The sequence below is a fragment of the Ipomoea nil genome, unplaced genomic scaffold (genome assembly GCF_001879475.1).
Source record: "Ipomoea nil cultivar Tokyo-kokei standard unplaced genomic scaffold, Asagao_1.1 scaffold0099, whole genome shotgun sequence".
NCBI classification, from domain to species: domain Eukaryota; kingdom Viridiplantae; phylum Streptophyta; class Magnoliopsida; order Solanales; family Convolvulaceae; genus Ipomoea; species Ipomoea nil.
In genome coordinates, this window is record NW_017616527.1 from 629020 (window position 1) to 701108 (window position 72089).

Below are 72089 nucleotides of genomic sequence, written 5' to 3' on the forward strand. Positions count from 1 at the left end.
ATCGCAAAGGAGTATGGACACCACGGCTGGACCGTCCAATGTAGTCACGTTAGCGCCACAAGTTTGGGATTGAACCTCACCAAATTGTTTGTGGGGTTAAATTGAGTTTTCCTTGCTTATGTTGGTGATAATGAACCAATAATCGATTTAATATCGTAAAATAATATTTATATATACACACACGAAGTATATAAAATATTATTCGATATATATATATCCGAAATATATATATATATACACACCAATATATATATAGATCAGACCACCAAGGTTATATGCATGAATATCTACAGAAAAGATATATACATATCAACCAAAAGGAATTTATAATTCACAGATTATAATTCCAACCAAACTAAATCAGAAAAAGAGGATTTTTGCTTAGAAGCATAATCCAAAACCGAAAGAAGGAAAGATTGCTCGTGTTTGGGTAAGGGTTTTTAGCGTGAGTCAAGAGACCACTCTTTCCTTAAAACCTTATTTGCCACCTCCCAAAAGTGCTAGGAGCGCCGTGGCCTAAGTTTCCCAGGATAAAACGCGCTACGGTTCGACGTTTGAGCACCCAAACGAACGAACCCGGCGAACGGAGCAAAGCCTTGAACACAATTAGGCTTAAGAAAGGAGTAGAAGCAGAAGTGTTTTGAAGCTTGAAAAGTGTATTTTCGTGTTGTGTGCTTGGTTTCTCCATTGCAAAAATTCTACTGTCCTACTCCCTTCTTATATAGGCTATGAAGGATTCAATAGCATCATTATGGCATTAAAGCTGATATTAAATAAGTCTTTGTAACACCTGAAACAGCCAGCCCCATTATCATAGATTTAAATTCAGATTTAAAGTTGGAATTATAGCATCATTATGACATTAAAGCTGATATTAAATCAGTCTTTGTAACACCTGAAACAGCCAGCCCCATTATCATAGATTTAAATTCAGATTTAAAGTTGGAATTATAGCATCATTATGGCATTAAAGCTGATAGCATCATTATGGCATTAAAGCTGATATTAAATCAGTCTTTGTAACACCTGAAACAGCCAGCCCCATTATCACAGATTTAATTCAGATTTAAAAATTTAAAATTGGAATTAATTCCGCAAGTGTTGAATTTAACCTCACACACTGGTTGCAGAAGCCGAACAACAGCACAACTCTCGTGCTAGCTCCTTTCGACCAAGGCCGAACCATGGTTCGTTTGGTGTTACTTTCGGCCTCTCAAGGCCCTGAACTCACACAAGAGTTCGGTTCAGCTCGCCAAGGCTCGTGCTTCCTTTCGACCAAGGCCGAACCATGGTTCGTTTGGTGTTACTTTCGGCCTCTCAAGGCCCTGAACTCACACGAGAGTTCGGCTCAGCGAGCTGCAGCCCGCAAGGCTAGCCAATTTTTGAACGACATTCGTGCCCGCAGGTGCCGGTACACACGAGCTCGGGCTTGAATCAGGCCTCTCCGATCTCGTTTCTAGTTGGAATTTGATTTGTACCTCCCCCCTCCCCCCCCCCCCCCACTCACGTGAGAGAGCCTCTATGTCATACAATTCTACAAGCTCTAAAAAAGCTCTTGTATAAAAGGGGGGTCAAATCCTCTTTCCAAACCAATGTGGGACAAAAGCTCACTTTTTCCCTTCATTTTTCCAACTCAATGGGTCTACTTTGAGAATCAATATCTCATTCACCCATTATCCGTTTTGAGCGTACAATATATCAATCTCTTCGTCTCACTACGAAGAACCCGAATCCACTTTGACCCGACCCAAATCGAAAGTGGACCCCACCGATATTTGTACCACAAAATAGCCACTTAAAATGTCATTTTAATGCTATTTTTCCAACAGCTTATCTGCACAATCTTAATTTCTAAAGGTTGGATTGTTAGTGCAGTTACCAAATGTTTTCTAACTTTTTTATTTTATTGTTAATATTTATATTGGTTATGGGTTTTTTATTTTAAAAATCTGCCCACCAGTCTGGTTCTTTGTAGTGCCATAGAAGTAGCTTCTCTTAGGCTTGCAGCATTAAACCAAGCTTGTTAAATAACTTAGAAAACAGTGCATTTAGAATGGTGTTTCGTAAGTCATGTAGGTGTATCGTAGTTGCTTTCATGAAAAATTGACTCCTAAAGATTGGATGGTTAGAGCAGCTATGTATATTGGTTACGGTTGGTAATTTAGGGGTGAGTTGTATCTGTGGACATAATCTAATCATTAATGCACTAGTGATATGTATTCTGTGCACTGCTTGTGTTACGCACATTTGACAAACTCAAAAAAGAAATACACACTGAAAGAGGAGAACAAAATCGCTTTATGAACGGGGATAATGAACCCACCATGTTAGGTGTTAACAGAATACTTGTGCGCTACCATACTTGTGTGGACTATGTATTTGGTTCGTGAGTTTTTAATTATACACCGTGTGGCCTAAAATTATGCAGCACAACGGTTTTACATATGCTTCATTCAATCAACACATGCAGGTACGTCCCGTGCGCACCTAAAGGCCACCATATCGGAGTCACCACCTCAGCTAAGGGCAGACCGCAAAGGCAAGAGCACCCTTGCTCACGGTGACGAACCATTTGGCTTGATTTTCAGCACCACGTCGTGCTACCCCTCAATTCTACTACCACCCATATATGTTGTCTGGCTGTGGCTTTTTAGCTCACCACATAGTGATCGGTAAGTAGAGTACACCATATGTAGAAAAATAGAGGCCACAACATAAACTCTGTGTAACAACCCGTGTATGTTTAATTTGCTAGCATTGAAGTTCTGTTCGAGCACGTTACCCGGAAAGCAGTGTGGGCAAACTTCTACACGCTAAAGTAGATGCTTGGTGTCTTGTGCTCAATGCAAGGGAGAAATAGAGGAGACGGAATGTGCCTTCATGCATGTTTTTAACAATAACCGTTGCGGTATGTATCTAGAAACAACACTAGTAGTTCACTATTAAAATCCTCCTCGTGGCAACAAGGTATAATGTTGTGTACGTGCAGATTGGGGCTGTGGTGAGTATTACTTCCAGTAGGAACGAGAGGCTGTCGTGGTTCACACTGCGACTTGATGCCGAGGTGCACGCTTCAGGCCACGTGGGGTTAGCCATGTTAGACATGGTAACTTTTTGTGCATTCGAAATCTGTAATCCAAGTATGAACACTAGCATGAGTCTACTTTGTCCACAGATCCATGCATTTCTACCATGCTATACTACTTAGGGGGACCTCACGGTTAAGTGCACACAACCACCATACCAAATCCTGGTGCACATGAGGCTAGAGCTTCTATCATATAGGCATAATGGTCATTTGATTAATTGTTTCTATAATACGCATCATGGGTATCTTAGTGCATATGGCTTATACAATATATGGCAAATACACTGAATATTGCTGATGAATTTGTGTTGTGGCAGTATATATTCTCAATAATGCACAAGGGCCGTTACTATGTTATGAGCATCAGTTTCAAGCACTGTACCTTTGACATTATTGACAGCTCACCAAGGACGGACACAGGTACACAAATGTATGGGCGTGCACCCAACGAATTGGTAACCATCACGTACTCATAATCATGCGTCTGACCAATTACTTCTACTGCACGCCATAGTGTAATTCGATGTTGATATGAGTTCAATTGTGCAAATTTCTAGTATTGATTTAATTATATTTGTTAGGTTTGAGTTTATGATTTTGGTAATTTATTTGTATGATCCTTTATTTTATTATTTAATTATAATTCGCACTTGTTTTGAACGTTTTACGGTGTAAGTGTTTTTGAACCATTATTATATGTCAATTCTATGAACAGGGGAAGTTTTAGGGCGAATTTGAAACTAAAAAGGACAAGTTTGGAACACAGAAAACTCAACGCATCGAGTCCGAGACTCCACACGTCGAGATTTGGCAGAATGCCAATTAAATTCGCACTATTTACTTCGACGCGTCGAGCGTCGCGACGCTGAATTTCAAAGAAAGAAGTCGAGCGGCTGTATTACAAAAACTAAAAGCAGCGCTGATTTGCATGAAATTTCCCAAAAGAAAAAGAAAAAAGGGTAATGATTGCAACATTAATTAAAGGGCGGAAATTAAAAAAAAAAAAAGAATAAAAAGCAATTCCGATTTCAGTCCCAGATTCAATTTTAGTCTAATTTCGCACAAATTTTCTATTTTCACCGGAATTAGTTTTAGGCTTCTAGCTATAAAATCCCACCTTCTCCAATCTTAATATTCATTCAGAGATCTTTGGAGACAAGAGGAGGAAAAATCAAGAGTCACAAGTTGTCTTGGGAAGCAAGAAGAAAGCTAGGAAGATTTGAGAAAATTGCCTGGTTCAATCTTCTACTCTTTTTGATAACTTGTATTTTATTTATTATCTTTAGCTATGTATAATTTAGCCATGTGTGGCTAAATTCCATTAGGGATTCTTGGGTAAAAAGTGTTTATGAACCTATGTGCCCGTGCTCTCAGATTCTTTAATTTATTATTATTTAGGTTTTAAACTTGTGTTGTAATTATGTTTATTATTGTCATTGAGAGTAGTTCAGGGCCCGGATTACTTGTTTCAGTACTTTGTTTATGTCATAACGAGAGTTAGGCATAATTGAGAGATCACACAATTGCACTTAACTTTTGCACCTTGGAAAATGGCATATTTGTTAGGTAGTTTAAATCTTGATTATTGCACATCAGGAGATGATAGTGGTTAGGGATTATTTATGAATGCTTGTTCTTGTTCTTATTGGATGTTTATACCACAAGAGTGGATATTTACTAGTGTTAGTGACTACGGGAGTAGCTCTATGCCACCTTGCATCCTCACACTCATTTAAACACAGATTTAATATAACATTAGGTTAGGCACTAGGGGATTAAATACTTGAATCCCAAGAATCTTAATCTCTCTCTATTGTTTTCATTACCCTAAATCATTACTTTATTCTATTTATTTATTTTCTCTCTTCCATCACAATCATTAGGATTAGCTTCTCGTGAATAAATTAGTAATTGGTGCTTAATACGCCACTTTCTTGTGAATCAATAACTCCTTACTCAGAGTTTATTTGTTTGAAAATATACTGCAATCGAATTGGCGCCGTTGCTGGAAAAGTGGCGTTAAGTATTGACATTAGTGAAAGTTTTATTATAGGAGTCTAATCTAGTTTTATTTATTTATTTTTATCTTTATTAACACCCTTATGGCGTATCATACGTGGTGGACCTCATGAGACGGAAAGTTGCTTTATCTTGGATCCCAATTACAAATATCAAGGGCAAGCTCACGGGCCCCCATACCAAGAGTTTCAACAAGAATGTCAACCACTTGACCCAACAATTGAGATGAAGTCCATAGAGGCCAACGAGTTAATGCAAGTGTACTCTCAATTTATGGAGCGAAAAGCTCAAATTGATCACGAGATGGCTCAATGGCAAGATTTGACAATTCAAGAGTCACTTCAAGATTCACTTGGAGAGGTTCTAGAAGAGTTGCTTTCGCCAAATGAAAGTCATGAGGTTGAGAGAAATAAGAAGGATGGTGAGGACCTTGAAAATTATGATGATGAGGTTATGGATGAATGCATTGAGATGGAGACACCAAGTTGGGAGGAAAGTGTAGACTTGCAAGGTAATGATTGCAAGGAACACATGGATAGTTGTCCATTATATGAGGAAGCTTTTGATGGAGCACATGATTTGAATGAGGATGTCTTACAGATGGAGAACACTTCCCTTGGAGAGGACTTTAGAGAAATTTTGAATTCAAGAGGCATTGGAGTTCTTAAGAATGATGGCACACATTTGCCTATTTATATATCTAATGATTCTCAATTCTTGTTGGTTCATGTGGATGACCTGATACTCCCATCACTTGTTAAACAATAGAATGTTGAGAATGGAGGCATAATTCTTGACTTGGGAGAATGTGGTTCCTTACAAGATGATATGAAGAGTTTGAGCTTAAGAGATTTTATAGATGGACATCACTTGAAGAAATATTTGGAAGAGAAAATTGATGGAAAGAAGTGGATTTTCAATTTTACATCTTTTGATGGCTAGTACTTGAGAGGTAACGCCAAGCTAACGACGTTAAACTTAGCGCTTCATGAGAGGCACTCCATGTTATCTTTTATTGTTTTCCCTATTTATTTATTGCTTTCTAGTTTCGTCTTTTTTAGTTTTATTGCTTTCTAGTTTGTGTCTTTTTATTGCTTTTACCTTTCTCTTTTCTCTTGTTTCTCCTTTTTCTGGGTTTTGCATCAGGGACGATGCAAAGTTTTAAGTGTGGAGGGGGAGTCAATTATTTGGGGTAAATTTCAAAATTTTTGTTTGGATGACTCAGCTTTTCTTGGTTAATAGGTTACTTGTAATAGCATGCAGTTACAATTTCTCTCTCTTGTTGTTTGTGGTTTGTTTTCGTGGTACTTGTTGCAATTTCAACTTGTGATTGATGATTTGAGCCGTTACACATAATTGATCTATTCCCTTGCCAATAGTTTTGTTAACCACTCAATAATTGGATTAATTCTTGATCTTGTGTGTTATGCATTGCTAGTGAAGCCTTTTTGTGAGATTCCAGTCATGGGTGTTTTGCTAGAACTTGCCTCATTACTCCTTAAATGAAGTCTAAGTTTTGCATATTTTGAAATGATTTAGGCCATTTTTGTTTAGCCATAGCCTTTAAACTTGTCCTTACATATGTTTTATCCTTTGTGTCCCCATTGTGCCTCTCATTTGTTTAAATAAGTGCTAAGCACTTATCCCCTCATTGTGATTGTTTTTCATTGATTTACCCCCATTATTAAACCCTTAGCTCTTAGCCAAATATTTCTTTTCCACCCTTTGAGAGAATGAAACTTTTATCTTTATTATTTCTATAAGAAGAGTTTTATGGAGTTATGCCAAAAAGTAGCTGTTATTACAAATGTTCAAGTGTGGGGTTCATGAAAGATTGGATTAAAAATTATATTGCTATATTCAAAAGAAATCCAAAGAAAAGATTAAAAAAAAAAAAGAGAGAAAAGAAAAGAAAAGGAATGAAGGAAAGAAAGATTGGAAATTTTGAGTTTGGACCCCCACTTCACCAAAGAGCTTTGTTCATATAATAAATTTGCTCCTTGAATTGTGATTGTCTCATCTCTTCCAAATTTTGAAAAGACAGATAATTGTGACATTCTCTCTTTTTGTTAAATTTTCCTTACCACTTCTTTGTTAGCCATCAGCCGTAGCCCCATTACAAGCTAAATAAAGTCCTAGTTGATCTTAGCATGAATTCTTAGATTTGAGCTAGGGGAGTATGAAGGGCAAGCCTATGGGATCTCATTCATGAGCAGTTTTTAGCATAAGCTCAACTCAGTATTTGTGTACACTTGATCCTTACACACTTTAAATTCTTGGTGCTTGGTTATTGACTTAAGAATGAGTCTTATGTGCCAAACTAATTTGACTCTTGAAGCTTGTTGTTATGTTACAAGTGTTACACCCCGTAAATTTAAACTCTAGTTAAGGATTAATTAGAGAATTAATCCTAGTCTTCTTGTTAATTTATTCCTAAAATCTTGAAAATTCAATAGTCGGAGGACTAGAATTTGACTAGTCAACCAAGGTCAAAGGGTTGTACCTTATGCTTGTTGGGTTGTTCCCTTGTCCCCTTATTCTTTCAATTTTAGTAAGGGCAAAGATGTCTTTCTACCTAAAGTTTGTGCTTCAAGCTAACCTAGCCACATCCCTTCATTTCATCCACCAACAATCTAAACACAAAATCTCTACCTTCTCTCTAGGAATTTGGTAGCTTCTTCTCCAAGCCAAAATTGGGCATCCTAAATCTTGCAAGTTGCCTTCTAAGATTCCTACTTTCCTAATCTTGAGCGTAGGGGAGGGTAAGATCCTTGATCTCTTGGTGTTTTTAGCATCCTTTTAGTTGTCTTTTTCTAAAAATAGAATCTTTATTGTCTTTTGGTTTGTTTATGAAGTTGGTGTTGAAGAGGAGGTTTAGGAGAAGCTTTCTAAGGGTGAGAAAGTGAAGTTTTAGGCTACAAAGGTAACCCATGCTTTACAAAACCTATTTTCTTACTTATATTATGATTTCTTGGCTTCTACATGTGATTCTTGTGTTGAAATGTGAGATTTGATGCACTGTCTTGTGTTAATGCATGTTTAGAGCTTGTTCTTAGGGTTCTTGTATGTCATTGCTTGGCTATTTCTTGGGTTCAAGTCATATTGTTGTATTGTGTGAGATTTTGGGTGTTTTGGATTTGAATTTGGACTTGTTGATGAAAATCCCCGAAGGGATTATTTGGTGTATAGGTTGATACCCGCGGGCAGAGCTCCACCCGCCGCCCCACCCGTGGGGTACATGCGTTGTGGGCATTGGTACCTGTGGGCGGAACCACAGGCGGAGGTCCACCCGTGGCCCCACCCGCGGGGGACATGGATGATGATGGTCGGGGATTTGTTCCCCGTGATTCTTTTGACTCGGTATTGATGTTTTGACCTCCCGATGTTGTTTTATTGGGTGATTTGAGTGTCTTCTTGATGTTTCGTATGTCTAGAACGGTATGTTAGGAATCCATGGGGATTTGGTGTCTTGAATCGTGCCTGTGATCTAACTTTGTGATTCGTTGGATTGATGTTAAGTCTTGTATGTTCTATGGAACTACTTTTGGTTTACTCGTTTGATAAGCATGCTAGTTTGACGTTGAAATGCTAGTGTGTGCAGTTTGTTCTTTCCTATTGAGATTGGCAACTTGTGTTGACCATCGTTTGGTGTCGGATTATGATCCTTCGTTGTTGAGTATGGTTTCATATCTTTGTTGTGATCCATTGATTGATTCCTATGATGTGAACGTATGTAATCGTTGTACCATTTGATGGAAACATGATTAAGGTTTTTGGGGCCTTAGTCTTCCTGATAATGATGCGGTCCTCGTGTGGCCATGATTGGTGGTGTGACCTGAGCGTAGGCTCATATGAAGGTGGTTGTGTGATTGAAATGAATAGTACCCTCGTGTACTCATATGTAGGTGGTCTTGTTGGAGGTTGTTGGAGGGGGGACGACGATCCTCGGAGGCATAAGGTTGGACTCAGAAGTACAGGATGGCACTCGGAGGTAATGGTTGGAACTGAAATAAGGCCGGTGGTAGCCATAAGGTTGGAACAGGGCATAAGGTTGGAACTGTGAATCTTGTGACATGTAGTTGTCACTTTGGCATGTAGTTGCCAATGTGTGTATGTGTTTCTTTGCTATTGAGCATGTCTTGATATATTCTACTTTGTGATCAGTAGAATACATCTCGAGTTGTATTGGTTGCAGTTGGTATTCTTGCCTTGATGTATTCTACTTTGTGATCAGTAAATACCTCTCTGGTTGTGTTGTTTACAGTTGGTATTCTTGTCTTGTTGTTGTCTTAAGGATGTTGATATCCTTTTCCTTTGAGAGTGTAAATGAATCTTTGAAGTTGACTTCTCTCTATAGCTTTTGAAATGATATATACTGTATCCCGTTTCGAAAATGGTTTTGACTTATACTATTTATATATGCTATTTAACGCGTATTGATGGGTTACCGGCAATGTTCATTGACCGGGTGTCATCCCCTATCTTTATGTTGTTTTACAGGTTTTGAGTAGCATCTTGGAGAGCGCGCTAGCAGATCGTTAGTTAGTGTAGCTCCTTATGAATGATTTAGTTAAACTTTTGGCCTGTGAGCCGTGGATTTTTATAAGTATGACTTTGACGTTTTGTTTAGACTTAGCCTGTGCACCTATAGATGTGTAGGTGTGGCATAACCTCCCGTACTTTTCTTTTAGCTTCCGCTTTTCTTATGTTGATGTTTAGACTGCTAATCCCTTTAATTTAAGTTTTAAAAGTTGTTGAAATCGGGGGTGTTACAACAAGTGGGTTGGTGGTCTGAAAGGTTGTGCAAGAGAGAGTAGGAGTAATTTGTGTGTTTTGACTTGTGATTCATTCTATGGTTTTGCTTGAGGACAAGCAAAGGCTTAAGTGTAGGGAAGTTGATGTGAGTCCAATTGTGCAAATTTCTAGTATTGACTTAATTATATTTGTTAGGTTTGAGTACATGATTTTGGTAATTTATTTGCATAATCCTTTATTTTATTATTTAATTATATATAGTTCACACTTGTTTTGAATGTTTTACGGCGTTTGTTAGTATTTTTGAACCATTGTAAGTCAATTCTATGAACAAGAAAAGTTTTAAGGCAAATTTAGAGCCAAAAAGAACGAGTTTAGAGCTCAGAAGACTCGACACTTCGAGATTTGGCAGAATGACAATTAAATTCGCACTATTTACTTCGACGCGTCGAGCCATCGCGACGCTGAATTTCAAAGAAAGAAGTCAAGCGGCTATATTACAAAAATTAAAAGTAGTACTGATTTGCATTCAATTTCCCAAAAGAAAAAAAAAAAGGGTAATGATTGCAACATTAATTAAAGGGCGGAAATCTCTATATATATTAAAGCAAAACAATAGGAGCAAAAAAATTCCGCCCAAACCGAACGTCGACGTTTTGGACTAAGCCGCGAAATTTATTGTTTTTGCTTCGGAAAACCAAAGGTCTACGCAGTATAATACCTAAAGTATATAGAAAACCTAATTTTTTCAAAATATCTACACAGATCATTCTCCCATCCAATGGGATTAGAGAATGTATTTAAGGCAATCAGTTTTTCATATGGGACATTGAGCCCACGAACCCATACCTATTCTCTAGGTATTTATTGATGAGGATGATGATGATCAATAACGAAAGGTCATCAGACCTTATATATACAACACATATACAACTACTGAATACATTCGCAATCTCCCTCTACAACAGCCTCTCTGATTCTTCTTCAATAACAAAAAAATGTTTGTCCTTGCTAGCCAGATATCTCCGATGAATACCAGGCAGGCTCTTAGACTACGGGTGGTGCGAGCATATCAGATTCCTGAGAGAAGTGATCCATCGAAGTTTAGATCAAAAGAGGTTGTTTTTCATGATGAAGAGGTAAGTACTCTTTAAAAATAGATAGACAATCGTTTTAGTTATACAGTTCGTATTTTGGTCAGATATTCATACAGTCCCTATTTTTGTTATTTACACATACACAGGGGTCCTTCTTGCATGCTCATATACCCAAAGAGTACGTGGAAAAGTACCTTAGCAGTTTTGCTGAAGGTTCAGTATATGCTATAAAAAGTTTTTGTGTTATCACCAATTTTTACTCATACAAAACCAGCCCACAGAAGTACATGATAAAATTTAACTACCAGACTATGGTTAAGGATTTAAAGCATGTTAAATTTCCTATGAAAATGTATCGGCTGAAGACCTTTAGAGAGATGAAGTTTAATGAAGGCCTTGATGAGAAAGTCTTATTTGGTAATCAGTACTCTCATTCAATCTATGGTTTCTAATTATTTACTATTTTGTCTACTATTCTATATTCTAAAGCATTATTTTGTAGATGTTATTGGTCGAGTGATTGAAATACACTGCCCACAGGAGAAACTAATCAATGGCAAGAACTCCAGGCTGATTTACTTCACCATTGAAGATACTGAGTACTACTGAATTCCAGTAGCTATGGTTTATTTTCTATTTTACAGATTTCTGAGTTTCTAATATATTTTCTAATAATTTTTAGTGGAATACAACTAATGTGTACTTTGTGGGATGAACACGTAAGCAAAATTGAGGCATTCTACAATTCTACTACACAAGAGCCATTATTGGTGTTGATACAGTTTTGTAGGGCTAGGGTGTGTCTAAAAAGTAAGTACAGTAAATCCTATAACTGCTCCTAACTTATTCATCAAGAAGCCTTTCTAATGTGTATTATAACATTATTTCCTAAAGGTGGCGATGTCAAGATTTGTAGCTCCTATGATGTAACACAGCTGCTATTCAACCAAGAATCTCCCCCATTTGAGGAGTTCAGGAAAAGGTACTTACACCCTTTTTTTTGCAGCTGCAATTTTACATCTAATATGTATTCTGATTTTATGTTATCATTTTACAGTATTAGCCAAGAACAGACTCCAATGCGCAGTATAATTTCCCAGTCAAGTTTTAAGGAATGTAGTTCCTATTCAGTTTCCCTATCTGCTGATATGGAAGTTCGTACTATCAATGACATCTACAGAGACAAGGAGGTAAGACTGTTTTAAGGAATGTAGCTCCTATTCATTTTCCCTAAGACTGTTAAAACAACAAATGATTACCTCAACCTAAACATTATACCAAACAATTCCTTTAATGTTTAGATTTTATAGATGGCATTATGCAACTTAAAAATATACCTCTATGTCTTTACTTTGTTGCAACCTATGTCTTTACTTTGTTGCAATCCATGTCTATGATATATCATGATTGCAATCCATGATATCAGTTCTGCTCAAAGCTGCACACTAGATCCAATTTCTTGGCTGTTTAACCTGTATTAGCTAATAAGCATGAGATGGAAAAATATTATAGTTGTGTTAACCTATGTACAGTTGTGTTATTAACTCAATCAGTTAATTAGAACAATACCTCTATGATATATCACGATTGCAATCCATGCTTGCAGTTCTGCTCAAAGCTGCACACTAGATCCAATTTTTGGGCTGTTTAACCTGTATTAGCTAATAAGCATGAGATGGAAAAATATTATAGTTGTGTTAACCTGTATACAGTTGTGTTATTAACTCAATCAGTTAATTAAAACAATACCTCTATGATAGATCATGATTGCAATCCATGCTTTCAGTTCTGCTCAAAGCTGCACACTAGATCCAATTTCTTGGCTGTTTAACCTGTATTAGCTAATAAGCATTAGATGGAAAAATATTAACACAAATGTGGTGTCCTATATATTAGCTAATTAATGCATAAATATTAACACAAATGTGATGTAATAATATGCGAGAAATAAACATGTTGGTTTCAAAATGTCAGTCCACCAGTATGTACTTATCTCTTTCAGGTCTGGTGTTAATTTTTTTGGTAGCAAATACCACCTGTTTGTCCACAAACCTGCACAATCAAACACATATTGATGGTTTAATTAATGTTAGAGAAAAAATGGTGTGGATATTTGTACTAAATAATCACAAATATACTGATTTGGTCTATGTTATAAACTCTGTTAACAGTCTAACATATGATGCAGTTTGGCGATTTTTGGGTGGCAGCAAGGACTTTATTCATTGATGATCCAGAGTGGTACTATGCTTCGTGTAGAACAAAGGGGTGCAACAAAAACCTGAAACTCAAAGGAAAGTGGCTATGGTGTAGTACATGTGACAGAAATTGGGGTGACGGGACACTCAGGTACAGAATTAAGGTTAGGGTTGTAGACTTGGATGGCAATGCTCCTTTCCTTCTATGGGACAGGGAGTGCCTCGATCTACTTGGAATTACCGCGGATGATCTGAAGGATACCCATACTAAGGTACAAAACTATATTTCAATCTTAGCTAGACTATTAACTTATTAGTACCTGAACCAGATAAGTTGTGTTTTCAAATACTGTTTCACATATGGTATATAGGAAAATTAAAATCTATAGTAAATTTTTATGTAGGGAAGGAAGGGTCTACCTAAGGAGCTCGAGACTCTAATTGGACTGAATCTCCTATTTCGAATTGCCGTTCGCAAAGAACGGTTCCAGAATTATCTCAATGCTTTCCCTGTTATGAGGATCATCACTGACGAAAAGATTGTCGAAAAGCATTGCCCAGAACTAATAGGAGTAAGGGACAGGGATCTCAGTTCAAAGTTGGAGTTGGAGCTTACAGATGAGGACCTATGGGATCTAGAGGTATACTTGGTATACCGAGTAACATGTTGTAGCAATTAGTTTATAGTTTATTATTATTGGTCACTTAAACATTTTGAACTTCTGTTTTTGTAGGAAGCAGACCAAGCAAATGAAGCTGAAAGTCCACTCCAAGTTGTTGCACAAAGACTCACTACAGAGAATAGTGTTGAGAATGGAACAGTCAAGAGATCACTAATCGATGAATTTTCAAGCACACAAAGTTCAAAAAAAAAAAACAAGGAATGTGTGGTCAAGATTGAGAAGGAAGCAGAGTTGTAATGATTTTAATGATTGACAATGTGCTCTATTGGTGTCTTTTTTCAACAATGGTTTTTATGGTGACATTTTGGTGACTCACTCAAACAGCTAGACTGAAACTTTGAATCATTTCGGATTATATTAGTAGATAATTTTTTTTTGTTGAATTCTCATAATTTGTTCCTAGGAGTTGTTATGGGTACTGGATTTTTGTTATATTCCATTTGCAGGTTTTTTTTTTTTTTTTTTTTTTTCACTTAGTGTGGCACAATGATGGAAAATGAATGCAGATGTATGGTAAAAGAGGTCAAGAGATGGCTGACATGGCAGAAAAAAATGAAGAAGATGGCAGAGGTATCACTAAAAATGGAAGCTGATGGCACAGTAATCATTTGAAGATACAGATAACCTCTAGCAAACAGTCCATCAATTTGTATTTGTAGTGAAATGTAATACAGGCAAAGGACTACTTTTTAGATGCACAACATTATTGTAGATTAGTGTAATGTCATAAGATTTGTAAAATATTATTCTAAGTTTTCCAAGCTCCAGCTAATAATTCAAATCCTCCATTTTGTGCCATAATTAACAATTGCCTTAGATTAAATACTAACAGCAAATCAACTACAAATACATCCTAAATTAACTCCACTAAAAAATGTAAACAGAATATCAAATTTAAATAGTGTATAGAAACCATCAAAAGTAATATTGTACTCTAAGTTGAAAATTTGAATGCAGTATTAAAACATTACAGTTGCAACCCTTGCTTACTATACAGCACCCTTAGAACTTTTAGAAAGTAAAAGTAATTAAAATAGTTTTAAAACTAAGTAATGCAACACCCTTTGGTAATGAATATATAGAGTTTAATCCAAGTAGGCATGATTAGACCTGATTAGGAACTTACCAGCCTCTGTCATCTTAAAACTCATTTCAACGTCCTTTTAACTGAACTTCCAGGTCCTTTATGCATGTCCTTTTAAGTGAACTGCCAGGTGCTTTTAACTGAACTGGAAAGGTCCTTTATGCAACATTTGCTTTATAGCATCCTACTTGCAGTTTAACCAAAAAGTTATTGATTAAAAATATTAATGCCAGCTACATCGTAGTCAATTTCTAACACATGGATTAAGTTCCCAAAGTTCATTATGGACTCAGTGATGAATAGTGAATTACCCTTGAATTCACCAACTGTAGGATTAGGAAGCCTTCTAAATTAATGTTAGTTGAGGACCGTTGGTGCAGCAGCTTACCTGCAGTGGCCAAATAGTGAATTAAAGAGATAACTCATTATATACACCATCTAATTTAGTAACAATGAAAGAATATTATTGTTGTTAATCACATTATATTGAGCATTTCTAAGTCTATTAAAACTTATCTTTGAGCCGTGCTTAGTAACTGTTTGGCCAATAGTCTTGACAGCCTCTTTGTTATTAGGAAGACTACTCAAAGAATTAGAGTTGAATACAGATTGTGTATATCAGACCTGCAATTGGAGAATTTCAATTCACCGAATTAAATCTTATAAACATCACCTAATCAAAGTACACTGAAAGAATATTATACTCAACCTAAAGAACATTATATTAGAGGATTTGATAAATGTAAAACTTATCTTTCTGTTCAAAGTGTCACAACCTCTTTAGTACAATTCCCATTATGTGCTAAAAACATATCACAGCATCTATACAGTCTGTGCTCTATTCCACTCAGGGTCATCCAGTTAAGAGTTGCTTTTAATGTGAAACCCTAAGAAACTTATTGGCATCACAATATAACTCCCCGACATTAGAGCACCAAACTGTTTGTTACCTGGAAAACAACATATATTAAACAACATATATAAAAATTTAAGTCCCTGACATTATGGATAATAAACATTATTAGCATCCAAACAAAGTTGTGAATTCCACTTGGACAATGAAAAAAAAAAGTAGACAGAATATCAATGATCTAATATATTGATGGCACATTGCATTAAGTAGCTGATCAAAACCTTTTAGTATTCCAAAACCAATTAGGATAGCCATTTTCCAATGTTGTCTCCAAATATTAATTGACCAGTTTAGACTTATATATTCAACAATTACATATTATTAACCTCTGTTGAGCACCACAACTACACAAATCCTATACTGGGCAATTCATCTCCTCTAGAGTACATGAGGAAACTTACTTCTTCAACCACAATTGGGTCGAAGCGCAAGCATCCCAGCAACAACCAAGGTAAATCTATTGACTTCTATCTTTATTATACTATTCGGTCTTAGTTTATACTTTGATTATACGATTTTTTTTAACTCTACTAAAAAGACTAAAAACGATCCCAACCAATATTAACGGATTGTACAAAATATCGAAACACAAGATTAATCGCACAAAAAAAAACTCATTAGATAGATTTCCAGGTTAACAAAATCGAGATGCATGTTTACCATATTAAGTTGAGATTTACAAATATAGTATATAAACGAGACTTTGATATGAAATCTTAGAACAGTTAGGGTTAGAAATCAATACCCAATTTTTGTTGTGATTGTCCACATCGTGTGTTTGAACAGCCGCTTCTCCGAAATGGTTCACCGCCTGATAACATCGCACACAATTCTGTTCACCTGGGAGATCCCTAGCTACGCATGCACTCTGGCGAACATTATGTTAACCGGATTCAACTCTATTCCACGATTGACACTAGGAAAACTCCGATTTACTGCTTTGACACTACTATGGACACTCAGAGTGGTAGTAATTTTGAAAGGTTTGGGTGAGTGAATGCTTCACAGTACCATATTCTTCATCGTCAATCCATAGCCAAGCGATAGGAAACGACCGTCGAGAAACGATTAATACCTTAATCGAGTCTCACAATCGAACCCTAAACCCTTTATCATGCCCATTTTTAGTGAGAGAAACCACCGTACTTCACCGGCGATGTAGGCTCACAATGGAGTGGACTAGGAGATTAGTAAAGTAACTCGGCGATGAAGATGGGTGTGATTGCCAAAACAGACGAATAATACATACTTTATAATTATTATTATTATTATTATTATTATTATTATTATTATTATTATTATTATTATTATAAAATAGAGTTAAAACATCCCAGAAATTGTTAATATATCTTATATATTATTACTAATCTTAATAATAATATTATTATTAATAATATGATTACCATTTTTATGTTTATTCTTCTTATAATAATTATTATAATTGTTTGAATAACATTAATCCTCATCATCAATATTCTTATACTAATTTGTTATTATTGCGATTTGTTAACATAAAATGTTTATAACATTACACCGTATGGGTATATATTATTGTTTTTTTCCTTTACAGAGAATGAGAATCGTACAGTCATGGATGCATCGTACATGTCGTCCATTGAATGCAACAACAATACACACAATCGTACACCCCTACGTGCTGTTTTCCAAAGTTCACTAAGTACGCCTTTAAGTATTGTGACAAATGGTAAGTGTGTTCTATATGATAGTTAAATTATCTAATTAATTGTTGCTAACCATATTTTGGTTATGAAATTCACAGCTTCGACCGTAATTCGTACGACAATTCGGAATTCACCTTTGCAAGATTTATGTAGCAGAATACCATTAAGCAACATATCCAATAGTACGACCTTGAACAATCATTTTTAACGTCTATAAAAAAATTTTAAGTTGTGATAATTAACATCCTAACAAGTTTTTTTTACGGCTCTTATATAATTAAAGAAAATATCGCGCGGGTTGACGGGGACCGTGAGAAAGCACCTATTACGAAGCGCCACAATCATTCGATCGACTTAAATAGAACCCCAGATTCACAACTAGGTATCCAAATTTCCAATCCATCGATGTATTTATTCCTTATAGCAAACTACACATTCTAATTATGAATTCGGTAGCCATTTATAATTTTATATTGGTTAATAATAATCGTGGTTGTTGAAATCCACAGTATCTTCTCCGTTACGGATGACCATAAATACTACACCAACGCAAGAATTGAATAGCATGATGCCATTTAGCAACATATCGAATGGTATGAACTTCAACAAATATATTGTAATTATATGTATAGTCAAATTAATATTTATTGTTCTAACGAATCTTATTAAAAAATATGTTTTATTAAAGCAAGTTGCGGTCAAGTCAATTTGATCCGTAGCAACCCACCTAAAGCTGACCGTCCAAGTTTCTGCTTCGACTTAAATCTATCGCCAAAGTCGCAGATAGGTATAAACATATTTTCAAGAAGAGGTTTTTAATTGGCACACATTTATAATTATTCATTTGATATAAAACCAAATTAAGTACAATTGGATATTGTTCGTTTAGGTATGGAAAGTAATTGTTGCATTACAAATGACAATAATATGAAAAGAGTCCTGGTAGAGCCAGAGAGTGAAAGAATCGAGCAGTACCGCAATTTGTTACCAGATTTTCAGGAAGTTGTTGAACCGTTACATGACAATATGCCCTCAGTTAATGGTGAGTTCATATGAAATGTGGCAGGACAAAAACGTATTATATTTGGACTACAGTAAAATACATTATCGCGCTAACTAATATATATATTTTTTTTTAGAATTTTATTTCGATCTAGGTGATCCAGAGTATCTTTGCGAGCATTTTAATTCAATTTTTTGGTACAATGAACGGTCAAGCAATTCAAAGTCATGTGAAAGTCCAAAATACTCTGCGTGTTGTGTAAATGGTAAAATAAAGTTGCCATTTATGACAAAGCCTCCTCAAAAGCTGTATGAGCTATTCTTTACATCAAACGATAAAAACAAATGTTTTTTAAAGAATATAAGGTCATATAACAGCATGTTTTGCTTTACGTCGATGGGTGGAGAATAGATAGAACTATTAACAATGGAACATCGCCTCTGATATTCCGTATCAATGGTCAAAATTTTCATCAGATTGGAAGCTTATTACCTTCACATGGCATTCAACCAAAATTTGCCCAATTATACATTCACGATACAGAGAATGAGATAGAAAATCGCTTAAACTCTTTGAGGTATACTCTTTTGTGTTACTGCAATATTTTTGGTATATCATGGATTAATACAAAGTATCTTATATTATTTATTCTTCCTTTTTTAGTGCCAAAAACAATGGTTCTGCGTTGCATAGTGAGGTAGTACATGACATTAAGCAAGTTCTAGATGAACACAACGTGTTGGTTAAGTCATTCCGAATGGCCAAGTCGTTTCTGGAGTCTAATCCTCAAAGTCAAATCAGAATGAGATTAATAGGAAAGAGGACTAAAGATGCCAGGACTTATGCGTTACCAACTACTTCCGAGGTTGCTGCACTCATTGTTGGAGATATAGACCCTTACATGGGTCAACGGGATATTGTGGTCGAGTGTAGGTCTGGAGCACTGAAACGAATAAATGAATTAAATCCGGCCTATTTACCATTGCAATACCCAATCTTATTTCCATACGGGGAGGATGGTTTTCGAGAAGATATACATTTTGCAACACTTGGTACAAAACGAGATTTTTCAAGAAAGAGTGTTTCACAAAGAGAGTACTTCGCGTTCCGTATACACGAAAGATCAAATGAGATCTCAACAATAATGTATGTCAGAAGGTTATTCCAACAATTCTTGGTTGATGCTTATACTATGGTTGAATCTTCGAGGTTGCTCTATATTAGGTCAAATCAAAAAGCTCTGAGGTGTGAGGCGTACAAAGGTTTGTCTGATGCGTTGACTCGCGGTGAAGTTCAACCCAGCTCTCAAGGGAAAAGAATAATATTACCATCAAGTTTCACTGGAGGAGCAAGATACATGATACAGAACTATCAAGACGCCATGGCAATTTGCAGATTCATAGGTTATCCAAATCTGTTTATTACTTTTACATGTAATCCTAAATGGCCAGAGATACAACGATTCTTGGAGAAAAGAAACTTGAAAGCTGAAGATTGTCCCGACATTGTCTGTCGTGTTTTCAAATTGAAGCTAGACTGTTTAATTAAAGAAATAAAGAATGGAAAACTATTTGGTCGTGTCAAGGCAGGTGCGTACTGCATGAGCTTATAATTGTCATTTTTTAGCATAATAATAATTATTATTATAATACTTCTATCTAACAATATGAATGCTTTTCTGACAGTAATATACACAATTGAATTTCAAAAACGTGGTCTTCCACATGCGCACATATTACTGTTCCTACAAGCGACCAACGACTTTGCCAACCCGGCTTTTATGGACACGATCATTTCAGCCGAGATTCCCGACAAGCGTTCAGACATTGAGTATTACAAAGCTGTCGAAGAATTCATGCTCCACGGCCCATGCGGTGCTGCAAGGTCTAAATCCCCGTGCATGGCAAATGGCAAGTGTTCAAAGCATTTTCCAAAAAGATACATTGATGCATCACATTTTGACCAAGATGGTTACCCGTTGTATCAAAGAAGGGATGATAAGAGGACAATCAAAAAGAATGGAATAGAGTTGGATAATAGATATGTTGTACCACATAATCAGTACTTGCTTTTGAAATACAAATCTCACATTAATGTAGAGTGGTGTAATCAATCTAGGTCAATCAAGTACCTCTTCAAGTACGTAAACAAGGGCAATGACCGTGTAACTGCTGAGTTTTATAAGACTTCGATGGATGAAGCGGGTAATGAGATTGTGGATGAGATAAACATGTACTATGATTGCAGATACGTATCTGCATGCGAAGCAGCCTGGAGATTGTTTAGTTTTGAAGTCCAGTATAGGACTCCCCCGGTTGAGCGATTAAGCTTCCACTTGCCTGATTGCCAATCAGTTGTTTTCCAAGACGATGATAGCATTGATAATGTACTCAATAGAGAAATCGTTGGTCAAAGTATGTTTAATGCATGGTTTTTAGCCAACCAGAATTTCAAAGAAGCGAGTTTGTTGACTTACATTGAGATGCCTACCAAATTTTTTTGGAAAAAAGAAATCCGTGAATGGCATCCAAGAAAGACAAATAGATCCTCAATTGGTCGAATATTCTATGTACCTCCAGCTTCAGGTGAAATATATTATTTGAGATGTCTATTGAACATAGTCCGTGGTCCAAAAAGTTTCAAAGATATTAGGACAGTTAACGGTGTTGAGTACTTGACCTTTAGAGATGCGTGTTATGCGCATGGATTGCTAGACGACGATAAAGAGTACGTTGATGCTATAAATGAGGCAAGCTACTGGTCAACTGCACATTCATTGAGGAAGCTATTTGTTGTTTTACTAACATCATCCTCAATTATTAGACCCGAAAATGTTTGGAATCAAGTTTGGCAACATCTGTGTGAAGATGCTCAACACTATCAAAGAAGAATATTAAAACAACAAGGTAAAATATCTTTTTTTTTTTTTACAATATACTTTTCAACAATTTTGTTATGTTATAAGTATAACAATTTGGATGTTGCTATTGAAACAGATTTGGTCTTAACAGAGGAAGAGAAAAAGAACTTTGGATTATTGGAATTGGAAAACCTGTTGGGGCAACAGAACAAGTCTTTAAAAGACTTTCCTCCGATGCCCACACCAAGTACCGATAATACAAGGTTGTTTCAAAATCGATTGGTGTTTGAAGAACTGAATTACAATTCAGAACAATTGGAGGCAGATTCTGAACTGATGTGTGCCAAACTAACAGAAGAACAGAGTCTCATTTTTTATACTGTTATGCAAGATATTTCAACCAATAAAGGTGGATTATTTTTTGTATATGGATACCGTGGGACAGGAAAGACTTTTTTATGGAGAGCATTATCCGCTTCAGTTTGGTGCAAAGGCCAGATCGTTTTAAATGTCGCATCAAGTGGCATAGCTTCTTTGTTGTTACCAGGTGGCCGAACAGCTCACTCGAGATTTGCAATACCTATTGCAATAAAAGAGGACTCTACATGTAACATTAAACAAGGTAGCGACTTGGCTGAATTGTTGATAAAAACGAGTTTGATAATTTGGGATGAAGCTCCCATGATGCACAAACATTGCTTTGAAGCGTTAGATCGAACCATGCGAGATTTGTTGCGTTTTGTTGACCCTAACAGTGAAATGAAGACGTTTGGTGGTAAAACAGTGGTTTTGGGTGGAGATTTCCGCTAAATTCTTCCAGTAGTTCCAAAAGGTACACGTCAAGACATTGTTTCGTCCGCTATAAATTCATCATATTTATGGGATAGTTGCAAAGTTTTAAGATTGACTAAAAACCTAAGGCTAAGTTCGGTAAACAATGGTGTGAACCGGCAGGCATTAAAAGAGTTTGCTAACTGGATTGCCAATATCGGCGATGGAAAGCTTGGTGGGAGGAATGACGGATTCGCAGAGGTTCAAATACCTAATCACATGTTAGTATCATCCGAGGGTGACGACATTAAAGCAATTGTCGAAAGTACATTTCCAATGTTTGCAATTGGAAACACTGACCCCGAGCATCTGATAGGTCGTGCTATACTTGCACCAACGCTGGACGTTGTCAACGCAGTTAATGAATATATAACTGAGTTGCATGATGCCGAAAGCAGGTCCTACTATAGTTCAGACGCAGTATGCAAAGCCGACGGTGATAATGGTATACTTGGAGATGTACACACCCCGGAATTCCTAAACAGCATTCGTGTGTCGGGTCTACCAAATCATACACTGAATTTGAAAATTGGCTCACCAGTAATGCTAATGAGAAATATTGACCATTCTCTTGGGTTGTGCAATGGAACTCGGTTGATAATCACAAAGTTAGCAGACCATGTTATTGAAGGCGAGCTTCTCATTGGCCCCAACAAAGGTACAAAAGTGTTAATACCCCGAATGTCAATGTCACCCTCGGATCCAAGATTGCCATTCAAGTTTCAACGAAGGCAATTCCCATTGATGCTTTCATATGTGATGACCATAAACAAAAGTCAAGGCCAAACGTTGAGTCATGAAGTTTTCAATAATTTGTAATTTTGTAATGTATTGTTTTTATATTACCAACACCTTGCAACTATTAGTAAGACACAATTTTCCTACGTTTTGGCACTGTATTCCCCAATAATATCACACAAATCTTAACATAAAATACACACAACTAAAACTGTTTAAATAACATCCCGTGCATCGCACGGGTCAAATACTAGTTAAAAATAAAAAGAATAAAGTCCGAGATTCACTTTCAGTCCAATTTCGCACAAATTTCCTATTTCTACCGGAATTGGTTTTAGGCTTCTCCAACCCTAATATTCATTCAGAGATCTTTGGAGATAAGAAGGAGAGAAATCAAGAGCCACAAGTTGTCTTGAGAAGTAAGAAGAAAGCTAGGGAGATTTGGGAAAATTGCCTGATTCAATCTTCTATTCTTTTTGATAACTTGTATTTTCTTTACTATCTTTATCTATGTATAATTTAGCCATGTGTGGCTAAATTCCATTAGGAATTCTTGGGTAAAAAGTATTTATGAACCTATGTGCCTGTGCTCTTAGATTCTTTAATTTATTATTATTTGGGTTTTAAACTTGTGTTGCAATTGTGTTTATTATTGTCGTTGCGAGTAGTTCAGGGCCCAGATTACTTCTTTCATTGCTTTGTTTATGTCATAACGGTAGTTAGGCATAATTGAGAGTTCACACAATTGCACTTAACTTTTGTACCTTGGGAAATGACATATTTGTTAGAGAGTTTAATTCTTGATTATTGCACATCGGGAGATGGTAGTGGTTAGGGATTATTTATGAATGCTTTTTCTTGTTCTTATTGGGTGTTTATACCACGGGAGTGGATTTTCACTAGTGTTAGTGACTACGGGGTAGCTCTATACCACCTTGCATCCTCACACTCATTTAAATCCAGATTTAATATTACATTAGGTTAGGCACTAGGGGTTTAAACACTTGTATCACAGGAATCTCAATCTCTCTCTATTGTTTTCATTACCCCGAATCATTGCTTTAATCTTTTTAATTATTTGCTCTCTTCCGTCATAATCATTAGGATTAGGTTCTCGGTAATAAATTAGTAATTGGTGCTTAATACCTCAGTTCCCTGTGGATCGATAACTCGTTACGCAGAGTTTATGTGTTTGAAAATATACTGTAATCAGATGTTGTTTGCAGATTGACCTCTAGGCTGCATATCTGGAAACCAAACATCAGCCAGTCCGTGCACTACAGCTAAAGAGAATGGAACCCAAGAGGATGCCGTTGCCATGGGGAGAAATCACATGCAGCGTGAGGTCGGCATTATATGTAATGCGGCACATGGAGTCATTTGTTGGAGAGCGCTGTCCCAACTGGTACTGTGGATTACAAACAAGAGACGCTGCACTGTTTGCCAACCTCCTCAAGTGTTTACTGCACAACATCCTCCTCGGCGAGATAAATGTCCATATGCAAAGTATCATCACACGTGCGGGGGAGTATGATTGCATCAGGTCTGCACAATTGCTTCAAGGATAAGGACGTCCACATCGGTAACATGTTTAGAAATGCAAAACTGGACCATTTTAAACTTGTTATTGTTATTTTTGAGAGGGATAATAATCCATAGGGGTTATTCATAATGCTTTAATTTCTTCAAAACTGCTGGATTGTGTATATAAAGCCTCTAGCATGAACACAATAGTGGTACAACACATTTTATTTTGTGATGGTTGGTTGGGTGTCTTTTTTTGCACCGTATTCCGGTATTCAATTGCAGTATATAATGGGTGGAATCATTGATATTAGCTACTCTAGTAGGTGTTAAAAAAATATTACACTGTGGGTCAGGCTTGTGTAGGTGTACAATTACCCCGAAATAAAATTACCACTAATGGTGTGTCAATACAGTTTTTAAAAACACATGAACGCATGTTCAAAACATGCACTCATTTGGGAATGGCCAACTTCATTCTTGTGAACTATGCTTATACGCGATAATAACCCATTGGTTTCTCTATAAGTTAAAACCCATTCTTAGTTTTTTTCACGACCCATGTTTGGCAATAAAAAGAACACTACATTGATCATGCCCAAGGAGGGAAGGGGAAAGTGTTAAAAAAATTACAAATAAGATATCAAATAAAACAATATTCAGGTGTGATAACCGTATTTCTTTATCTCTTGTGCTTTCGCATAAGGGCTCTTCTAATCTCACGTTTATCACGCATGAGATAGCCAAATAGTGAGAGGATAAACCTCGAATTGTCGTTCTCAAGGATGGCCGCTCGGAATTAGCCCTAAGTTGCTAAGGTCGGAAAGTAACAACGACGTCATTGATTGTAAGCAAGTTACGCCAAAACAAGATGATTAACATCGTAGTTGAAGCACGAAATGGAAACTAGAAAGTGAACAACAAATAAAAACAAGTAGGTGTTGGATTGCTTAGTGTGGATGAAGATGGTTAAGGGATCACTTGACATAGGGAAAGAGGATTCTATTGCTAAGCCAAGAGAGTGGCTTATGCCCTTTCGCAACATAGGCTACTAGACCTTTGTCTAGGGGTCACCTAAACCTTTCCACAAACACATTGCCTTCAACTCTTTCATAGCCAATGTAACACCCCCGATTTACAGGCATATTTTAAAATAATTAAAGCTTACGAAATAAGAACAAATCTATCATTAATACCAAAATAAGCGGAAGCTAAACAAGATAGTTGGGGGTGCTATGCCACATCTAAGCTAGAGAACCTAGATACACAGGTTGCAAACTAACTAACCAAGATCCATAACCACCCAAATACAAAATGGCTCACAAGCCGTTCAACTAAAGCTAAATACTAACTAAACTAGGAACTGCAGCTCTGTCTAGCACGCTCACGAGCCAACTAATCTGTACCTGAAAAACATATGGTGTAACACCCCGTGTTACGCCCCTTGAACCCGGATTAATGATTTAATTAATTCCGTTGAAGAATGGTTAAAAAGGATTTAATTTGGTTAGGATCCCTTAATTAATTAATGTGGTCCATGGAGAACCGTGGACCCTTACCTATATTAAAGCCTTTAAGCTTGTTAAAAATAAAGGAAGTAGGCCTTTACTATTCAGATTCTGATTAGGATTCCTAAAACTATATAAAGGGGATTAGAAAGCACTTAGAACCCTTTCCACACATACCTCTACTAGTTGAAATTCCCCAAGAAACCTAGCTAAAGATTTCCCCATCACCAAGCTTAGGAAAGATCAATTGGACGAAAATCTCGAAGAAGGATCTTAGGAGTTGTGAGAGATTTAATTATAGCTAAGAGGTAACCCATGTCTTACAAAACCTATTTTCCTTGCTATCTTTTAATTATTGACTCATTTGAATGATTGTATGTGCGAGCTTGTATTTATGCCTTGATAGAGCTTGTTTTAGGGTTTATGTGAGGATTTCTTGATGTTCTTAAATGATTATGTGTTTATCTTTGAGTCTTAGCATGTTTAAAGCTTGTGTTTAGGGTTCAATTGTGTTAGTCCTTGGTTTATTCTATGTGTTCAAGACCCTATTCTTGTTGATATATGTTTGGGTGCATTTGGACTTGATTTTGGGTAAAACTGATGAATTCCCAAAGGGGGAATTATGCCAAGGAGTAACGTTCTAGCGGGTAGTCGGTGGGGGGGACGAACCCCCACTCGACCACCCGCCGGGAAGAAGGCCGTCGTTCTAGCGGGTGGCCGGCGGGTGGACGACCACCCGCCGGAACGCCCACTGGAACAGTGATGCCTGCCGGCGGGCAGTCTGGTGGGAGGTTATCCTCCCGCCGTACCGCCTGCTGGTACGGGCGGTGGGGTGTTTTGTTGGTCCCCGTTGGTCGTTTCCCCGTGCCCCGTTGTATCTCATTTGATGTTTGTGAGTCTAGTATGATGTCTTAAGTACTGTAAATGGGATTGTGTGAGTCGTGTTTATGTATGAGGTCTAAACTTGCATTGTGTGGGTCCAAAGTATGGTTTATGTTATTTCCCGTAGGTCCTATGCTTAGATTGATGTCCCATGTCGTTGTGAGTTCCCTCGCATGTTATTTCCCTTCCCTGGTTACCCCTTGATGAGGTTGTGGTTGAGTCTTGATTGTGGTATTGTTGCCCATGGTGATGAAAAGATATGAGATTGGTGGAAAAGATATATTGGAGGTATGATGCACTGCGCGTGCTTTTGTTATGTCCACTGCGTGTGCTTTGATTATTGTTTCGCGGGGCGATCATGTTATGTTATGTGCACTGCGAGTGCTTGATTATCGTACTGCGGCATAATCATGTTATGTAATGGCACTGTGTGTGCTGAGAGATCGGTGCTATGTTTGAAGTCATGTTGGAGGGGATGATATGAATCTAGTCCAAGATTCAAATAAGATGAGTATTGTCCCAAGAATTGCTCTCAATGTAAAGATAGAGATGGATCGAAATACCTTAAACCTCACGAGAAACCCTTTGTCTCGAATCCTCAAAGACTTGGAAGAATCCCATTGTAGCTTCAAGTACCTCGATGATGCAATCTTCAATCAACTAGAGTCGGATCTAGTTTCCTTCGATTCAAGAACGAGTCCACGAACCTAAATCTAAGGTTGAAGAAAGTAAGATTGATTCGAGTCCACGAATCAATTTGCTAATTGAGTCCACGACTAGTCACTAATTGAGTCCACAATTAGCTATAAGGTTTCTTACACAAGTGTAAAGAAAAACTTAAGAATTTTATTGAATTAAAGTCTGCCCAAAACTGATATGGATGTGCCCTATTTATAGGTATAGGGCAGCATTGTAATCTAAATACAATGGGAAAAAGAGTCCTAAACCTAATCTAGAAAACAAGTAAATAGAGTTTTATTTAGAAAAAAGGATTTAAGGAATCCTTTCTAAATACAACTAGTGTTTTCTCTTTTATGCCAAACAATTTAAATTAATGATGACCAAAAATAATAGGGCTGATTTGGGCCTAATTTAATCACCAAAATCAGCACTTAAACAATTATAAAAAGCCTTGAGTTCTTCGTCATCATTTGCAATTGGGCTTGAATTGGATTTCCACCATTTTTGAACATAACCAATAAAGAGTTGTCTTAATTGTTTGGACTTAGACCTTGTGATTGGCCCAACTGGTACTCTTAATGGATCTTCAGTAGTTTGGGTTGCATTATCCTCCCCTTCTTGAAAATGATTCGTCCTCGAATCTGTGCAATCATATGGAGACAAGTCTGAAACATTGAAAGTAGAAGAGACATTGTATTCTCCTCTAAGATCAACCTTATATGCGTTATCTCCAATCCGTGATATAACTTGAAATGGGCCATCTCCACGTTGGTTCAGCTTTGACTTTCTTTCGCGGGAAAAACGGTCTTTGTGCAAGTGAATCCACACCCAATCTCCAGGCTCGAATGTGATCTTTTTCCTTGTCTTGTTCACTCGAGCAGCTATTTGTTCGTTCCTTTTCTCAATTTGTTCTTTGACTTTAACATGCATCTCCTTGATCTTCTTGGCACGTTCTTCTCCATCTAAGCTATCCTGCGGATTGTAAGGCAAAGCAAGTAAGTCTATGGGAGATAACGGATTGAAACCATACACAACTTCAAAAGGAGACATGTTAGTAGTTGAATGTATTGCACGATTATAAGCGAATTCAACATGAGGCAAACATTCTTCCCATGATTTTAGATTTTTAGAGATCACACTTCTAAGTAATTGGGATAAGGTTCTATTAACTACTTCTGTTTGTCCATCAGTTTGAGGATGACAAGTAGTAGAAAATAGCAACTTAGTCCCAATTTTAGCCCACAGAACACGCCAAAAGTGGCTAAGAAATTTAGAATCTCTATCAGAAACAATAGTCTTAGGGATGCCATGCAATTTAACAATCTCAGCAAAGAAAAGATTAGCAATATGGGTTGCATCATCAGTTTTGGTGCAAGCAATAAATCTAGCCATCTTACTAAAACGATCAACTACAACAAAAATAGAATCTTTTCTCTTAGAACTCATAGGTAACCCTAGAACAAAATCCATAGAAATATCAAGCCACGGGCCGCTAGGAACAGAAAGTGGTGTGTAAAGCCCTTGGGGAAGTGATTTGGACTTAGCATGGTGACATGTAGTACAATTATTCACAAAAGTCTCAACGTCTTTTTTCATTCTAGGCCAATAGAAGTGTTCATGCAACGCATCATAGGTTTTAGAAATACCGAAGTGTCCCATAAGACCACCTCCATGTGATTCAGTGATCAAACTCACACGCAAGGAACAATTAGGAATGCACATTTTATTTTCCTTAAACAAAAACCCATCTGACAAGTAAAACTTTCCCAAAGGAGATCGTACACAAGAGGTGTAGATCTCGCCAAACACTGAATCACTAGCATAGAGAGACTTAATGAAATCAAAACCAAGAAACTTAGCATGTAAAGTAGCAAGTAAAGTATATCTCCTAGATAAAGCATCAGCCACTTTGTTTTCTGTACCTTTCTTGTAGGCAATTTTATAAGGAAAAGCTTCAATGAACTCGAGCCATTTAGCATGTCTCTTATTCAACTTACCTTGGCCTTTCAAATGTTTTAAGGCTTCATGATCAGTGTGTAAAATAAAGTCTTTAAACCATAAATAATGTTGCCAAGTTTCCAAGGCTCTTATAATGGCATAAAGTTCTTTATCATATGTGGGATAGTTGAGTGTTGCGCCACCCAACTTCTCACTAAAATAGGCAATGGGGCGTTTATCCTGCATCAGTACAGCACCAATTCCAATGCCAGAAGCATCACATTCTAGTTCAAAAGTTTTATCAAAACAAGGTAAAACTAGAACAGGAGCGGTGGTGAGTTTCTCTTTCAATGTAGCAAAAGCTTGTTCCTGTTTAGGCCCCCATTTGAAGATGATGTCTTTCTTAATCAACTCATGCATAGGGGCTGCTATGGAGCTGAAATCACGAACAAACTTTCTGTAGAAACCTGCCAGTCCAAGAAAACTACGCAAGTTAGATACATTAGTTGGCGTTGGCCAACTTGTGATAGCTTCAACCTTTTTTGAATCCATGGTCACACCTTCTATACTAACATGAAATCCTAAAAACTCAACACTCTCAGACATAAAAGAACACTTCTCAAGATTGACATACAACTGTGCAGCCCTAAGTTCAAGAAAAACTAATCGAAGGTGTTTCAAGTGTTTTTCTTGTGACTTGCTATAAATCAGAATATCATCAAAGTAAACAACAACAAAATTACCAATAAATTTCCTCAAAACATGGTTCATAAGCCTCATGAATGTGCTAGGGGCATTAGTTAAGCCAAAAGGCATGACTAACCACTCATATAAACCATGCTTTGTTTTAAAGGCTGTTTTCCACTCATCACCTTCTTTCATCCTGATTTGATGATATCCTCGTTTCAAATCCACCTTGCTAAAGTACTTAGCTCCATAAAGTTCATCAAGCATATCATCAAGTCGAGGAATAGGAAATCTATACTTAATAGTTATATTGTTGATTGCACGACAATCAACACACATTCTCCATGTACCGTCTTTTTTTTGGGACAATGAGCACTGGAACGGCACACGGACTCAAGCTTTCTCGAATATGTCCAATTTCAAGAAGCTCTTCAACCTGTTTCTGGATTTCCTTTGCTTCCACGGGATTGGTTTTGTAGGCTGGTTGGTTTGGCAAGGTAGATCCAGGGACAAAGTCGATTTGATGCTCAATCCCTCTAAGTGGTGGCAATCCTTTTGGCATCTCTTTAGGGAATAAATCTGAAAAATCAGCAAGCAATTCATCAATAGAGGCATTACGAAAACAAGATTCAGAGTGTAACACAAGAGAAAAATCAAGATCAGTGGTAAGCTTATGAATGAAAAGTAAGTTAAACGTGTCTCCCCTTCTTATTGCCTTCTTAATGTCATTTTTTGTTGCAAGAAGAGAGGGCTGATGTGGTGATTCCTTTGCTGGGTTTTGAGATGAAAATGGCGTGGAAAGGGATATTGGAGGAGGTGGAGGCTTTGATTTTGGATAGGGGGAATATGGCACTGATTTCGCCTCTTTTGATGCCTTCCTTGATTTCAATAGTATTTCTTCCACCTGTTTAGGAGTCAAAGGAGACAAGACATATCTAACTCCATCCATGTGAAACACATAAGTGTTCATCATTCCATCAAAAGTGATTTTTCTATCAAATTGCCACGGTCTACCTAACAGCACATGAGCAGCCTGCATTGGGACAATATCACACAAAATTTCATCAGAGTAATTGTTAATAGATAAAGGAATTAGAGCCTGCTTTGTTACTCTAACTTCTCCTGCATCGGTTAACCATTACAAACGATATGGATTAGGGTGATCAAGCAAAGGTAATTGAAGAAATTTAACCATAGCTGCACTAGCCACATTTGTGCAACTTCCAGAATCTATTATCACAGTACAAGCATTCGCTCTAATTGACCCTTTAGCATAAAATATATTTTCTCTTTGAGACTCATCTTCTTTTAAAGGATGAACATTCAAAACCTTCTTAACAACAAGAGTATGAACAGACTCACTATCAGCATATTCATAATCAAAATCTAAAGGTAAAGGTGGTTCTTCCTCAACATGCTCATTGGGGGTTTCCAAATGGTCACTAACCTCATCCTCAGACTCATATTCAAGACAAGAGGCAAATTTTTCACATTGTTTTGTTATCTTAACTAACCTCTTGTTAGGACAATCACGAGCCATATGACCTCTTCCATTACATCTATAACAAATCAATTCTCTATCACGTTGAGGCCTCACTTACCTTTTCCTTACCTTTGTCTCGTGAATCATCTCTTGGAAGAGGGCGTTCATCACGCCTTTGAGGGGTAGAACAAGTGTTGTTCCATCTTGATGCACCATTGTTGGGCTTGTACATCTTCATCTCTTTGATTTTTACTTCAGATTCGCGTGCAGCATACAAGGCATCATCAAGGGTGTCATATCTTTGTGTACTCATTCCCCACCGGATTTCTTTGTTCAATCCATGTAAGAAACGAGCAATAGTTCTTGCCTCTTCTTCATGTATGTCCCCTTGCTCAAGCAAAATATTGATTGTTCGGTGATAGTCATCAACCGACATTGATCCCTGAACAGTTCCCTGCAATTTTCTTTCAAGATCATAGAAAAAAGATTTAGGGCGAAAGGTTAGGCGCATATCTTCCCTTACTTGAACCCAAGATTCATAGGGAATAAAATCAGCAACTCTCTCCCTATTTCTTTTTCTCCACCAAGATACTGCATACCCCTTAAAAGATGTAGCAACTAGCCTAATTTTTGTAACATCAGAATAGTGCTTTAAATCAAAAAGTGTTTCAACAGCATTCTCCCATTCTATATACTCTGTTGGTCCCTTCTCACCAGAGAAGTTAGGAATTTCAAGTTTAATGTTTCCTAACTCCTCATTAGGCTGTTGGATCCTTTGACATCTAGGATCCACTCTCCCTGCTGGTGGCAGTTGTCGCTCATCATTGTGTGGTGGTTGCACTTGCTGTGAGCGTTGCTCCAGATTAGTCATTCGTGTGAGTAACCCGTCCATGGAGAAGGTTAGAGCATCTATTTTTTCTTTCAATGTCTGGGGTGGGTTTGGAACTTGTTCATCCATCTGTAGAGGAAAAAAAAATTCTAAACAAAAAGATGTGTGAGTAGACACGTTAGTGAAACCAAAAAGTTGGCTCGCTCCCTCACTTATTCTCAGCTCGCAGGTAAGAGGTGGATTATATAGCTCTGGGGGTGCACTACACACTCTTACAAACACACACTCCACTCGTGTATCGCTCAAGGTGGCAGATACTCTCACCAGCCTTTTTCCAAAAAGGAAAATTCTAGTCCGGTACTCAAGTTGATATGGATTCAACCTCAAAGTTCAAGAAAACGTACCTTGGAAGACTTCACAAGCCTTTGAGGGTAAGGGTGTATCGCGAGATCGGTAATAAAATTGAGAGCAAGAAGCAAAGAAAAAGGACAATACGAGCAAAGAAACTAAATAAGATTTGAAAGAAAAAGGAAACCAAAGAAGGAAGTATGGCAGAAAGATATGCAAGACCAATATCAAAAGATAGAGACAAATAGAATATAAAAGGGGTTCACGTGTACCACAGCCAATTAGGAATCTATCAAGAACTCCTTCCAACCTTATACTTTTCCCCTTCCTTTTCCCACCAAGATTCTCCTACCAACCTTATTCTTTCCCCAACCTTATTCTTCTTCTTTTTTTTTTTTTTTTTTTTTTTTTTTTTAATAAGAAATCTCCAAATAACCACTGTAAATATCAACAAAAATTTCGGACCAAGAGGATCCACACAACCCCTTCAAAACAGAATAAAGAATTTCAAGAATCGTCTAGAAAAACAGAAACAATGCCCTGATTTTGAAGATCAATATCTCACTAACCAGAAGGAATTAGACAGTGTATAATATATCAAAAGAACGCCCCAGAAGAGATCTACAACATATCCAAATTTCAGATAAAACTAACCAGTGGATCTCGAGATATAGGTAATTCTTTGAAACTGGTCACAGCTCGCGGAAATCTGGACAGGGTGTGATTGAGACGTGATTGCGCGTAAATGCGCTTTGGATATAGGTAAGGGTTAGATGGGGTTGTTTTCTTGACAGAATATGTGGTAATATGGTGCTTAGGAGGTGTGAGGTCTCATTGCTATTGGACGGCAAAAAGGGAAAACACTTTCAGGATTGTTTTTCAAGAAACTGGAGAACATGTATCAAGATTCAAGAACACAATGAAGAATGCAAAAGAAATTTTTTTTTGGGGTTTTTTTAATGAATAAGACACGAATAAATGTAGTATGTAAGATAAGAACGAGATAAACCTAGGGAACCAAAGAAACCAAATTTCCAATGATAACGAGACAAACCTAGGCTCTGAATACCAAATTGATATGAATCTAGTCCAAGATTCAAATAAGATGAGTATTGTCCCAAGAATTGCTCTCAATGTAAAGATAGAGATGGATCAAAATACCTTAAACCTCACGAGAAACCCTTTGTCTCGAATCCTCAAAGACTTGGAAGAATCCCATTGTAGCTTCAAGTACCTCGATGATGCAATCTTCAATCAACTAGAGTCGAATCTAGTTTCCTTCGATTCAAGAACGAGTCCACGAACCTAAATCTAAGGTTGAAGAAAGTAAGATTGATTCGAGTCCACGAATCAATTTGCTAGTCGAGTCCACGACTAGTCACTAATTGAGTCCACAATTAGCTATAAGGTTTCTTACACAAGTGTAAAGAAAAACTTAAGAATTTTATTGAATTAAAGTCTGCCCAAAACTGATATGGATGTGCCCTATTTATAGGTATAGGGCAGCATTGTAATCTAAATACAATGGGAAAAAGAGTCCTAAACCTAATCTAGAAAACAAGTAAATAGAGTTTTATTTAGAAAAGGATTTAAGGAATCCTTTCTAAATACAACTAGTGTTTTCTCTTTTATGCCAAACAATTTAAATTAATGATGACCAAAAATAATAGGGCTGATTTGGGCCTAATTTAATCACCAAAATTAGCACTTAAACAATTATAAAAAGCCTTGAGTTCTTCGCCATCATTTGCAATTGGGCTTGAATTGGATTTCCACCATTTTTGAACATAACCAATAAAGAGTTGTCTTAATTGTTTGGACTTAGACCTTGTGATTGGCCCAACTGGTACTCTTAATGGATCTTCAGTAGTTTGGGTTGCATTAGGGGAGCTCTGCTCCGGAGGGATAAGGCTGACGGAGTATAGGGTGGCCTGGAGGTATAGGTTGGAACTGATATAAGGTTGGAGAGGCGTAAATGTTGGAACATGGTATAAGGTTGGAACATGGGCGTATCTTGTTATGTGTTCTTATCATTGTCTATTATTGTTGTCTTGCCTTGTGATCAGAGTCTGTTATGTGTCCATTATCATTTTCTTGTCTTATAGTCATAGTTTGCATGCTTATATCTTGATGTGGTCTTAACGTGTCGGTATCTATGCTATGTCATGAGTCATGATCCTGGTTTTAAAGCTAGAGTATCCTAGGACTATAACTACGTATTCCCAAGTCTCAAAATGGTTTTCCTATATTTATACTCATTGTACTCAACAGGTGGGAGTGGGTTACTTAGCACTATTCGCTAACGGTTGCTACACCGCATGTTTTTCAGGTATAGATTAGTTGGCTCGTGAGCTCGCTAGTCGGAGCTGCGGTTCCAAGTTTAGAGAGTAGTTAGCTTTAGTTGATGGCCTGTGAGCCGTTTTTGTATTCGGATGTAACACCCCAGATTTTCAAACTTTTGAAACTTATATAAAGAAGGTAAAATCTCATTAAATCCCAAACATAATATAAAGAGTACGGGGTGCTATGCCACACTTGAGCTAGAGAACTCAGGTGCACAGGCTAACTAACTAATATCCTCAACAAAGTAAATGCATAACCGTGGCACGCAGGCCGAAAGGGAAACTATCTACTTCTATGCTCCACGATTCTAGCGCGCTCCAGTGTCTACTCTTCTGTGCCTGAAAGCCAAATATATCTGTTCAGCGAGAGATGCTGGTAACCCACTCCAACGCGTTGAAATACAATACATATAGAGATATATATAGATATACGAAAACCATTTTGAACATGAAGATATATCCTACGAACTCTAGCTTTTAAAACAGGGATAGACTCGACACATAGAGCTAAGCACAAACGGCAGTTATAGCAAGCATATATAGTTCGCAACAGGCAAGGTAGATAAGGCTGAGCATAATCAATAATCATAACCCAACATAAACAATCCCCAACGTAAATCCCGTAGTCACATCCCCAAGATACTCATAATCACAACTCATCCATATCTCATCACATAAGCACACTTTGTTGGCGCCACAGGACCAATCGCATGCCCATACATGAGGGTCAGCGCATATAGCTCTGACACGGCCCTTCAGCACCCTGCCCCGTCTCACAATACGGAGGGGTCGATCGCAACCGACCGATGAACCGCAGCTCATCATAGTTTGATCGCAACCAAACAGTGGACCGCAGCCCAAGAGTATGTCATCTGACCGCAGCTAGGAAAATGAACCGCAGCTCATGTAGAACGGTGGACCGCAGCCCTATATAATATTTATATACCTGACCGATCGCAACCGGCCTGGTTAACAGTCAGTATGGTTCTCAACCCATCCGACTGCCCGTATAATCCATTTGATCGCAACCAAACGGTGGACCGCAGCCCTATATAATGTTTATATACCTGACCGATCACAACCGGCCTGGTTAACAGTCAGTATGGTTCTCAACCCATCCGACTGCCCGTATAACCAATTTGATCGCAACCAAATTGGGGTATCATGCACACATAACACATAGCAAGCACATGCAACCCACATTAACACATTGGGAAGGGGGAGAAAACGTATAACAAAACCTATGCGTGATCCTTCACATACTAAGAATAATCCTAAGGGGTTCATACTTCTTTCACCTAGGTCAACGAGATACCAATTCAACTAGCATGCAATATATAAGACTCATACAACCTACGAACGGTACCCGAAATATCAAACTAGACATAGGCACGATAGACGGAGTCCGTTGGGACACCACGGGGGTCGGGGGAACATCAAACGGGGAAGCCAAAATCCCGAATTGGGGTGCAAACCAGCGGGTAGCCGGTGGGTGAGGGTTCACCCGCCGGCTGCCCGCCGGCGGCAACTATTCCGGGCAGCTGCCCGCTGCCGGCGATGCCACTTTTAGCCGCGGGTAGGTGGCGGGTCCCCTACCCCCACCTACCCCCCACTGACTCTTCTTCACAAATAAACGCCCCGGGAACCACCGTGGAACCCGGAACCATGCTTATACACTTTCAACGCAATTGATAGCACACGTAGACAATTAACGGATCAAAATCAAGAAACATACGGCACATAACCTATCATGCTTTTCTAAACATAATCAACACCCAAGCATACAAATTTCCACCCAATCTACCAAGAATAATACCATACGAATTCCACGATATAACTTAGGGTTCTAATTATTTTTAAATCAACGAGAACACAATTCATCTTCTAATATCAAGATTCGGTAGGAATATCATATAAACATCAAGAACATCATATAATCATCAAGAACACGAAGAACACCATATAATCGTTAAGAATCTCTTATCATCAAGATTACCCATGGAATCATAACACCAATTATCAAGATCATTATAACGAATCATCAACACACAAGAATATGGGGGAAATCCTAAGAGGGGAATCATAGCTATGAAAATAGGTTTTGTTGAGACATGGGTTACCTTTTAGCCTTAATTAATTCCTTGGCTATGAAGGGTCTTTCTTGAAACTTTTTTCTTTCTTGATTTCTCCTAGGGGAATTCTTGGAATTTCTTGTGTGGTGAGGGATTATTGTGGTGGGGGGGTTCTAGGTGCCTCTTAAGTCCCCTATATATATATATTTAGGAGTCCTAATTAGGAACTAATATTATAGGCTTGCTAATTCTATTCCTTTTAGGGCTAGGGGTTGGGTTTTAGGGGTGATGGCCCACGGACCATGGTGGGCCTTTTCCCTAATTAATTATTGTAATTTAATTCTTTCTTTGGATAATTGGTTAAATGATTAATTGGTTTTAGGGGTCGTAACACGGGGTGTTACATCGGATATTGCTTATGGATTATGTTTAGTTAGTTAGTAGCCTATGCATCTGGGTTCTCTAGCATAGATGTGGCATAGCACCCCTACACTATTATGTTTGACTTCCGGTTATTTGGATATTAGTGATAGACTTGCTCTTATTCCGAAAACTTTAATGGTTTTAAATTATGCTGAAAATTGGGGGTATTACAGTTGGTATCAGAGCCTAAGTTCGATCCTAGGATAATGTCTTTAGGACAAGACTTTAGGATGCTATGTTTGAATTCTACGTGCTTAAGTACTTAGGACATACGAATCTTAGGACGCGCGGTGAGATTGTGAGTTTATTTATCGCTTTCTGTTAAGTTTTCCTGTGCTTGTTCCTTGTTTAGCTTTAGTTCCTGTAGTTAAAGCACCAGGTAAGGGTGGAAGGTTCCTGACTTATATCTATGACCGATGTTAACCCTGTAGAAAACCCGAGATGGCACCACCAAGGAATCACGATAGAACTCCTAAGACACCTTCTAACGAACAGCTAGCTCAGAACCTACACCAGTTGACCCAGATCGCCCAAACTCTAAGTAACGCCCTCCTTAGTAACAATAACCGCCCTCAACCGAATGAGAACCGCGATGTAGCCCGACAAGTATCGAATCATCGTCCCCCTATCTTCGTTGGGGAAGAGGATCCTACGATACTCGAGGAATGGGTCCGGACGTTTGATAAGATCTTCGAAGTAGTGGATTGCCCGGAAGAGTGCCGATTCGAGTTGGTATCTTTCTACTTTGGGCACGAGGCCGACTTATGGTGGGTCCATAAAAGCCCAGTCTGTAAACAAGAACCGGGTTTTAACTAGGAAGCCCTAAAAACTAAACTACGAGAACGCTTCTACCCCGCGCACGTAAGAGCCGCTAGGTACGAAGAGTTCCTTCACTTAAAACAGGGATTTACAGTAGTGGTAGAATACCACAAGAGATTCCTGAAGCTGGCACGTTTCACACACGTATTGGTCCCTATGGAGACCACTAAGGTAGAGAAATTCGTTGTCGGGCTTAACTTCGAGGCTAGGGAAGCCTTAATTATCAGCAAACCAAGGACCCTCAGCGAAGCCTACGTTAGTGCCGCGATCTTTATCGGATTCAACTATTGCAACGGGAGAGCAAGTGAAAAGAAGGAACGATGGGAGTGGAGGCCCTAACTTAAAGAAGCCAAGGACCAACATAATGAAGATCCATCAAGAGTACCAATTGGGCCAATCACAAGGCCCAAGTCCAAACGATTAAGACAACTCTTCATTGGTGATATTCAAAGATGGTGGAAATCCAAGTCAAGCCCATTTGCAAAAGATGAAGAAGATTTCAAGGCTTTTTATAATTGTTTAAGTGCTAATTTTGGTGATTAAATTAGGCCCAAATCAGCCCTATTATTTTTGGTCATCATTAATTTAAATTGTTTGGCATAAAAGAGAAAACACTAGTTGTATTTTGAAAGGATTCCTTAAATCCTTTTCTAAATAAAACTCTATTTACTTGTTTTCTAGATTAGGTTTAGGACTCTTTTTCCCATTGTATTTAGATTACAATGCTGCCCTATACCTATAAATAGGGCACATCCATATCAGTTTGACGGAGGCTTTAATTCAATAAAATTCTTAAGTTTTTCTTTACACTTGTGTAAGAAACCTTATGGCTAATTGTGGATTCAATTAGTGGCTAGTCGTGGACTCGACTAGCAAATTGATTCGTGGACTCGAATCAATCTTACTTTCTTCAACCTTAGATTTAGGTTCGTGGACTCGTTCTTGAATCGAAGGAAACTAGATCCGACTCTAGTTGATTGAAGATTGCAACATTGAGGTACTTGAAGCTACATGGGATTCTTCCAAGTCTTTGAGGATTCGAGACAAAGGGTTTCTCGTGAGGTTTAAGGTATTTTGATCCATCTCTATCTTTATTTTGAGAGCATTCTTGGGACAATATTCCATTTTATTTGAACCTTGGACTAGGTTCATATCAATTTGGTATTCAGAGCCTAGGTTTATCTCATTATCAGTAGATATTTGGTTTCTTTGGTTCCCTAGGTTTATCTCGTTCTTATCTTACATACTACTTTTATTCACGTCTTATTCATTAAAACCCCCCCAAAAAATTTTCCTTTGCATTCTTGATTGGGTTCTTGAATCTTGATACATGTTCTCCAGTTTCTTGAAAAACAATCACAAAAAAGTTTTCCTTTTTTACCATCCAATATATCAATGAGACCTCACACCTCCTAAGCACCATATTATCACACATTCTGTCAGGAAAACAACCCCATATCACCCTTACTCATATCCAAAGCGCATTTACGCGCAATCACGTCGCAATCACACCCTGTCCAGATTTCCGCGTTCTGTGACCAGTTTCAAAGAATGACCTATATCTCGAGATCCACCGGTTAGTTTTATCTGAAATTTTGATATGTTTTATATCTCTTCTGGGGCGTTCTATTGATATATTATAAACTTTCTAATTATTTACGGCCATTTAGATATTGATCTTCGAAGTAAGGGCAGCGTTTCTGTTTTTCTGGGTGATTCTTGAAATTCTTGGTTCTGTTTTGAAGGGATTGTGTGGATCCTCTTGGTCTGAAATTTTTGTTGATATTTACAGTAGTTATTTGGAGGTTACTTATCAAAAAAAAAAATCAAGAAAGTTGAAAAAAAATTTAAAAAAGAAAAACAAAAAAGAGAAAGCAATAAAGAAGAAGAATAAGGTTGGGAAAAGAATCTGGTTGGTAGGAGAAATTTGGAGGGATAAGGAAGGGGAAAAGTATAAGGTTGGAAGAAGTTCTTGATATATTCTTATTTGGTTGTGGTACACTTGCACCCCTATTACATTCTATTTGTGTCTATCTACTGATATTGGTCCTGCGTAGCTTTCTGCCATACTTCTTTCTTTGCTTCCCTTTTTCTTCCAAATCTTGCTTAGTTTCTTTGCTTGTATTGTCCTTTTTCTTTCCTTCTTGCTCTCAATTTTATTACCTACCTCGCAATACACATTACTCTCAAAGGCTTGTGATGTTTTCCAAGGTACGTTTTCTTGAACTTTGAGGTTGAATCCATATCAACTTGAGTTCCAGACTATAATTTTCCTTTTTGGAAAAAGGCTTGTGAGAGTATCTGCCACTTGGAGTGATACACGAGTGGAGTGTGTGTTTATAAGAGTGTGTAGTGCACCCCCAGAGCTATATAATCCACCTCTTACCTGCGAGCTGAGAATAGTGAGGGAGCGAGCCAACTTTTTGGTTTCACTAACGTGATTACTCACACATCTTCTTGTTTTTTTTTTTAGATATTTTTTTTCCTATACAGATGTCTGATCAAGTTCCAAATCTTCCCCAGGCATTAGAACAAAAGATAGACAGGTTACTCAAACGAATGAATAATTTGGAGCAACGCTCACACCAAGTGCAACCACCACACAATGATGAGCGACACCTGCCACCGGCAGGAATAGTGGATCCTAGATGTCAAAGGATCCAGCAGCGTAATGCGGAGTTAGGAAACATTAAACATGAAATTCCTAACTTCACCAGTGAGAAAGGACCTACTGAATACATAGAATGGGAGAATGCTGTTGAAACTCTTTTCCATTTAAAGCACTATTCTGATTTTACAAAAATTAAGCTAGTTGCTACATCTTTTAAGGGTTATGCATTATCTTGGTGGCGAAAAAGAAATGGAGAGAGAGTTGCTAATTTTATTCCTTATGAATCTTGGGTTCAAGTGAGGGAAGATATGCGCCTAACCTTTCGTCCTAAATTTTTTTTGTATGATCTTGAAAGAAAATTGCAGGGAACGGTGCAAGGAACAAAGTCAATTGATGAGTACCACCAAACTATAAATATTTTGCTTAAACAGGGAAACATTCAAGAAGAAGAGACAAAAACTGTTGCTCGTTTTGTACATGGATTGAACTTAGAAATTCGATGTGGAATGAGTATTCAGAGATATGACACCCTTTATGATGCCTTGTATGCTTCACGTGAATCTGAGGCAAAAATTAAAGAGATGAAATTGTACAAGTCAAACAATGGTGCATCAAGATGGAACAACACAAGTTCCACACCTAAAAGGCATGAAAAACATCCCCCTCCAAGAGATGATTCACGAGACAAAGGTAAGGAAAAGGTAAGTGAGGTAGTGAGGCCTCAACATGACAGAGAATTGATTTGTTATAGATGTAATGGGAGAGGCCACATAGCTCGTGATTGCCATAACAAGAGGGTAGTTAAGATAACAAAACAATCTGAAAATTTTGCTTCTTGTCTTGAATATAAGTCTAAAGATGAGGTATGTGACCATTTTGAAACTCTCAATGAACATGTTGAGGGAGAACCATTCATACCTTTAGATTCTGATTCTAAATATGTTTCTAGTGAGCCTAGTCATACTGTTGTTGTTAAGGAGGTTTTGAATGTTCACCCTTTAAAAGAAGATGAGTCCCAAAGAGAAAATATATTTTGTACTAAAGAGTCAATTAGAGAGAATGCTTGTGCTATGGTAATAGATTCTAGAAGTTGCACAAATATGGCTAGTACAGTTATGGGTAAATTTCTCCAGTTACCTTTGCTTAATCATCCAAATTCTTATTGTTTGCAATGGTTAACTGATGCAGGAGAAGCTAGAGTAACCAAACAGGATCTTATTCCTTTATCTATTAACAGTTACTCTGATGAAATCTTGTGTGATAATATCCCAATGCAGGCTGCTCATATCTTGATAGGTAGACCATGGCAATTTGACAGAAAAATAAGTTATGATGGAATGAGGAACACTTATGTGTTTCACATGAATGGAGTTATATATGTCTTGCCTCGTTTGTATCCTAAACAAGTAGAAGAACTTCAATTGACATTGATGCAAGCTCTCAAACCAGCCTCAAAGAAGGAAGAAATCAAAGAGAGAAAGGTGGAACCTCCATGTTTGGAATTGCAATCACCACTCCAATCCTCTAAATCAGTTTGTAGCCAAACAAAGGGACCACAATCAGTGATACAGTGGAAAGGACCAGCCCAAGGTGTCAAAGTGCAACCTCTCTTGGCCACTACAAAGGATATTAAGCAAGAGAAAAGAATGGGAGTAACTATTTACTCACTTTTATTTCAAAAGCATGCATTAAAATTCTCTTTATTTGTTTGCCATGTTTCTATTAATGATCTACTTGCTAGATGTGTTAGAAATTTGTTTGCATCCATACATCCGAGATTCCTTAACTTTGATTTTACTAAAACTTTATTTGATAGAGATAAGGAATCACTGGAAAGTTATAAGGCACATTTGAAAACTTCTTATGGCAAATACTACTTGCTCAAGGAGTTTTGGTTCAAAGTCAATGGGATTGACACTTTTTGCTTGGATTTGAGCAATGGTTTAATTATTGATTCACATAAGGGAAAATTTGGTTTTCCAAAGAATGATGATGTTTTGCATGGATATTTTCATTGGCCAAAGAAGAAAAAAGATGTAGAATCTTATGTTCATAATTGTGCTACTTACCACCACAATGCATCTAAGTCATTACTTGATATTTCCATGGATTTTGTGTTTGGTTTAGCCTTAAGCTCTAGGAGGAAAGATGTTGTGCTTGTTGATAATTTAAACAAAATGGCTAAATTTAATATGTCTAATTTTGTTGAACTATTACCATTCAGAATGTTTAAATTCCATGCTGTGTCATTAGACTTAATCGCCTTACTTGTTTATTGTAGGATGAAGATTGGAGCAACTCGTGTCAAGCATCCCAAGAAGAAGTTCAATGAGTTCCATGAGCGTGATAAAATTGAAAGTGAGCTTCCTACTTTGTCTTTCATTGAAGATTTGGATTCGAGGACGAATCCTTTTCAAGAAGGGGAGAATAATAAGAACCAGTACACATGGAATCCAATAAGGGTCTATAGTGGGCTCATCACAAGGCCCATAACTACATCCTTAAAGAATCATTGGTGGAAGAAACAAGAAGGCCCAATAATAATTCCATTCGATAGAGGAAAGTATTATAGTGGCCCATTTCAAGTGATATCATGGATCGAAGACAACGCTTACAAGATTCGAGGTCGAATCATTTTCAAGAAGGTGAGGATGATGCGGCCCAACATAATGAAGATCCATCAAGAGTACCAATTGGGCCAATCACAAGGCCCAAGTCCAAACGATTAAGACAACTCTTCATTGGTGATATTCAAAGATGGTGGAAATCCAAGTCAAGCCCATTTGCAAAAGATGAAGAAGATTTCAAGGCTTTTTATAATTGTTTAAGTGCTGATTTTGGTGATTAAATTAGGCCCAAATCAGCCCTATTATTTTTGGTCATCATTAATTTAAATTGTTTGGCATAAAAGAGAAAACACTAGTTGTATTTTGAAAGGATTCCTTAAATCCTTTTCTAAATAAAACTCTATTTACTTGTTTTCTAGATTAGGTTTAGGACTCTTTTTCCCATTGTATTTAGATTACAATGCTGCCCTATACCTATAAATAGGGCACATCCATATCAGTTTGACGGAGGCTTTAATTCAATAAAATTCTTAAGTTTTTCTTTACACTTGTGTAAGAAACCTTATGGCTAATTGTGGACTCAATTAGTGGCTAGTCGTGGACTCGACTAGCAAATTGATTCGTGGACTCGAATCAATCTTACTTTCTTCAACCTTAGATTTAGGTTCGTGGACTCGTTCTTGAATCGAAGGAAACTAGATCCGACTCTAGTTGATTGAAGATTGCAACATTGAGGTACTTGAAGCTACATGGGATTCTTCCAAGTCTTTGAGGATTCGAGACAAAGGGTTTCTCGTGAGGTTTAAGGTATTTTGATCCATCTCTATCTTTATTTTGAGAGCATTCTTGGGACAATATTCCATTTTATTTGAACCTTGGATAGGTTCATATCATAAGGACACAACCATTGGCAACACATTGCCTTTGTGACAACACATGTCACAAAATAGAGAAATATACAACAACGGCTAAACAAGCCTTCGTGACATCACCCATCACGAATTGATATGCCTTCCTTATGCCCGGTTCCAACCATTACCTCCAGGACCCCTGCACAACCAAGTCCAACCTTTTCCCTCCTAGGACCGTCGTCCCCCACCAACGACCACCAACAAGACCACCGATTTCATAGTACACGAGGGTACCGATCACACACACGGCAACACATGCCACCCAAGAAATACGTGAACCCATCACTCAGGTCACAAACTCCATAAACGCGTCATGTCCACCACGAGGACCACTGCCGTACCTTGGTGACTAGTGTCCCATACCACTAATCGTGCAATCCAGGTACAGCCACACACACCACACCGCAACAGGAATCAATCAACGAATCACAATGAAGATATGAAACCATACTCAATCAAGGTATGGATCACAGTCCAACAACAACAATGATTAACACAAGTCATCATCAACAATAAGAAAGGACAAACAACACACACGCTAGCATTTAAACAAGTAAATAGAAAAGGTATAGGGCAGCATTGTAATCTAAATACAATGGGAAAAAGAGTCCTAAACCTAATCTAGAAAACAAGTAAATAGAGTTTTATTTAGAAAAGGATTTAAGGAATCCTTTCTAAATACAACTAGTGTTTTCTCTTTTATGCCAAACAATTGAAATTAATGATGACCAAAAATAATAGGGCTGATTTGGGTCTAATTTAATCACCAAAATCAGCACTTAAACAATTATAAAAAGCCTTGAGTTCTTCGCCATCATTTGCAATTGGGCTTGAATTGGATTTCCACCATTTTTGAACATAACCAATAAAGAGTTGTCTTAATTGTTTGGACTTAGACCTTGTGATTGGCCCAACTGGTACTCTTAATGGATCTTTAGTAGTTTGGGTTGCATTACCTGTCTTAGCAATAACTTTTACGGGAACATTCTTCCTCTTAGACCTTCTTGTTTCTTTGGTTGGGGATTGAACAGGAGTCACAGAATGACTGGAGTCAGATACTTGAGCAGAAAAGCCATCAAGCAGATTAGTAACCTCTCGTATTTTAAATTTTGTGGAGTCAGGATGAGTAGTGGACTCAATGGTTGGAATGTCAGATGGAGGTGCTTGAGACCCATAAACTTCAGCCAGAATCTTATCATCTTCGCTGGAGGAGTCAGATGGGTGAATCACTCGATATGGTTGAGGAATCGAAGCAGACGGTAGTCTAGCAAAATGTCGCACATGCTCCAGACTTTCACCTAACGATGTGGCAGTGTAGACTGGGATTCCACCTGTTTTCTTAGACTTATGGGAGCTTGAGAGGTCAACATACTCAACATTAGCGGGTAAAACAGAAGGATCATCAGCAGGGCAAATTTTTTTGGGATCAACAGCAATCTCAGCAGATGGCAGAACAATATTATCAGAAGAGAACACAATTAGACTCAGAGTATTGGGCTCATCAGATGATTTTTCTTTTTCATTAGACACATGCAAGACATCATTTTTCACACAATCAGACTCACTTAACGGCAGGGATGAAGGATCAGCATTCACAGGGGGTTTCTCAGAGATCAAAGCAGTTAAATTTTCATTATTAATAGACACACAAGACGGAGTAGCAGAATCATCAGGTTTATCCGGTGAAATTTCAATAGGAGAATCAGAATTGTTTGACCTGTTTCGGAGGATCTCCAGTCTGTGTCTTGCCTCTTTTTCAGCAGCTTCGAGATACAAGGGCTGCGACTCTGCTTGCCGTCGAGAGACCTCAGTAGATTCTAGGGCTCGTTGTGCAAAATGTCGAAGAAATGCCCCGGCCCAATTTCCATCCGAGGGTTCTGGAATAGATATTGGAGACACCTCATCACTGGCTTCAGAAACCATCATCAGCAGTTCAGTTGCATCTTCTTGAGACCAATCAGCATAAAACTCTGGGTAGTTTGTCATAACAGTCACCAAAATCTCATCATGAAGCAGAGGATCAAGCTTGAGTTTCTTCTTCATGGCAAACTATAATAGCGTATGGATGTGCTTAAAAGCCACTGCTAGAGAATGTGTCTTGCTTCCGAGTTTGATGATGATATTTCTTACTGGATCCGCCATTGGAGATTTTTGTGAGAGGAGAAGAACAAATTAAGGGAGGCAAGGATGCAGAGAGAGAGGAAGACTGAGTGTTGATGTACTCGTAGATATTTTTCTTCTTGGCCAGATAACAAATAGACTTAAGGGTGATGAACCCTAATTAATGTGGCTAGTCAAATAGAGTGCTGATGCGATTGATTTGACCCAACGGTGCAGCTTCTTTTCAGGAAGGAAACGGAACCCAAGGAAATTTGAATTTCAAAAAGATTAAAATCTCTAAGATATCTTTTAAGATATATTAGGTTATAGAATCCACTTAACATAATAGAGAGGAGTCTTAAAAAGGAAGACAAATCAAAATCATAATTCTGACCCGTATACGGAAAACTCCACTCCTCTCTGACTGACCAACTGCTTTATTAGTCAATTCTGCAAATTCCCAGAGCAGACCTGAGAATTTCAAAACAATTTGCATCTAGAGGCTTAGTCAGAATATCCGCCAGTTGTTTGTCAGTTTGAATATATTCCAATTCAATCTCCTTAGATTCAACCAGATCTCTGATGTAATGATGCCTGATATCAATATGCTTCGTTCTGGAATGTTGAACTGGATTCTTTGAAATATTAATGGCACTAACATTGTCACAATATAGTGTCATAATTCCTTGAGTACGACCATAATCCAACAACATCTGTTTCATCCATACTAACTGAGTGCAACATCCACCGCAGCTATGTATTCTGCCTCTGCGGTGCTTAGTGAGATTGAATTCTGTTTCTTGCTAAGCCATGATACTAAGTTCTTTCCAACAAAGAAACATCCTTCGGATGTACTCTTTCGATCATCAATATTACCTGCCCAATCAGCATCACAGTATGCAACAAGACTCAGTTCACTGTCCTTGGAGTACCAGAGGCCATACTGCATCGTTACTTTAACATATTTCAGAATGCGTTTTGCAGCTATCAGGTGTGATTCCTTTGGGTCAGATTGATACCTTGCACAGATTCCAACACTAAACATTATGTCTTGTCGACTGGCTGTTAGATACAACAGACTGCCTATCAAGCTGCGATAGACTGTGTTATCCACTGATACGCCAGTTTCATCTTTCGATACTTTTGTGGAGGTGGAGATTGGTGTCCTGGATGATTTACTTGATTCCAGATCAAACTTTTTAACTAGATTCTTAGCATACTTCTCTTGTGAAATAAAGTATCCTTCAGGACTTTGCTTGACCTGTAGACCTAGGAAGTATGTCAGTTGACCAACCATGGACATTTCAAATTCTTCCTTCATCACTTTTTGTTGGTCCCGATAGGGTGGTGAAAGTCTAGAGGGGGGGGGGGTGAATAGACTTTCAAGCTTTTTCGAAATAAATAACTCTTTGATAACTTCAACTCTAAGTAACAAGTAAATAGAGTAAGTTTAAACTGCACAGCGGAATAAGTAGTATGTAAAGAGTTATGCCCAACCAATAATTTAAATACGCATGTAAGATAGGTACAGATGATATTTAAAGTGACAGAGATATCTTGAATATATAAAGGAGATGATCCACTCAATATATAATAGCAATGTTCAAGATTATAAATAAATATTGTATCACGTCGACCGTGTGATGAATGTTACATGCAACACATCAAACTTGCTTAGAAAGATTCAATATTTAAGCTCGAGAAGTTTGAGTCACATGCATACGTGAAAACATACTAAACCCGAACGATTAAGATTAACTGTGAATAGTAAACGGGTTAGTCGGATAAGATAGATAGATACAGCAAATTATGTAAGTGCGATATGTAAATGAGAGAGGCAATTTATAGTGGTTCGGAAGTGGCGTAATCTTCCTAGTCCACTTTTCTCCTTTTGCGTCTAGGAGAAATTCACTATCTTCCACACACAGTTACAATAGTGAATAAGCGCTACACAAGCACTTCTTCCGGATGTATTGCACACAGCTACACCCAACTCCAAGTGTCTCGCACACAGCTACACTTAACTCCGAGTGTTTCGCACACAGCTACACTCAACTCCGAGTATTTCGCACACATCTATACTCAACGCCAACTAAGTGTCCTGCACACAGCTACACTTAGCAACTACGAGTGTTTTGCACACAACTACACTCACTAGAGTATTTTGCACACAGCAATACTTTTTTGACAATTACAAATACAAAGATAATTGTATCTCTCTCCAACTAGATTTTTGAGACTATTCAGACTAAGTCTCTAAGAATATTTGAGCACTTGCACTTTTAAATTTTCGTGTGTATTGCACTTCTATCTCGTGTCTATCTTGTGCACCTCTTTTCTTTTTCACCGCTGCACTTGTCTTCAAGTCTTCATGGCTTTTTATAGGCAATCAAATATATCCGTTGGAGTGGGATAATTTGATTTTTGAATTTTGAATCTTCATAGCCTGATATTGATTGTCAACTTGCCTGACAAATAATATTTTATCACAACTTGATTTTCTAGTTATTTCTTTAAAATATTATTTTGTTGTCATATTGAATATCCAACGTATCTTTGAAATAAATTCATCTGATGGAATTTATTTCTAGGATAAGTTTTTATATTCATGTCTTCATAAATATTTTTCCGTTCTGATCAAATGTCTTTCAGGCAATTTTGGATTCTTGTAGCATGTGGGTAGACTTAGAATAAATTCCTTCGAATTTACCCAATTTCTGATTATCTTGCTTCTTTGCCACATTGTGCTCCTTTGACTTTGAACATCGTGCTCCTTTGACTTGAACATTGTGCTTTTCTGATTTGGTCACATTGTGCTTCTTTGGACACATTGTGCTCCTGTAGAACATTGTGCTCCTTAGCACACATTGTGCTTGTCAGCACACATCGTGCTCTTTTAAATACATTGTGCTCTTTTTGGTAGCATTGTGCTCCTTCAGTAGCATTGTGCTCTTTTTAATACATTGTGCTCTTTTTGGTAGCATTGTGCTCTTTTTAATACATTGTGCTCTTTTTGGTAGCATTGTGCTTGTCCGAAAACTTGACTTGTAAAAATAAGTCCTTGGAGGGAATCAATCTCAGGTGTGATCATTTTGAGTAAGGACTTCTACCATTTCACTGTTAGGCTCATCCGGTCATTCTTTGCAATGCCATTCTTTTATGCTTCTTTCTCGGATGAATACTCGTAGGACCAAAATTAATTTCTCAAATTAATTTTGTTCTTCCTATGGTAGATTCCTTTTGACTCGATATTCTGATTTATGATGCTTGTACTAAAGACGTAAAAACTAAGGGGATCTAAAGTACATTTGGCTCATCAAAACTTACAAAAAAATATTCCTATCAATTTTCCCCCTTTTTGATGACGCCAAGACCTATACTCAGTCATTTGGCTTGTCTTTTAAAAACAATTATTTTTCAAAAGATTTTATTAACTTAGACATAGCCATGACGAGTTTAACATTTGATTTTGACTCTAAGAAAGGTATTTTTAGCAACTAAAATTCCTATTCGCATTTTTGGACTTTAATAATAATGAATTTTTGCATTTTTCCAATTTATACGATTTGATACAAACTAAGCTAAAAATGATACCTTTCAAGAAAAATAAAATATGAATAAATAACAAGGAAAACTAGTAGCATCATAAACAGATAATTCGAATCATTCCAAATTGTTCCAAATTGTTCATGGGTTCATGTTTCTCTTGGACCATACAAAAACAAATGTGACAATCATACAAATCATCTAATGACTTTGTTTCTCCTCTCTTTAGGCACATGATTTATATGATTTTGAACATCAATGAAATTGTCACTAATGGCATAATTGTTGCATACCTGCCCAACTGAATAATAGTTGAATGCTTCGATGATGTTGTTCCCGGGCAGTATACCTTCTTCATACCATATGATGCATTCTTCTAGGCTTCTTCCATTTTGTAGCTCGGCATCATTGACCTTGATATAGTCTTTTAGAACCATGATCATCAAAGCTCTAGCATAGCTTTGGATTCTTCTGAAATTCTCGTTTGAAACCCATAAATTTTGATCACTTGGACCACTCTTCTTCATTCCCTTTGGTAGATCATTCAAAGTCACCAACTTTGGCATTTCAACTCTACCATCTCTTGGTGTGGATTCCAAATAGAGAGCTGCACGGTTATACCAATTAATTTGCTCAATATTTCCTCCTGCACAAACAATGTCACGAAAGAACGGTTAGTGGTATTTGCGCTGCTTGATCCTCCTAGACTGCCAGCCTCACCACCACCGAACCAATATTCTAATCCTCCTCTTCTAGCAACATTTCTGCCAGCAGATCTGCCTCCTCTACCTCTACTACTGCTTGTGCCAACATTCCGGGTGGCCATGGCAGTCATCATCATCTCAAGCATGCCTTCCAAATGACTGAATCTCTCTTCCCCCTTTTTGGCGAAATCAAGGAGTGTATGAACCGATTCACGAAGAGATGAAATAGATTCGGAAATATTTTCATATGATCCTCGAAGGCAGCCCACTTTGGTGTTGACGGAGATAAGATCCGTGTGGACATCACTAATCTGCTTCTCATGTTGATGAACAACATTGAGAATTCCTTGGCTTTGATTCACGGCACTGCTTCATTTGCCTTTCCAGAATTCTTGAGGATTTGAGAGAGTTGGATGTAGAACTCATTGAGTTGCCCCTTGACATTTGCATTCAATCCTCCAACTTGTCTCTCAAGTTCTTGGTGGGTGTCTGATATGAATCTAATCCAAGATTCAAATAAGATGGAGTATTGTCCCAAGAATGCTCTCAATGTGAAGATAGAGATGGATCAAAATACCTTAAACCTCATGAGAAACCCTTTGTCTCGAATCCTCAAAGACTTCGAAGAATCCCATTGTAGCTTCAAGTACCTCGATGATGCAATCTTCAATCAACTAGAGTCGGATCTAGTTTCCTTCGATTCAAGAACGAGTCCACGAACCTAAATCTAAGGTTGAAGAAAGTAAGATTGATTCGAGTCCACGAATCAATTTGCTAATCGAGTCCACGACTAGCCACTAATTGAGTCCACAATTAGCCATAAGGTTTCTTACACAAGTGTAAAGAAAAACTTAAGAATTTTATTGAATTCAAGCCTCCTCAAAACTGATATGGATGTGCCCTATTTATAAGTATAGGGCAGCATTGTAATCTAAATACAATGGGAAAAAGAGTCCTAAATCTAATCTAGAAAACAAGTAAATAGAGTTTTATTTAGAAAAGGATTTAAGGAATCCTTTCTAAATACAACTAGTGTTTTCTCTTTTATGCCAAACAATTTCAATTAATGATGACCAAAAATAATAGGGCTGATTTGGGCCTTGGATCTTGTGATTGGCCCAATTTGTACTCTTAATGGATCTTCATTATGTTGGGCCGCATCATCCTCCCCTTCTTGAAAAATGATTCGACCTCGAATCTTCTAAACATTGTCTTCGATCCGTGACATCACTTGAAACGGGCAACTATAATATTTTTCTCTGTCGAATGGAATTATTATTGGAATTCCTTGATTCTTCCACCAATGATGCTTTAAGGATGTAGTTATGGGCCTTGTGATGAGCCCACTATTTACCCTTACTCGATTCCATGTGTACTGGTTCCTATTATTCTCCCATTCTTGAAAAGGATTCGTCCTCGAATCCAAATCTTCAATGAAAGACAAAGTAGCAAGCTCACTTTCTGTTTTATCACACTCATGGAACTTTTTCTTGGGATGCTTGACACGAGTCGCTCCAATCATCATCCTACAATCAACAAGTAAGACAATTAAGTCTAATGACACATCATGGAATTTAAACATTCTGGATAGTAATAATTCAACAAAATGAGACATATTAAATTTAGGCATCTTGTTTGAATTGTCAACAAGCACAAAATCTTTCCTCTTAGAGCTTAAGGTAAAATCAAACAGAAAATTCATGGAAATATCAAGTAATGATTTAGATGTATTATGGTGGTAAGTAACACAATTCTGAACATAAGATTCTACATCTCTTTTTCTTCTTTGGCCAATGAAAATATCCACGCAAAACATCATCACTCTTTGGAAAATCAAAATGCCCCTTATGTGAATCAACAATTAAATCATTGCCCAAAACAAAGCAAAAAGTGCCAATCACATTGACTTTGAACCAAAACCCCTTAAGCAAGTAGTATTTGACATAAGACGTTTTCAAATGTGCCTTATAACTTCCTAGTGATTCCTTATCTCTATCAAATAAAGTTTTAGTAAAATCAAAATTAAGGAATCTTGGATGTATGGAGGCAAACAAATTTCTAACACATCTAGCAAGTACGTCATTAATAAAAACATAGCAAAGAAATCTAGAGAATATTAATGCATGCTTTTGGAATAAAAGTGAGTAGAAAGTGACTCCCCTTCCTTTCTCTTGCATACTATCCTTTTTAGTTACCGAGTGAGGATGCACTTTGACACCTTGGGCTGGTCCTTTCCACTGTATCACTAATTGTGGTCCCTTTGTTTGGCTACAAACTGAGTTAGAGGATTGGAGTGGTGATTGCAATTCCAAACATGGAGGTTCCACTTTTCTCTCTTTGATTTCTTCCTTCTTTGAGGCTGGTTTGAGAGCTTGCATCAATGTCAATAGAATTTCTTCTACTTGTTTAGGATACAAAAGAGGCAGGACATATGTAACTCCATTCATGTGAAACACATAAGTGTTCCTCATTCCATCAGAACTTATTCTTCTGTCAAATTGACATGGTCTACCTAACAAGATATGAGCAGCCTGCATTCGAATATTATCACACAAGATTTCATTAGAGTAACTATTAATAGATAAAGGAATAAGAGCCAATTTGGTTATTCTAGCTTCTCCTTGTGTTAACCATTGAATTAACTGAATTAACCATTGAAAACGATAAGGAGTTGGGTGATCAAACAAAGGTAACTGAACAAATTTAACCATAGCTGCACTAGCCACATTTGTGCAACTTCCAGAATCTATTACCACAGTACAAACATTCCCTTTAATTGAACCTTTAGCAAAAAATATATTTTCTCTTTGAGACTCATCTTCTTTTAAAGGGTGAACATTCAAAACCTCCTTAACAACAACAATATGACTAGACTTACTATCAGCATATTTAGAATCAGGTTTTAAAGGTATAAATGGTTCCCCCTCAACATGTTCATTGGGGGTTTCAAAATGGTCACAAACCTCATCCTCAGATTTATATTCAAGATAAGAAGTAAAATTTTCAGATTGTGTTGTTATCTTAACTACCCTCTTGTTAGGGCAATCACGAGCTATGTGGTCTCTCCGATTACATCTATAACAAATCAATTCTCTATCATGTTGAGGTTTCACTACCTCACTTACCTTTTCTTTACCTTTGTCTCGTGAATCATCTCTTGGAGGAGGACGTTCATCACGCCTTTGAGAGGTGGAACAAGTGTTGTTCCATTTTGATGCACCATTGTTGGCCTTGTACATTTTCATCTCTTTGATTTTTGCCTCAGATTCACGTGCAGCATACAAGGCATCATAAAGGGTGTCATATCTCTGAATACTCATTCCACATCGAATTTCTAAGTTCAATCCATGTAGGAAACGAGCAATAGTTTTTGCCTCTTCTTCATGTATGTTTCCCTGTTCAAGCAAAATATTTATAGTTTGGTGGTACTCATCAACTGACATTGTTCCTTGCACGGTTCCCTGCAATTTTCTTTCAAGATCATAGAAAAAAGATTTAGGACGAAAGGTTAGACGCATATCTTCCCTCACTTGAACCCAAGATTCATAGGGAATAAAATTAGCAACTCTCTCTCTATTTCTTTTTCGCCACCAAGATAATGCATACCCCTTAAAAGATGTAGCAACTAGCCTAATTTTTGTAAGATCGGAATAGTGCTTTAAATAAAAAAGAGTTTCAATAGCATTCTCCCATTCTATGTATTCGGTATGTCCTTTCTCACCGGTGAAGTTAGGAATTTCAAGTTTAATGTTTCCTAACTCCGCATTACGCTGCTGGATCATTTGACATCTAGGATCCACTCTTCCTGCTAGTGGCAGGTGTCGCTCATCATTGTGTGGTGGTTGCACTTGTTGTGAGCGTTGCTCCAAATTAGTCACTCGTTTGAGTAACCTGTCTATTTTTTGTTCTAATCTCTTACGTGTGTTTGGAACCTCTTCAGCCATTTGTAGATGAGAAACAAAATCTAAAAACAAGAAGATATGTGAGTATTCATGTTAGTGAGACCAAAAAGTTGGCTCGCTCCCTCACTATTCTCAGCTCACGGGTAAGAGATGGATCATATGGCTCTGGGGGTTCACTACACACTCTTACAAACACACACTCCACTCGTGTATCACTCCAGGTGGCAAATACTCTCACAAGCCTTTTTCCAAAAAGGAAAATTCTAGTCCGGTACTCAAGTTGATATGGATTCAACCTCAAAGTTCAAGAAAATGTACCTTGGAAGACTTCACAAGCCTTTGAGAGTAAGGGTGTATCGCGAGATAGGTAATAAAATTGAGAGAAAGAAGCAAAGAAAAAGGACAATACGAGCAAAGAAACTAAATAAGATTTGAAAGAAAAAGGAAACCAAAGAAGGAAGTATGGCAGAAAGATATGCAAGACCAATATCAACAGATAGAGACAAATAGAATGTAAGAGGGGTTCAAGTATACTACAACTAAATAGGAATCTATCAAGAACTCCTTCCAACCTTATACTTTCCGCAACCTTATTCTTCTTCTTCTTCTTCTTCTTCTTCTTCTTCTTTTGCTTTCTCTTTTTTTTTTTTTGATAAGTAACCTCCAAATAACTACTGTAAATATCAACAAAAATTTCGGACCAAGAGGATCCACACAACCCCTTCAAAACAGAATCAAGAATTTCAAGAATCGCCTAGAAAAACAGAAACAATGCCCTGACTTTGAAGATCAATATCTCACTAACCAGAAGGAATTAGACAGTATATAATATATCAAAAGAACGCCCCAGAAGATATCTACAACATATCCAAATTTCAGATAAAACTAACCAGTGGATCTCGAGATATAGGTAATTCATTGAAACTGGTCACAGCTCGCGGAAATCTGGACAGGGTGTGATTGAGACGTGATTGCGCGTAAATGCGCTTTGGATATAGGTAAGGGTGAGATGGGGTTGTTTTCTTGACAGAATATGTGGTAATATGGTGCTTAGGAGGTGTGAGGTCTCGTTGATATTGGACGGGAAAAAGGGAAAACACTTTCGGGATTGTTTTTCAAGAAACTGGAGAACATGTATCAAGATTCAAGAACACAATCAAGAATGCAAAAGAAAATTTTTTTGGGGTTTTTTTTTTAATGAATAAGACACGAAAAAAAGTAGTATGTAAGATAAAAACGATGGAGTATTGTCGATCAAATGTTGTTGACTCCTCCGATTTTCATCAAAAGATGTTTCAAAATTTCCACCTTGAGTATTGACAACATGATCCACATGAGTGTAGATGCCTTGAAACATGCTTTCCATTCGGTCAACAAGGCTTAGTACTACTTTCTCCAGATTTTCCAATTTTTCCTTTGAGGTTGTGCCATCAATGTCTTGCTCTTCTCGGGTTGTGGGAACACACCTTGCTCCTTCTTGAGCAGAATTGACTTCAAGCATGTGAGATTGTGCTTGATTTTCCACTTGATATCCTTCTCTTTCTGGTGTGTGTAACACGTGCGTGTCACCTTGTCCACTTTCTGCATGAATGGATTGAATTTCCTTCGTGTGTTGGCTTGCTTGCATGGCATTTTGATCTTGACTTATTTCAGTGAAATTCAAAACACTCACATCATATAAGCCACTGTCCATTAAATGTGCACCACATGTGACATTTACTTCTTCTACATTCCTTGTGACAAATTCATCAATATCAACTAGGAAATCATCTTGGGTAGGCATATCTCCTTGGACTGTGACATCAACAGTAGCTTCGGCCAACTTAGCTTTCAATTTATTCACAAATATTCCATTCACCGTAGACATCAACGTTGCATGGCCAACATCAAAATTACCAATCCAATTCAAGGAATAATTCTTCTTCTTGCATACTCGGTCCCTTTGTCATCAAATCTTGATAAGAACCAAGTCTCCATTTTCTCCAATTTAAGACTCTTCGGTATTCATTCACTAATACCAAATCAAGTCCATCAACTTGATAAATCTCCTCATTCATCATTGACTCTATTTCGGCAATTTGGGAAAAAGGATTCAATAAACTTTGGCTTGTATTGGGATTGTGACTTATGGTTGGATTTTGGCTTGTGTTTGGATTTTGGCTTGTGGTAGGATTTTGGCTTGTGGTAGGATTTTGGCTTGAGGTAGGGTTTTCATGGGATTGAGTTGAGGGTTGAGAAGATAAACCAAGAATTTCTACAATTGGCCTTTTCCTAGCAGGAATGCCTCTCGGTTTCCTTTTTCTCTTGGAGGTCAAATCAGTTGATACTTCATGATCCTTAAACAAAATTCGGTTACTTCCAAAAGGCTTTCTTGATCTCATTGGTAACCCTTTCATTTTTATAATTTCACCAATAAGCAAACCGAACCCTAGGATGCGGTTGAACTTCCCATTCCTAATTTTCGCACCTTTCACAAAATGTGCAATCCGGCTCAAGATAAATTTACTCCAGTCACCCCTAATTCCATTCATCACATCATGCAAATATCCAATTCTCACGGGTGATATATCCTCCATACTATTCAGTTTGCACAATACACATTTATAGAGGATTTTAACTAGCATCTCATACTCAAACTTCAAATCAGATTTTTGACCGGAAAGATTTGGTTCGAGAGAAGCATTCTCATTCCGAATTCCTGTCCAAATTTCCGGTGATCATATGTGTGAACATCTAAGTCCAACAGTGGTTGTTCTGGACTAGATATAGGCAAACCAAAAGTTGTGTGCAACTCTTGTTCATCAATGGTGATGAGAGTTCCATTTACGGTGGACTCAATAGTCCATCCAACAACCTTGGCATTCACATAAAAATCTGCTACATCTTCAGCATAAAATCCTGAGTATAGATATGAACATAACCTCATGAGATTACTTTGTTGAAGTGCATGGATGATTCTTTGTGCAAGATGTGAGTTCTCGGCTTCTTTGATAAATCCTTGAGGGTCAAAACTTCCTCCGGCCTTGATTCCAACTGCTAGCTTTGTGAGGTTGAGTTGTGTAGAGTTCGGTTGAGAGCTTGAATCTCCAATGGTAGCCATAATGTGCTTGGTATTTTTAGAGATTGAGGGATTGAAGATTTTGAAAGAGATGAAGATTGAGTGTTTCGGCTATGGAAGATGAAAGGATTTTGAGAGTTTTGAGTGTAATAGTGGCTCTTCCAACCGGTTGGGTGGAAGAAAGGTGTCTTTACACAAATATCCTCACAATTAAAAGTTGACTTTAAATAAGTGAGGGGTATTTTTGATATTCCGATAGCTTCCAACCTTTGACCTAACTGATAGTTAGTTTAGGTTATATATTCTCCATCCAATTTGTCTGCTGATGTGGCGCCAAAAATTTAGATACTCGGACTGATTTTACCTGAAATAAAATTAATGGAGCACTAAATCTGTTCCGAAAATAATATGTATTTATCTACACGTTTTATGTAGATGGAAGAAAGAGAAATCTATTCTTTCTAGACTATTTATTATGCACAACTACCATAAAAAGGTGTTCTTATTTAAGACAACTTATCATCACACCATCTTGTCACTCTTAAATGGTAAGATTGTGTAAATCTAAATGATTTTTATTTGTGCATATATGTATGTAGATACACGGTTAAAATAGAGATACATGCAATTGAGATAGGTAGACTTTAAATGTAAAGATGTGACAACTTTTGCATGTGTGACACATAGGCACGAAATAAAATTATCAAAATTTCAGATGAAAATTGAGCTTATAATTTAAATAGAGTTTAGAGACTTAGCTCAATTCAATCATGCCCATCTCGTGTCTTAATTTCGAAAATCTTGATTCACACAGAGGCTTTGTGAGAATATCAGCTAATTGATTCTCGGTCGGGATGTATTCGATTGATAATTCCTTCTTTTCAACATGATCCCGGATAAAATGATGTCTCACATCAATGTGTTTTGTTCTTGAATGTAACACGGGATTGTGAGTTATAGCTATGGCACTTGTATTGTCACACATTATGTTGACATTTTCACAATTCACGCCATAATCTTTCAGCTGTTGTTTCATCCAAAGAATTTGCGCGCAACAACTCCCAGCAGCTATATATTCAGCTTCGGCTGTACTCGTGGCTATGGAGTTTTGCTTTTTGCTGAACCATGATACCAATCTTCCCCCTAAGAACTGGCATGTCCCTGAGGTACTTTTTCGATCGATTTTACATCCTGCAAAATCTGCATCTGAGAAACCAGTTAGTGTAAAATTACCTTCTTTGGGATACCATAATCCCACATTGACCGTTCCTTTCAGGTATCGGATGATTTTCTTGGTAGCAAGAAAATGACTTTCTTTTGGCTTTGATTGGAACCTGGCACATACTCCCACTGAATAAGATATATCTGGTCGGCTTGCAGTGAGGTATAGTAATGATCCAATCATTCCTCGATATTTTGTTTCGTCAACGTCCTTGCCTTCGACATCTTTATCCAATCTTAAAGATGTGCTCATCGGGATCTTGATTGAGGATTTTCCATCTTGACCGAATTTCTTTATAAGATCTTTCGTGTATTTGGCCTGATTGATGAATATTCCTTCATTGAGTTGCTTTACTTGTAATCCAAGAAAGTACAACTCTCCCATCATGCTCATCTCGAACTTATTCTGCATTAGCTTGGAAAATTTCTCACATAAAGTTTTATTAGTACTACCAAATATAATATCATCGACATAAATTTGTACCAATAAAATGTGATCATTTTCTTGAATTCTAAACAAGGTTTTATCAACAAGGCCTTTTGTAAAACCACAGTTAATTAGGAACGTTGATAGAGTGTCATACCAAGCTCTCGGTGCTTGTTTTAATCCATATAACGTCTTCTTTAATCTGTAGACCTTATTAATATCACCTTTTACCTCGAAACCGGGAGGTTGCTCAACGTAGACTTCTTCTTCAAGTAAGCCGTTCAAAAATGCACTTTTCACGTCCATTTGATAGACAGTGAAATTCTTGTACGCGGCATATGCTAGAAATATTCTGATGGCTTCCAGTCTTGCAACGGGTGCAAACGTTTCATCGAATGACAATTCCATCCTCATTTGCTTTATTCCGAAAGACCCATTTTGTTCCAATTACATTGTAATTTTCAGGTCTTGGAACTAATTCCCATACGTCACTTCTTTTAAATTGATCGAGCTCTTCTTGCATTGCATTAATCAAATCTGGATCACTTAGAGCTTCTTCAATGCTTGTGGGCTCCACCTGAGAAAGAAAACAAGAAATAAAGTATGTATATTTGAGGACCTTGTTTTTACTCCTTCTCGTGGATCTCCAATCACTAGCTCTGGAGGGTGATTTTTGAGCCATCTCAAGTCAGGTTGTAGGTTGCATGGGCTTTCCACGTTTCCTTGTTCAGTCGGTAAGTTGGAGGTAGACACATTTTGCTCATCAGATTGTTCTCCAACTTGCATTTCAACTTGAGAATTTTGATTTTCCACGTGTGAATCTCCATTGACTTCCTCGTGTCCTTCACTATTGCAATCAATGTCCAATTGCTCCATACCCTGTACAGTTTGATCTCTAAAAGATGTGTCAGTATCATTAAATGATTTTTCAACTTGACAACTTTCCTGATCATTTTCGTTGCTCTGGGTTTTCTTCTTATGAGCTTCATCAAATGTAACATGAATTGATTCCTCTACCACCATTGATTTCTTGTTCAATACTCTGAATGCTTTGCTGGTAGATGAATATCCTAAAAATATTCCTTCATCTGCACGCTCATCAAAAGTCTTTAGATATGTTTTACCATTATTGAGAATAAAACATTTGATGCCAAAAATATGAAAATAATTAAGTTTAGGTTTTCTCCCTTTCCATAATTCGTACGGAGTCTTATTGTAAGACTTGTGTATCAAGCTCCGATTTTGCGTATTGCAAGCGGTGTTGATTGCTTCAGCCCAATATCTTTTAGGTAGCTCGGCTGACGTAATCATCACTCGTGCGGCTTCTTTTAGCGTTCTATTTCTTCTTTCGGCTACACCATTTTGTTGCGGTGTACGTGCGGCAGATAATTGATGTAGAATTCCTTGAGAATTGCAGTAGGCTTTAATTACTTGATTTACGAACTCTGTTCCTCGATCAGTTCGGATTTTTGCAATTTTCAAGTCTTTCTCGTTTTGTAGCAGCTTGAGTAGTTCTGGCAGCTTTTGCTCGACTTCGTTTTTCTTTTTGAGAAATATTGTCCATGTGTACTTGGAAAAATCATCAACAACAACTAGTGTATATTTCTTACCACTTAGACTTGCAAGGTCTACTGGACCGAATAGATCCATGTGTAGTAGACTCAGCGGTCTTGTTATAGATTCTTGGGCTTTGGATTTGAAAGATGACTTGATTTGCTTTCCTCTTTGGCAAGCATCACATATTTGATCTTTCTTGTAGACAATATCGGGTAGACCTTCAACGAGTTTGTTTCTTGCTAGCTTGTTGATAGTCTTGAAGTTTAAATGATTCAACTTCTTATGTCATTCCCAACTTGTTGCGTGTGAGTTGTTTGCTAGTAGACACACTGATTCTTTTGTTGTCTTCCAATCCACAACATACATATTTTTCTTCCTTATTCCTTCGAGCACAACTTCTCCCGAGGAATTATTCTTCACTTGGCACTTGTCTTTGAAGAACTCAACTAGATATCCTTTGTCACAAAATTGACTTGTACTTAACAAGTTGAATTTTAGACCTTCAACAAAGGATACATCTTCGATTTTCAGACCATTTCGAAAAATTGTACCAATTCCTTTTGTTATGCCGTATCGTTCATTTCCACCGAATACGACTTTTGGTCCTTCGATATTTTTAAGATTCACAAGACTAGATTTATTTCCAGTCATGTGTCTAGAACATCCACTATCGAAGTACCAAACTTCCTGCAAACAAATTAAACATTTTTAGGTACCCAACTTGATTTGGGTCCTGGAGTGTTAGTCATTTTTGGTACCCAAATCCACCTTGTACTCACTGATCTAAGCTTAGGTGATTGGTAACCATTAAACACATTATAATCATAATTAATTTTTGAAAATAATTTTTGTGCCGGTTTTTGAAAATTGACTCGATTTTTTGGCACTTGGGGGGTAGATTGTTTGGGCCTAGGATAGGCATTAAATCTGGACTTAGTCCATGGTTTAATATAACCAACCCAACCTTGTTTTGAGGGATAAAATCTCCCTGCCTCAATTCTTGGATTCCTTCCCATTTTCCTATGAGGGCTTTGTGCACTAGACTCATTGGTGTGTTTCCATTTAGGAATAAACTTTTGCCTTTTTGTATACTGCTTAGGTGAAATAATATTTCTTTGGGGCTTCGGCCTAACAGTATTAATTTTGACATTCGTTTGATAACCAATTCCTTGTCTCACTGTGCTTTCTTGACCTTTTACAAATTTTACTACTTGGACTTTATTACTTAAAGTAGCAGTAGAATTGGCCAAGTTCTTGGAGGCTTGAGAACACAATGGATCATAACCGAGTCCAATTTTATCACTTGAGGGTTTTTGCATATTTACCATCTTATCCATTATTTTGGATGAATGTGTAAATGTTGCTATAACCTCTCTAAGGTTATGTTCTCTCACTTCCCTTGATTTACACTCTTCTTGAAGACAAATAATTTTATCTTTCAAGTCTTTCACTTCAAGTAGAGCATTTTGCAATTTCTCATTTATTTGATCTTTTTCGAGAATCAAAAGACAATTGCGCTCTTTGAGTTGAGAGTGAGTGTCCATTACGGTTTGACATTCTTCCATTAAGTGAAAGAAGGACTCTCTAGAAAATGAAGAATTTACAGAATCATAAGAGTTAGATGTTACCTCATTTTCTTCATTTCCATTTGCCATAAGACACATGTCCTCGTAAGGTGAATTGTTGGAGATGCTCATGCAAAGCATTGCATTGTCATCCTTTGAGGTGTCACTTTCATCACTTGAAGATTCTTCTGACTCACTTAACTCAAGTGGGTCACTAATAAGTGCTTTTCTTCTCTCCTTTGTGAACCTTTTATCTTTGGGCTTGAATTCTTCCTGTTGAGAGTTAGGAACATTTGTATATTGACTTTTACTTACCTTAGGGTGTGGACAACTTGCTGCAAAGTGTCCAGCTTTCTACAATTGTAGCATAAATTCGAATCTTCCTCAACAATTTCTTTCTTCGAATTCTTTGCTGCGTTCCACGATTTCCCTTGTGGATTTTTCTTGTAGTTGCTTCTCTTCATGAATTTCCTAAATTTTTTGACAAAGAGAGCAAATTGATCATTAGGCAATAATTCAACATTTTGTACTGACCTTGAGGTTGATGGTTGCTCGGCTATAAGTGCGTTGTTCTTTTCTTCATGATCTTCCTCTAATCTTGATTTCATCTCAAATTCATAAGCTTTTAGATCACTAACGAGCTTATCGGTCGATAGGGTTTTTAGATCCCTATGATCTCTCATGGCCGTGGCTTTCATGTCCCATGTAGATGGTAGACCACGTAGAATTTTGAGTGAGATTTCTTTTTGATTAATATCTTTTCCAAGATCATTAATCTCTCCTAAGATTTTGGCAAATCTTGTTTCCATGTTGGTAATATTTTCCCCGTTTAGCATTTTGAAATCCTTGAATTTCTTTAATGCTATAGTGAGCTTATTATCCTTTTCATGCTCGTCTCCTTCACCAATTTGAATGAGCGTTTCCCAAACTTCCTTCGCGGATTGACACTTTCGAACTTTTGGAAATATCGTGTCATCGGTAGATTTAAACAAAATATCCTTGGCAATATTGTCCTGGTTATTTCTTGTTCTATCTTCACGAGACCATTCCGCTTTCGGTTTTGGAATGTATTGTGGAGTGTCACATGTTTGTACGGATGAGGTGTTGACTTGCAAAATCTCAATAGGACCACTTGTAACCACTTCCCACATTTCATCATGTAATGTGGATAAATGTACCTGCATGCGAATTTTCCAATCATCAAATTTCTCTAAGGAAAATAATAAGTTTTGGGCAAGAGCCATATCTCTTTTCATCATCTTGATTTTTCGAGATCTGTCTAGCAGTCAAGATTGACTCAAATAGACAACTGCTCTGATACCAACTGTTGGTCCCGATAGGGTGGTGAAAGTCTAGAGGGGGGGGGGGTGAATAGACTTTCAAGCTTTTTCGAAATAAATAACTCTTTGATAACTTCAACTCTAAGTAACAAGTAAATAGAGTAAGTTTAAACTGCACAGCGGAATAAGTAGTATGTAAAGAGTTATGCCCAATCAATAATTTAAATACGCATGTAAGATATGTACAGATGATATTTAAAGTGACAGAGATATCTTGAATATATAAAGGAGATGGTCCACTCAATATATAATAGCAATGTTCAAGATTATAAATAAATATTGTATCATGTCGACCGTGTGATGAATGTTACATGCAACACGTCAAACTTGCTTAGAAAGATTCAATATTTAAGCTCGAGAAGTTTGAGTCACATGCATACGTCAAAACATACTAAACCCGAACGATTAAGATTAACTGTGAATAGTAAACGGGTTAGTCGGATAAGATAGATAGATAGAGCAAATTATGTAAGTGCGGTATGTAAATGAGAGAGGCAATTTATAGTGGTTCGGAAGTGGCGTAATCTTCCTAGTCCACTTTTCTCCTTTCGCGTCTAGGAGAAATTCACTATCTTCCACACACAGTTACAATAGTGAATAAGCGCTACACAAGCACTTCTTCCGGATGTATTGCACACAGCTACACCCAACTCCAAGTGTCTCGCACACAGCTACACTTAACTCCGAGTGTTTCGCACACAGCTACACTCAACTCCGAGTATTTCGCACACAGCTATACTCAACGCCAACTAAGTGTCTTGCACACAGCTACACTTAGCAACTACGAGTGTTTTGCACACAGCTACACTCACTAGAGTATTTTGCACACAGCTATACTCTTTTGACAATTACAAATACAAAGATAATTGTATCTCTCTCCAACTAGATTTTTTAGACTATTCAGACTAAGTCTCTAAGAATATTTGAGCACTTGCACTTTTAAATTTTCGTGTGTATTGCACTTCTATCTCGTGTCTATCTTGTGCACCTCTTTTCTTTTTCACCGCTGCACTTGTCTTCAAGTCTTCATGGCTTTTTATAGGCAATCAAATATATCCGTTGGAGTGGGATAATTTGATTTTTGAATTTTGTTGACAATAGTTGGTCTTCGATTTTGATTTGATTGTCAACTTGCCTGACAAATAATATTTTATCACAACTTGATTTTCTAGTTGTTTCTTTAAAATATTATTTTGTTGTCATATTGAATATCCGACGTATCTTTGAAATAAATTTATCTGATGGAATTTATTTCTAGGATAAGTTTTTATATTCATGTCTTCATAAATATTTTTTCGTTCTGATCAAATGTCTTTCATGCAATTTTGGATTCTTGTAGCATGTGGGTAGACTTAGAATAAATTCCTTCGAATTTACCCAATTTCTGATTATCTTGCTTCTTTGCCACATTGTGCTCCTTTGACTTTGAACATCGTGCTCCTTTGACTTGAACATTGTGCTTTTCTGATTTGGTCACATTGTGCTTCTTTGGACACATCGTGCTTGTTCACATTGTGCTCCTGTAGAACATTGTGCTCCTTAGCACACATTGTGCTTGTCAGCACACATCGTGCTCTTTTGGTAGCATTGTGCTCTTTTAAATACATTGTGCTCTTTTTGGTAGCATTGTGCTCCTTCAGTAGCATTGTGCTCTTTTTAATACATTGTGCTCTTTTTGGTAGCATTGTGCTCCTTTAGTAGCATTGTGCTCTTTTAATACATTGTGCTCTTTTTGGTAGCATTGTGCTCCTTTAGTAGCATTGTGCTCTTTTTAATACATTGTGCTCTTTTTGGTAGCATTGTGCTTGTCCGAAAACTTGACTTGTAAAAATATGTCCTTGGGGGAAATTGATCTCAAGTGTGATCATTTTGAATAAAGACTTCTACCATTTCACCGTTAGGCTCATCCGGTCATTCTTTGCAATGCCATACCTTTATGCTTCTTTCTCGGATGAATACTCGTAGGGCCAAAATTAATTTCTCAAATTAATTTTGTTCTTCCTATGGTAGATTCCTTTTGACTCGATATTCTGATTTATGATGCTTGTACTAAAGACCTAAAAACTAAGGGGATCTAAAGTACATTTGGCTCATCAAAACTTACAAAAAAATATTCCTATCACTTTTACTAACCCGTCAATGTATTTCTGTGAGGTTGACCCAAACACAATGTCATCAACATAGATTTGGGCTATGGTTACATGACTTCCAGTAGTTTTTACAAACAGGGTTTTGTCAACATTTCCCCGTTTATGCCCATGCTGGAGCAGATACTGTGTCAGTCGTTCATACCATGCCCGTGGGGCTTGTTTGAGACCATAGAGAGCTTTTCTAAGCTTATAGACATATGATGGATGATCTGGATCTTCGAAACCTTTAGGTTGAGCCACATAGATATCTTCGTGGAGATAGCCATTCAGGAATGCTGTCTTGACATCCATCTGAAACAGTGTGAATCCCAAAATACATGCGACAACCAACAAAATCCTGATTGACTCGAGTCTAGCTACAGGAGCAAAAGTCTCATCATAGTCAATCCCTTCAATCTGAGTATACCCTTGAGCCACTAACCGAGCTCTGTTCCTTGCTATATTCCCAGCTTCATCAGTTTTATTTTTAAAGATCCACTTAGTTCCAATTACATTGACACCATCAGGTTTTGAAACTAGATCCCAGAAATGATTTCGCTCAAACTGATGTAGCTGCTCCTGCATTGCCTTGATCCACAGATCATCCTGTAAAGCTTCTTTAACATTCCTGGGTTCTATCTTTGAGGTATAGCATGCAGACCCAGATACTTCTGTCAGATTATTTCTTATTCTGCTCCTGGTCTTCATCCCATCTGATAGATCACCAATAATGTTATCTGATGGATGGTTTTTATGAGTTCTGGTGGGTTTGTCTTTATTTGTATCATTTATGAGGTTTGTCTCCTGTTCCGAACTTTCTTGATCTTCATCTGACGATTCTTGTGGTTTGGGCTGACTGTTGCTATTAGTGGCAGTTGGGTCACTGAGAGGAAGCTCTGTCACTGAATCAGTCACTGTTGTGTCTACTGATTCTTCTGGAGTGTCATCTATAACCACATTTACTGACTCCATCACAGACTGAGTCCTCTTGTTGTAGACTCTGTAGGCACGACTGTTTGGAGAGTATCCAAGGAAGATGCTCTCATCACTCTTTGGTTTGAACTTCCCTCTTTGTTCTCTATCAGCCAGCACATAACGCTTTGTCCCAAACACATGAAAATACTTCAGATTTGGCTTCTTACCCTTCTAGATCTCATATGGTGTTTTGGTTGTTCCTGGTCTAAGATAAATCCTATTTATGGTATGACAGGCTGTGTGTACTGCTTCAGCCCAGAAGCGCTGCGGCAAATGCGAGGCATGTAGCATAACTCTAGCCATTTCTTGTAAAGTTCGATTCATTCTTTCCACTACTCCATTCTGTTGAGCAGTTCTAGGGGCTGAGAACTCATGTGATATATCGTGCTCAGAGCAGAAATCTGAATATAGTGAGTTCTCAAATTCCTTTACATGATCACTCCTCAATCTCTGAACTTTTATTATAGATCCTTCTGAATTCTTATACACAGAGTTTTAAAGGCCTTGAAAGCTTCTGTCTTTTCTCTCAGAAAGTATACCCAGCTGTATCGAGAGAAATCATCTACACACACAAATATGTATTTCTTTCCCCCAATGCTTTCAGTCTATGCTGGCCCCATGAGGTCTATGTGGACAAGATCTAGGCATTTCTCAGTGGTGATGCCTCTTACTGCTTTGTGTGGAGTTCTGATTTGATTCCCAATAGCACATGCGCCACAGATTTTTTCCGGATCTATTCTGATCTTAGGTACACCTTTCACTGCTTCCAGTTTTATCAACTTATCCATATCTCTGAAGTTTACGTGACCCAGTCGTCTATGCCAGAGTTTTGATTCATCAGATTTGGATAGGTGACAAGTAGTTCCATTTGCCAAAACATAACAATTGTCCGAGGACCGAGTTCCTTCCATGACTAGTTGATTTGCTTTGTCACTAACTCTGCATCAATTACGATCGAAGCACACATTCCAATTTTGATCACACAACTGACTTATGCTAATTAGATTCGCTTTCAACCCACTGACTAGCAGGACTTCTTCTAATTGAGGTAAACCTGGTACATTTAGGATACCTTTCCCAACTATTCTCCCTTTTTGTCCATCTCCATATGTTACAGCTCCACTGCTGGGTTGAACAGCCATCAGACACTTGACATTTCCTGTCATATGTCTGGAACACCCACTGTCAAAATACCATCTAGCGTCAGTTGTAGATGCAGTCAGAACAATGGTGGGGTTGCTGATATTTTTCCTTCCTTTGATCTCTATAGAAAAAATAACACTCAGGCCGAGTATGGCCTTTTGTTTGACAGTAGTGACAAATAGGGGTGTAATATTTAACTTTGACAATCTTATTTTTGAACCTTGAATAATGAGATTGATGAGTTAATCTGGCCAGGCCAGTATCAGCAGTCTGGTCGTACCTCCTTCCCTTGTTCTGCACTGACTGATATGACTGTCCTTGTTCATAGTTGTGATCAGCTGTGGTCTTAGACATACCCTCTTTGATGAACTTAGGTGCGTTATTCGAAGATTCACCTCGTTCAAATCCCAGACTCTTTTTATCATTAGGATTTCTGCCAGAGTCTAGAATCTTATCTAGGGTAGATGTGGTGTCCATCATCTGGATATTTTTCTTCAGACTCTCCAATTCCTTGATCAGAATTCCTTCTCTGGACCTTATCTGAGTGATGAGATCTTCTTTTATGACTAGATCTGTATTCAGTTTCTTTAGAAGATCATCTCTTTGCTTCAGCTCTTCATTCAGATTCTTATTCACTTTCACAAGTTGTTCCCAGCTAGCAACAAGTTTTGCAAATTCTGTTTCAAGTTGAGTATGTCTCTCTTCAAAATCATCAGTTGATATGTATGATTCTTCATCTGATTGATCTCCGTCTGATTGAAGGTCTGTAGCAGTAAAGAAGGCTACAAAGTTTCCCACATTATCATCTGACTGATCATTTGAAGTTTCCTCATCATCGCTTAAAGTAGTTACAGACATAGCCTTTTTCCTCTTGAGATACGTTGCACATTCAGCCTGTATGTGTCCATATCCTTCACATTCCCTACACTGCACTGACCGGTTGAGGGATTTACCTGTGTCTGTGGAACTGTTTCTGTTTTGTCTTGTTCGACCAGTCTGAGATTGATTGTTCTGTGAGAAAGGTGTTGTTTCAGCCTTTTGATATGAGGAGTTGTTGCCTTTGTATTGTGTCCTGGTAGACTGACCTTGACCCTTTCTGTTGAAGTGCCAAGGTTTCATCGTCTATGTCGTCTGTGTCAGATTCTCGATCAGCCTCAGCCACAAAGGCCACTGACTTTCCTTTTCTGTTGCTTCCAAGATCATCATCAGCAAGAACTTCTAGTTCATATGTGTGTAAGCTTCCCATAAGTTCTCCGACAGTCTTCTTTTTTCCCAACCTGTGTGTTCCTGAATAGCAGTTACTTTCATTCGAAAGCGTTTAGGTAAAGATCAAAGGATCTTTTTGACCACTCTCTCATCAGTGAATGGTTCTCCAAGAATTGAGGCTCGGTTCATAAGATTCTGAACCCTACTATGGAAGGTCGAAATGGTTTCTTCTTCAGTCATTCTGAGAGCTTCGAATTTTGACAGAACCATTTGTAGCTTTGACTGTTTGACATCACTAGTTCCTTCAAATCTGGTTTCAAGAATTTCCCATACCCGTTTAGCCTCTTTTACTCCTGTGACAAGAGTAAAAACAGATTCATGCAAAGATCCTACAATTGAATTTAATGCCTTGTTATTTAGATCTGAGGCATTCATTTCATCTTTTGTACAAGTCTCCATGGGCTTATCTTCAGTAACTCATTGTGCATTCTGAGTAGTGGGACGACTCCACCCAGTTAGGACAGTACGATAAACCCTGGTACCTTGTGCTTGAAGATATATCTCCATGCGAGCCTTCCAGAAGGAGTAGTTATGACCATCTAGTTCTGGTGGTTTCATACTTGCATCCATCCTGAATACAAACAACCAGCCAACGAACACACAGAAAAACTTGCGAAAGACAGAGAGAATGCAAAACTAAAAACAACCCGTCGAATCAAGTCACTATGTAGACTTAAAAGCTCTGATACCACATGTAATTTTGCATATTCTCTTTTTAGATAGATTAACAGGATTAATCAACTGTCAGAGATTACTGATTGATTCAGTTACGAAGTCAATCAGTAATAATAAATCATGGAGAAGATGTAAGAGAAAGATAACAGCACAAACCCAACGACACAGAATATTTTCCCAGTTCGATACAGTGTGTATCTACGTCTGGGGGACGATCACATAAGCGTCCAATCCACTAAATCATAATCCAATGTACAAAGGTAGATATACAATAATCTTACCCAAGTGCCCCACACAAGGTACATACCCAGTCTACACAGGTTTAGTGGATTGTTGAAGATGGAGAGCCATGCATACAGAAGTCCAATGAAATCCCTTCACTTGGACCCACTCTGATGCAGTCCACTTCAATGACTCTCTTTACAGTTGTTCCCACAACAGTGTGATCACAGTGTCCTTTCGTTTAAGCAGCAGTGATTCTTCTCAAGTTCATCATCTTAATCACCATGAACATATTGTATTGAGAAGATGCATGAAAATCAAAGATCTAGTCTCATATAGCAGATAGGGAGTGTTTCTTCTTACTTTCGGCGTAACCCTAATTCTCTTCGAATAAGAGTACTTATAGATTCTTCAATAAACACTCTCCATAGATCACTTTGATTGTAGAAGGTAGGACTATAAAAGAGGAATGTAATCTCAGAAGATTAGGTCCATACCTTTCTTAAAAATATACGCTGATCTTCTTTCCAAACTTGTCTGATAATACCGCGTACAGTCTTTTAGAAATCAGCTTCCTAAATCAGATCTTCAGTGTCAGTCCTTCTGTTGTTGCTTCTGATTGATCAGTCATCTGTAGAGCTGGACGGACAAACTCTAAACCTATCTTAGTATGCCATAATAATATTTTCAATTATAATATGGGGTTTTTGAACATTTAAAAACACTAACACTGTCGAACCAAAACCGAAGCTTAAACCGGAGAAAGATACTGCCTTGCCGCCGCAAGGAGGAAATAGAGATGTGAAAACTGGGAGCTGTTGACAACTCTGCTCGCCCAAGGAGCTGCTACGCCGGTGCTTCATCATTTGTTGGAGCCGGATGGAACTTCGTCGTAGGAGAAGAGCTCTACTCCCGCCGCCGTCGAGAGTTGAGTTACGCTAGCTGCCTTTTGTCGTCCACTGATGAAGCTTCAAAACTAAGGCTGCCAAACGGAATAGGGAGGAAGGAAATGGATGGAGGTGTAAGGCTTGCTTTGTCAATGGAAGCTTGAACGTGGGAGATGGGTTGAGTTAAGAGAGGGAGGAGATATGGTTCTGATTCACGAAGAGGAGGATTGTGAGAAAGCTACACATTAAAATATCTATATACATATAGCCATACTTGCACTACAAGAAAAATCACGAATCGCAATAGAAATATCACGACAGAACGTAATCCGTTGTCAATTCGTGACGGTTTTTGCAATGGAACGTGTTCTGTCGTGATTTTGCATCGGAAATGGTGACAGAATGCAATTCCGTAGCGATTATTGGCGCAAAGTGAGGAAAAACCTGGGAAATTTTGGCGCCCACATTTTGGTGACGGGTTTTGCGACATAATTGATTTCTGTCACCACAATAGCGACGGAAAAGGTAACAGTTGATGGTTCCGTCGCAGGTTTGCTACAGAATTGGCGACGAGAATAAATTCCGTTGCGATATTTGGCGCAAAATGAAAAATATTCCCACGTAACCTTTGCACCTAGAGATTGACGACGGAGGCTGATGATGGAATTTGCGATGATAATTTTTTCCGTCGCAAAAATATATAAATTTTGAAGTAAGTTTGTTTTTGCTACAGAATGGACGACAAAATCAATTCCGTTGCCAATATGTTAACACGTTGGCGATAGAAAATGCAACG

General features: G+C 37.7%; 1 pseudogene; it reads left to right on the top strand.

The window, feature by feature from the left end:
* The first annotated feature begins 18410 nt into the window (after window positions 1-18410).
* Window positions 18411-23032, top strand: LOC109179840 (annotated as a pseudogene).
* Window positions 23033-72089: the final 49057 nt, after the last annotated feature.